The sequence below is a fragment of the Bufo bufo genome, chromosome 1, assembly GCF_905171765.1.
Source record: "Bufo bufo chromosome 1, aBufBuf1.1, whole genome shotgun sequence".
Classification (NCBI taxonomy): Eukaryota; Metazoa; Chordata; class Amphibia; order Anura; family Bufonidae; genus Bufo; species Bufo bufo.
In genome coordinates, this window is record NC_053389.1 from 110,414,683 (window position 1) to 110,485,078 (window position 70,396).

At 46.2% G+C, this 70,396-nt stretch overlaps 1 protein-coding gene across 1 annotated transcript; it reads left to right on the plus strand.

The window, feature by feature from the left end:
• The first annotated feature begins 46,521 nt into the window (after positions 1-46,521).
• LOC120992150 (protein kinase C delta type-like) lies at positions 46,522-59,874 on the plus strand. Its single transcript, XM_040420967.1, has 7 exons — positions 46,522-46,927; positions 50,663-50,946; positions 54,917-55,008; positions 55,541-55,742; positions 56,247-56,390; positions 57,054-57,179; positions 59,746-59,874. Exons 1-7 carry the CDS (start codon positions 46,522-46,524, stop codon positions 59,872-59,874), a joined length of 1,383 nt encoding a protein of 460 aa, XP_040276901.1.
• Positions 59,875-70,396: the final 10,522 nt, after the last annotated feature.

Genomic DNA, 70,396 nt, shown 5'->3' on the forward strand with positions numbered 1-70,396 from the left:
AAAGACGGTGGTATAATGGCAGTATCCAATGGCAAATAGTAAAATAAGATCATCGCTGAAAACTGCTATATAAAGATATATTTTGAATGTGCTTTTTTCCTTCATATGAGTTGTTATCTCGATTACTCCATATCTGAATTTATATTCGACCAGATCCATTCCACACTTTCGTTTCATTGGATTTTAAAGGATGCTGGGTATAAAAAGGGGCAGATTTCCTTTGCGGGCCACCACTGAGGAAGGGGCTAGGAAAAGACCCCGAAACGCGTCTTGTTACTCCAAAGACCCGCACATCAGCTGATGAATATACCTTGACCCCCACATCCTGGAATTGGATCTTTACCTTGTTGAACTTTCGACTCTCTGGCATACAGCGAATACTTTGACCTAAAACCTACTGGGTCCTGCTAAATGCGAAACTTTTATCTACACATTCGCTATATCTGAATAAGTTGGGAAGACCACTGGAGAACATCTCTATCGGGGACTGCAAATCTGCTTGAACCGCTCCAGCTGACCCACCGTAACCAGGTACCGCCGGATCTGACACTGTTAGCCACGTGGGACGCCACTGTGTGCTCTAGTCAGACGGCAATCGAAAGCTATTGAGAAGTGCAATTACTGCATCCTATTCATGTGAATATTTGTCGAATATATTTAAATAATCAAATAGATTTTATTGGCGAATATCCATCGAACCTTCAGAATATCGAATTTTAATCGATTTTATCCATTTTAAAGGTTGCATATGCCATTCGAATCTGTTACAGCACCTTCATTCATTCATTTTTTTATTCTTTACATTACCTTATGTAATTTTATTGCATGTTTATACACTTAGTATGCTGTTCTTATTCCAAATTGTTCCCAATTAGAGTGCTATTTATTGTTCTATTATCTGTTAGTCGTCATTGTTTTAGTATTTTATATTTTATTGTTGAATCTGCATTTGGTGTAATAAATATTGTCACCACTATCCATTGTGTCTGTATCTCTGTCTGGTCCAGGTGGAGAGTGCTCAGCCTTTCCATTTCCTACACTTTCTTTAATTGACCCAGTCAATCTGCCAACATCTTGTATTGAAAAGCTCTAGCTGATAATGATGAGTCCTGAATATTCATGAGCTCCTGACTCTCCCTGCCTACCTGCTGCTGATTGACAGTTTTTTTCCATATGAATCAGCAGCAGGTAAGCAGGGGAGTGGCTATAGCTCTGAATTTGGCTACTTTCACACTTGCGTTCGGGGTTCCGCTTGTGAGTTCCGTTTGAAGGCTCTCACAAGTGGCCCCGAACGGATCCGTACAGACCCAATGCATTCTGAGTGGATAAGGATCCGCTCAGAATGCATCAGTATGGCTCAGTTTCGCCTCCGTTCTGCTCAGCAGGCGGACACCCGAACGCAGCTTGCAGCGTTCGGGTGTCCGCCTGGCCGTGCGGAACCAAACGGATCCGTCCAGACTTACAATGTAAGTCAATAGGGACGGATCCGTTTGAAGTTGACACAATATGGTGCAATTTCAAACGGATCCGTCCCCCATTGACTTTCAATGCAAAGTCAGGACGGATCCGTCTGACTAACTTTTAGACTTAGATTTTTTTCTGAAATATAATGCAGACGGATCAGTTCTGAATGGATACCATCGTTTGCATTATAGGAGCGGATCCGTCTGTGCAGACACCAGACGGATCCGCTCCGAACGCAAGTGTGAAAGTAGCCTTAAATATACGCTGGACTCAATGACATCACGCTGGACTCAAATCAGCTCATTAACATGCGGCATCTTTGTGTGTATATTATGAGTTAACCATCTGTCACACCAGTAAGTGAATACATCTAAGGTACTTTTTAGTAGTTATAATGATTGTATATAATTAGTTAGATTATAATCAAATATCCACATGACAGGTTCCCTTTAAGGACGGTACGTTGTCCTTGTAACAGGGATCCAGCAGCGTGGCCACCCAGTAATCAGCACAAGTTAGAATGTGGGCAACTCGGCGGTGATTGCGGAGACACTGCAGCATGTAATCGCTCATATGTGCCAGGCTGCCCAGAGGCAACGAAAAGCTGTCCTCTGTGGGAGGTGTATCGTCTGTGTCCTCTGTATCCCCCCCAGCCACGCACCAGTGATGGCCATGAGCTGGTTTGGGTGCCACCCTGCTGTGAACACGGTTCCTCCTCCTCCATCTTCTCATCCTCCACCTTGTCATCCTCCAGAACTGTGCCCTGGCTGGACAATTGTGTACCTGGCGTTTGTGGGTGCAGGAACCCACCCTTGGAGCCACTTGTGAATGACTGTCCGGAAACGGGAAACCCTATGAATTGATCCCTCTTCCTCCTCCTCCTCCTGTGCCACATCCTCTTCCATCATCGCCAGAAGCGTTTTTTCAAGTAGGCATAGAAGTGGGATAGTAACGCTGAGAACGGCATTATCGGCACTGGTCATGTTGGTGGAGTACTCAAAACGCGCTGGAGGCCCAGTCATTGGTGGTGAAGTGGTGCTGTTCCGCAGAGCGACTCACCCGTGCGTGCTGCAGCTGAAACTCCACTATCGCCTGCTGCTGCTTGCACAGTCTGGTCAGCATGTGCAAGGTGGAGTTCCACCTTGTGGGCACGTCGCATATGAGGCGGTGAGCGGGAAGGCCGAAGTTACGCTGCAGCGCTGACAGGCGAGCAGCAGCAGGGTGAGAACGCCGAAAGCGCGCACAGACGGCCCGCACTTTCTGCAGCTGCTCTGACATATCGGGGTAATTTTTAAGGAACCTCTGCACCACCAAATTCAGCACATGCGCCAGGCAAGGGATGTGCGTCAAACCGGCTAGTCCCAGAGCTGCTACGAGATTTCGCCCATTATCGCACACCACCAGGCTGGGCTTGAGGCTCACTGGCACCAACCACTCATCGGTCTGTTGTTCAAGGCCAGTCCACAGCTCCTGCGCGGTGTGAGGTTTGTCCCCCAAACAGATGTTTTAAAACTGCCTGCTGTTTACCCCTGGCTGTGCTGAAGTTGGTGGTGAAGGTGCTGACCGGATGAGGAGCTGGTAGAGGATGAGGAAGCGGAGTAAGAGGAGGAAGCAACAGGAGGCAAATAGAAGCGCCCTGTAATCCTCGGTGGTGAAAGGACATGCGCCAAACTGCTATCCGCCTCAGGCCCAGTCGCCACTCCATTTACCCAGTGAGCTGTTATTGAGATATAACGTCCCTGACCGTGCTTACTGGTCCACGTATCCGTAATGAGGTGCACCTTGCCACAGATGGCGTTGCGCAGTGCACACCTGATTTTGTCCCCCACTTGGTTGTGCAGGGAAGGGATGGCTCGCCTGGAAAAGTAGTGTCGGCTGGGTACGACGTACTGTGGGACAGCCACCGCCATAAGGCTTTTAAAACTCTTCGTCTCCACCAGACGGAATGACAGCATTTCAAAGGACAGTAATTTTTAAATGCTGGCATTCAGGGCCAGGGATCGCGGGTGGGTAGTGGGGTACTTCCACTTCCGCTCCAGTGTTTGGGAGATGGAGAGCTGAACGCTTCTGTGGGACATTGTGGAGATGCTTGGTGACCCAGGTGGTGGTGTTGCTGGCAGATCCTCTGTTTGCGGGGTGGCAGGTGGCACTGTCACCCCAGAGGTAGATGAAGGGGCCGAGACTGCAGCAGAAGAGGAAGCAGGAGGAGCCAGAGACCTTTCTTGGTTTTTGAGGTGTCTACTCCACTGCAGCTCGTGCTTTGCACTTAGATGCCTGGTCATGCAGGTTGTGCTCAGGTTGATAACGTTTATGCCTCACTTCAGGCTCTGATTGCACAGCGTGCAAACTACTCGTGTCTTGTCGTCAGCACATTGTTTGAAGAGCTGCCACGCCAGGGAACTCCTTCGAGCTGGCTTTGGTGTGCTCGGTCCCTTGTTGTGGTGGGCAGTAGCAGGCGTACTGTCTAGGGGACGGCCGCTCCGCTTTTGCACCCTGCTCCCTCTTCTGCTGTGCTGGTGGCTCTGTGCGACCACCGCCTTTTCCTCCGAACTACACAGGTCACTCGCATGACCTTGATTCCATGTGGGGATGAGGACCTCATCGTCCTCCACATCATCTTCCACCCTGTCTTCACCCCTGCCCTCCTTGTCGGTCTGCACACTGCAGAAAGCCACAGCAGTTGGCACCTGTGTTTCGTCATCATCCGAGACGTGCTGCGGTGGTCCTCCCATGTACTCATCTTGAAACATAAGTGGTTGGGCATCGGTGCACTCAATCTCTTCCACTTCTGGAGCAGGGATATCTGGATGGCCCTGGCAAACTCTGCTAGCAGAGTCATCAAAAAGCAGAAGAGACTGCTGCATGACTTGGGGCTCAGACTGCTTGGCTGATTTGCAAGGGGGTGAGGTGAAAGACTGATGGACATCGGCTGCAGGAGACTAGGTGGGAGACAATGTGAAGGAACTGAAGGCACTGTCAGCAACCCAATCTACTATCGCCTGTACTTGTTCTGGCCTCACCATTCGTAGAGCCGCATTAGGCCCGACCAAATAACGCTGAAGGTTCTGTGGCCTACACGCACCTGGGGAATGTGTTTCACTTGTGCGTGTAGCTGGCACAGATCGACCACATCCTCTCCCTGCAACAGGAGCTCCACCAGCAGCACCACGACCGGGACAACGTCCCTTATTCAACGCTCTCCTCATTCTCCGCTAATTTTGGATCTTGCCCAAAATGGGTGTTTTTTTAATAACAGAATAGAACACCGGTATCTAAAGCGTGTATTTCACACTGACAGATGCAGCCAAGGCCGCAAATTTAGTATTTGGCCCAAAATGGGTGTTTTTTTTATAACAGAATATAACAGCAGTACCTAACGCGTGTATTTCACACTGACAGATGCAGCAAAGGCCGCAAATTTAGTATTTTGCTCAAAATGGGTGTTTTTTTAAACCCAGAATATCATTGCAGTATTTCTAGCTTGTATGTCACACTAACAAATGCAGCATAGGCCCCAGAAGTAGGGTATTGCCCAAAATGGGTGGTTTTTTTTACTAACAGAATATGACAGTAGTATCTAACGCTTGTATTTCCCACTTTATCAGTGATACAGTCCTAACCTCGGTATCTGAGGAAAGGGATTTAGGGTCATTATTTCAGAAGACTTAAAGGTAGGCAGACAATTTCATAGAGCAGCAGGAAATGCTAGCAGAATGCTTGGGTGTATAGGGAGAGGCATTACCAGTAGAAAGAGGGAGGTGCTCATACCGCTCTACAGAGCACTAGTGAGACCTCATTTGGAGTATTGTGCGCAGTACTGGAGACCATATCTCCAGAAGGATATTGATACTTTGGAGAGAGTTCAGAGAAGAGCTACTAAACTAGTACATGGATTGCAGGATAAAACTTACCAGGAAAGATTAAAGGACCTTAACATGTATAGCTTGGAAGAAAGACGAGACAGAGGGGATAGAAAGGGAATCAACAAGGTAAAAGAGGAGAGAATATTTAAAAGAAGAAAAACTGCTACAAGAGTTTTAAATTAGAGGGGCAAAGGTTGAAAAGTAATATCAGGAAGTATTACTTTACTGAGAGAGTAGTGGATGCATGGAATAGCCTTCCTGCAGAAGTGGTAACTGCAAATACTGTGAAGGAGTTTAAGCATGCATGGGATAGGCATAAGGCCATCCTTCATATAAGATAGGGACAGGGGCTATTCATAGTATTCAGTATATTGGGCAGACAAGATGGGCCAAATGGTTCTTATCTGCCAACACATTATATGTTTCTATGTTTCTGATGCAGCAAGGGCTGTAAAATTTAGTATTTTGCCCAAAAAGGGTGTTTTTTAAAACCAAGAAAATTATTGCAGTATTTCAAGCTTTCACACTGACTAATGCTGCATAGGCCCCAGATGGAGGGTATTGCCAAAAAGGGGTGCTTTTTTAACTTGCATAAAATGGCCGCCGCCGCCCACCTAACTAACAGACGGATAAAAGTAATTTTTCTGGGTCACTGGGCTCAGGGCAAGATTGTGCACTGCACCCACAAAACAAAATCTAGGTAGATCGCTGAGTTAACAAGCACTTCAGATTAAAGATTCTGTCCTATTCTCTCCCTCACAGCAGCAGCATCCTCTCCCTACACTAATCAGAGCAAAGTGATGTGCAGCGCTACGTGACTCCAGCTTATATAGAGGCTGGGTCACATGCTGCACTGGCCAATCACAGCCATGCCATTAGTAGGCATGGCTGTGATAGCTTCTAAGGGCACAAGAGTAAAACGCTTGTTGATTGACTGCTCTGCAGCCTTTCAAAAAGCGCCATTAACTTGCCGAACACCGAACCCGAACCTAAAGTTTTACTGAAAAGTTCGGGTTCGGGTCCGGGGTCCAAAAATCCTAAAGTTCGGGTTCGCTCAACTCTACTTATGACCTTATCAGCACAAGTTCCGGAGAGCAACTTTCTAAGTGCCGGGACACGAATGGATAATTAGTGCGCAGAATTATCCTTATTCACTAGAAGCCTTCCAGGATATAGTGGAAACCTAAAACCCTGATTACTTCAGGAGAGCATCCTGCAAATAATGACGCAGAAGACTGATGCCTGCCGTGAGGGGAATGCCCTTATTGGATAGCTCAAGATAAGTATAAAACAGCGTATTTAGTACCAGTGTGATATAGTTTGGACTTAATAATTACAGAAGTCTTTCCTGTAAAGTGTCAACCCAAAAGAAAACTCCTTAACTGACAATTGCCTAAACCTGATATAAGGATTACCATTACCTTAATATCTGAATCATTACTGGTCTTATATGAATGCACTTTATTGATGGACTGTTCTGCCTTGAGACAATAGACTTAGTAAATGTTCAACTGTTTGATAACAACTGACTCCTCATCATTTCAACTACTACACTCAACATTTGCACCTAGTGGTGCTGTCGTCACGAACCAGGGGCCCAGCCACCAAAGCACCTTAAACACCAATTACCATCAAGGGCACCTCAACCAACTTCTGGCTGGTGTTCCCTGCAACAGAGAGTGCCCCGGAGGATTTCGTGCTGTCTTCCCATCCACTGTACGCCAGATCAGGGAGGCATCTGCTAACCGTGTGTACATTAACTATTGCACTCATCGGTCCGCCGTAGCCTCACGTGTTTCCCCTGTGGTTTGGTAGTGTTACAACTGATTATGATGACAAGGACACCCTACTGTTTGGGGAGAAGACCGGAAGAAGGAGGACAGACTTGTGCTGATTCAGAAGACTGACCAGTTCTATTCTCCCACAAGATCTAGTGATGCTGCATCATGTGTTGCAATAAAGCCCTGGTACTTATATATGTGTGTTTTTTGTATATACAGTGTGGATGAGAATTCAGAATTTGTCATCCACATTGCTGGTGCTGTACAAATCTGTATATTTACCACAAGAAAATTAGTCAAGTGTGACCCCGACCTAAATGTCCCATGTAAATACACCCTTTGGCTGTAGCTCAGAAAAATGTACCAAAACCATTTGTCACGGCGGGGAGTCGGGGAAACCCCCCACCGTGTGGTGTCAAAGGGTAAAAGAGGATCAGCCTGGCCAAAAGGAGCAATAAGGGAGCAGGTCACCTCCTACCGCGTCCCTAATCCTCTCCCTGACTCCTCACCGTATGAGCGGACCCCGATGGTAGGACGACTCATACACAGGATTCCTAGAGACCCTAAGTCGCACTGGTAATCCCTCACCAAGGAGCAGGGAAGAGACGACCTGTTCATCCCAGTCATGGAGGAACAGGAGACTCTATCTGAGGCCAGGCTGCAAGGAGAGGGGAACACATACAGCTATTGAGATGGCAGGTAAGCGAAACCCATAACACACTTACCTGCCACAGACACACTGACTGGAACCTGTGCACAAGTGCTGGTGTCCACACCAATATTAGAGGACACAGCACACACCACAAACCACACAGGGACCGAGGACATCCATAGGTGCAATAAACATAAGACAGGGGAATGTCTAGCAAACATGACACCAAACATGTAACACCAAACTGGACATACAAACACCCTGAACTTAACCCACTCCATACAAATAGGGACAGGAAGGGAAGGAGACACTGGGATAACATTGATGACCACAAGGGTGGCCCTCACTGGACAGATTGAAAAAGCCAGGAACAGAGAACCACCAGCATACACCAAGGCTGGAGGAACCCCCAGCTTCAGGCATCCAGCAGAGGCTAAATAGCCCAAGCAGCCACACCCACACCCACATAAACCCAGTGTTCACAAAATACTAGGAAGGGAGTTAACCCTACCAACACCAGACAGAGGAAGGAAGCCACTTAAAGGGGAAGTGCACACACAAGCATACCAAACCACGTAACCACCGGCAACAGCATGCGTGGCAACCATGTCATGGCAATCACCCAGAAGGCCAAGACACTGCCACCGCATGCTCTCACAGCAACACGTTGCCGCAGGCAACCGCAAGTGTGGCAACAGTGTCACAGCGTACACCATAGGCCATGACACCATTCCTCCCAACCGTCCTATATTTGGTGGGACAGTTCCAGATGTCAATGGCTGTCCCTCGATCCCAGGAGGGCTGGGAGGTATAATCTAAGAACTAAGGGGGTCATTTATTAACCAGAAATACGCCTATATTAGGTGTTTTTCTGGCACAAATTGCTGTGCAAAGGTCCTTTGTGCCACAATCTGACTTTTCCTCGCTCAAGCCAGGTCTAAAAAAAAGCGGGCAGGGAAGGGCTGGCAGGACCGTTTCATTCATCATTTTCTACGCCTGTTTTAGGTGTAGAAAATGGTCTAAATGTAAAACAGCTAGGAAGCTGTCTTACATTAAGAAGCGGCAGTGGATCCGCCAAAGTTATGTAGAGGCCTGCGTCTCTTTAGGGCAGTTTCTAGGGAAATTTACCAACAGGGCGAACATCAAAAATGCGCCCCCCCCCCCCCGATTGTGGGTGGATCTCTGCCGTACCCCATTGTAGTTGATGGGGGCGGCGGGCATTCAGTCTGCAGTGCCGGCTCCAGTGAATTCCGGCAGGCTGTTCTCAGCTGGAACAGCCTGCCAGAATCACTAACGCAGTTGTGAAAGTAGCCCAATACAGCCCCACATACCTCTTACATCCAGTGATGTCTCCTTTGATGTAGATGTTCTCTTTCTTTATCTTCTCCATACAGACCAGACCGCCATGATGATTTCTTTCAGCCATCTCTTCTCTCTGCAGAATTTGACATCTTAGTTTTCTACTTTTCCATCATCCCCCCACCTTCTCAACATCCCATCATGCACCCCCAAAACTATACTGCATAAACTGATAAACCCGCTGAAATGACTAGTTACACACAGATAGCGCCCCCTTCAATAATTATTGGAACACAATGCTCTAAAAAATGACTGCACCCAGCAAATAGTGTCCCTGACACTAATAGTGTAACCATAATGTCCCCCAAAAATAACTGTGCTAAGCTGATACTGTGCCAGGGTGCCCCTACAGTAATAGTGCTCCCAAAAATCCCAACAATAGTGATAATTCTGTGCCAGAGTGCACTTAGTAGTAATAGTGCTCCTACAGTGCCCCCAACAGTAATTGTGTCCCAGAAGTACGGTAATAATGCTCCCATAGTCCCCAGCTGTAATAAAGCCCACCATAATGCCCCTGGTAGTAATAATTCTATTTATAGTGTGCGCCAGTGCAAAAAATGTCCCGTTGTGTGTCAGTAAAAAAAGACAAAAACAAACAAACATCTTAGTGCCCCCAGTGGAGCCAATGTCCCCCTCATGTGTTCCAATAACCCGTAATGTGTGCCACTAGAAAAAATACTTAGTGCCCCCAGTTGAGTTTAGGAGCCCATAGTGCCCCTATAATTTGTGACAGTATAAAATACTCCTATATAGTGCCCCCAGAAGATGCCCCATAGTGCTCCTCCCCTGTCCCCATAGTGTCCTCCATAATGTGCCAGTATAAAATGCCCCTATAGACTGCCCCACATAGATGCCCCCATAATGCTCCTCTCCCCATAGTGGCACCAAAATGGTTGCCAGTATTAAATGCCCCTATATAATGCCCCCATAGTACTCTTCCCCCCCACTTCTCCATAGAGCCCCACATAATGAGTGCCAGTATATAAGGCCCCCAGTAGATGCGTCCCCTCTTCTCCATAGTGCCCCCCTTATTGTGCCAGTATATAGGGACCCCATAGTGCTTCCCCTCTTCTCCATAGTGGCCCCCCATATTGTGCCAATATATAGGGCCCGCATAGTGCTTCCCTTCTTCTCCATAGTGCCCCCCCATATTGTGCCAGTATATAGGGTCCCCATAGTGCTTCCCCTCTTCTCCATAGTGCCCCCTCCATATTGTGCCAGTATATAGAGCAAACATAGTGCTTCCCCTCTTCTCCATAGTGCCCGTCCATATTGTGCCAGTATATAGGGCCCCCATAGTGCTTCCCCTCTTATCGATAGTGCCCCCCATATCGTGCCAGTAAATAGGGCCCCTGATGGGAAATATGTGACTCCATTTTGTCTCATTTAGCCACGTGTATTACATTTGGTTAGTGCACTACAAAACCTCCCTTCCCCCTATGGAATGTGAGACACTTCCTTAAACTGTTTCAAGGAAGTCATACATTCCTTAGTTTGAAAGTATGAACAGTCCAAGCCATATAAGGTCATCTGGCTCAAGTTTCTGCTAGCTCATGTGTATATACCTGATTGGTCAAATGCTGTTACTATGAGTCAGCTATTACGTTAATGCAGAGCTTATGTGTGACCATACTATTGGTCAAATACTAATGCTAACATATGATTGGATGTAAAGAAAGCTCAACCCCCTCTATTAAAACTGTTTGCCAGCTGTGAATAAACCAGAATGGATTGGAAATAGACATGTGTTCATCTGGTCAATCTAGTTCATTCTCCCGGTACCGGTTAGACTTAATTCAAGCTGATCGCCGAAATCTGAAGACAGGGACAAGTTAGGTAAAAGAGAGTAAATTTTCCTAACAGTTCTGGGGGCTCGGTTTCCGGGATTGGGAGGGTCCTCTTCAGGTCTACAGTGAAGGACATCAATTTTTGTCCTCTTGGACCTGGAGCAATGACCAAAAATCCCATTCAAGTAAGTCGAACCATCTATTTATGAATTCAGTGAATTCAGATGTCTGGGACACGCAAATGTTGATTTTAAGCGGCTCATATCATAGCGTCCATATCGTTAGGTAAAAATGTTGATTATAAGAGGCTTAGTAAGTCCATATCGTTAAGAGATAGTGCACTATATAAGGATATCTGTTCCGGGAACAGAAGGATACAAGCTTGAATTAACTCTTATGTATATATAGTATAAGTATTTTAGAAGTATTAAGATTATCTGTCTGTGTGAGATGTTGGCCGGGTGGTAAGTTTACGGTCGCATCCCGCTTTGAAATCATTCTGTTTCTATCACTGCCAACATGTAAACTTTGTTGCACGGTCTAGTCCCACAAATTATTTCCTAGTTAACACATGAGTAGACAATTGGGCAAGATGTGAGAATTGACAGTTAAAATGTGAAACAGAATGTTATGCCCGGCTGGCAACAAGCATGAAAAGCTGCAAAAAGCTGTTAGAAGCTTACAGACTGGTTACATCAGAGCTCCTGTGATTGTGAAGGGGGGCTATAGTGAGTGACAAAACACAGCAGAGTCAGGAAGTTAATTCATGGCAAGGGAAAAAGTGTCTCAGTGTTTGCAATTAGAAAGGGCTTGTGTTAAACTTTCAGAAATGAACTGGTTAAGTTTTGTTGCCCTAATGATCTGTGTGTGTTTAAATAGTGACGATTTATAGTCCTAGAATTAGAGATTACAGCACTAAAAGATGGATAGTTAATGCATAAGTGTATTGATAATTGAAGTTAGAGAAATGAAATGAGCAGCATTTCTTATTTCAAGATGGAGGATTTTGAATCCTATAGAGAACAAAGAAGTTGCCATGAGGCATCCCCCCCCCACCACATCTGCAGTAAACTCCAAAATGTCACCTGTAGTCCCACAAAAAAAAAAAATAATAACTTCTTCCTGTTCTGTCTGAGATGTGTTTTCAGAGAGAGCCCCCTTCCATCTCACCCCCCTCCTCTGCTCAGGAATTTCATATGGGGGTTGAGGGGGGAGGGGGGCTGCTAATTGGTAATGCATAAGCAGAATGTGAAGATACTAACCTGTGTTATCTATAAGATATTCCAGACAGGGCTCCAGTATTGGATTAGATCTTTCCCAATTGTATGTTCCGATGGTTTAAAATGTGCCTGCAGTGATGATGCTAATTGGAAGTGTCCACTCGTATCAATCTAAGGTTGCACCCAATAAGTCCTTATTCAGATATGAGTAAAAGTTTGAGGAACATGTGGTACAGCTGAACGTCTTGATGTATTGCTTTACTTCCCCTGTTTGAACACTCCTGAAATAAGAGACGCAAGACAAGAGGAAGTAGAAGGCATAGTTATATAGAATAAGGGGCGATGTGTATAACACTAAACAAAAAAACTACATGGCATATAAGATGATTTGTTAATTTTAACAAAATGACTGTATGATTAGCATGTATATTGTTTTACAGTGACAGACCATCAGCAATTCTGGGTGTGGTATGAATATCTGCTTCCCGGAAAGCTGTGTTTGTCTGTGCTGCAAATTTTAGAATGTAACAAAGAGATTGTGTGATTGGGTGAAAGATACATGATTCAGTGGAATGTGAATGGGTGTGGCTCTGAGTTGTATGTACGTAGCAGAGCTGTGTGTGCAATTCATATTTTATGTGTAAGGGCGTGGTTATGAGCTGGTTTGTGAAGATGAGTACATGAAAATGTATATGAATGCGTATGGAGTATGGTATTTGTTTTCATATAATATGCGCATTGAGAATTTTATTTTATTTTCTTGGAAGTTTTTGGGTTTTTATTGGTACCAACAGTATTGATCAAGCAGTACATTTTTATTTCAATGAAAAGTTTTTATGGGCCCTTTGTGTGTTCATGTCTGTATTGTCAGATCTGTTTGTTTCAATGTTTGCAGTTACATGTTACATGTTAAGTGTTGTGCTTAACATCAGAGCTCTGCTCGTATGGACAGCTAAGATACTAATGGCAGAACAGAAGACAGACCAAAGCGTCCACCAAAAGGGGTGGATTAGGTGACTCAGAATGAGAGGAAGGAAATGTGAGCCCTCTATGGGAATAAATGGGGTACTGACAAGGACATACAGAACAGATTACTTACCAGTAGAAACCATGGACAGGGAATACATCATGTCATGTATTTAGCATTATACTAGATTGCCCAGTCAGCCTATTAGGGAGAGATTTGTTCATTAAGCTTGACTTGCAGGTATCAGCAAAGAATCAGGACATAAGAGTACACTCAGGTCTCATTCCAGTCTCTACACCAGTGCCACTGATTCTTGCAAACATACAGGACCACCCAGAATAACATTAACCCTGCATTATGGTCCTCAAATTAATATGACACAGGATTCATAGATTGCACACATTACACAGCTACTGTGAAACCAGGTGTCATCTCAGTGTTCCAGAAACAATACCTGCTGTAAAAAGAGAAACTTGATGGACTTAGGCCAATGATAAAGGAATTCCTACAAAAGGTAATCCTGGAAGAGGTGATTTCACCCTACAGCACGCCCGTGAATCTAGTGACAAAGGCAGATGGTACTACCCGCTTTGTACAGGATTTAAGGGCCATCAACAACATCATTGTGCCTATAGCCCCTGTTGTACCTGATGTCACTTAATCATTATCTGCCATTCCAGCAGACGCTGTTTGGTTCAGTGTGATAGATCTGAAAAATGCTTTCTTTTCTATCCCAGTTGATAAGATAACCAGACTACTTTTTGCTTTTTCCTTTGACAGACGCCAACTGACCTGGTGCAGACCCCAGGGATATGCTGATTCACCTGTAGTGTACAGCATAGTCCTCCAAGCGATGTTAAAGCCATGGTACATCCCCCCAAGGTTCTGTGCTGCTGCAATATGTCGATGATTTGTTACTGTGTAGCATGTCAGCGGAGGCCAGCATTCAGGATGGTTTATCACTGTTATAATGATTGTCAGGATATGGTCACTAAGTGACACTTAAGAAAATGCAATGGTGTAAAATGCAGGTTGAATACTTGGGCTTTGTCCTCACAAAAGGTGAACGGAGAATCAGCGCAGAAAGAGTCCAGTCTATTGCGGGTTTTGTCGCCCCGCACACCAAGAAGGAAATGTTATCTTTCATTGGTATGATAAACGGTAGACAATGGATTACTGATTGCTCCCACTATTGACAATGTTTTGAGGCAAGCCACTCTGGATGGAAATCCAGATTTGATTAAATGGTCTTCTGAAATGTACAATGCATTTGATTATGTGAAATGTTCGCTCATGTCGAGTCCAGGGCTGGGCCTCCCTGACTATAATATGCCCTTCCACATGTTTGCACGCCAAAATTGTAAAACCATGGCGGGTGTACTGACACAAGAAAACGGAGGCAAGTTGCGTCCTTGTGTGTTTTTCTCAAAGGTAATGCCCACCTCTGTCCAGGGGATGCCGGCATGTCTGTGTTCTCTTGCAGCCTGTGCTATGATGGTAGAGTTGGCAACTCCTTTCACAATGTGACGTTACACCATTTTGCACACCACTCATGATGTTGTAGGCCTACTCAAGGACATCCGCACTCAACACAGCAGGCAGCTGAGCTTATTGCACTCACTAGGACATGTATTCTACATGCTGATAGACCTGTCACCATTTATACTGAGAGTAGGTACACACATGGGGTAGTGTGGGACCATGGTATGATCTGGCAGAGGAGAGGATTTACGGCAGCAGATGGTAAGGATCATGTCTCACAGGGCAATGCGCTGGCAGTTAAGGTGGCCAAATGCAACCTCACAGGTTTGTATAACCATTGGGAGATGCCATGTTTGGCACCTCCAACCCCTGAGATGTTGCAAATGCTTACTGATCTTCAGTGGTATGCCACTGAACAGGAACAGCAAGACTGGTGTTATCCAGTATTGCAGAAAAATCCTGAGATAGGATTAGTCTGCGAAGAGGGGAAGTTATGCATTCCCCCAATACAGTGCTTCCATCTTAAGTAGCACATTTCCACAGAGTAGGACATAAACAGCATTGAGATACTCATGGGTAGGCCTTTCCCCACACCATGGGCAAGACGCCCCCTGGTAGTACAGGAAGGGGACTTGGACCTGATCAGGGAGGAGTATGTTACTAATCTGATCAAAGTCCTCAGTAAAACTGAAGAATAAGTGGCTTGTAAGTCTCCTTCTCTTTCACAGGAATCAACCCGTCCATTCCGGATAGGCGACCAGGTGATGATCAAGATCTTAAAGAAGGGAAAGGAACCAGGAAGTTTCACCTACGGACAACCCACCGAGGTAGTCGTGATCACCAGAACAGCAGTCCTCACTGAACAATCGCCCACGTGGATCCACGCCACAAGGATTAAGTTGGTGAAGAAAAGAGAGGTACTAACGGAGGCAGACAGCCTTGACCTCGAAGAAGATACAGAAGGGGTACTAACGGAGGCAGACAGCCTTGACCCCCAACAAGATGACGCAGTCGGGAAATTCCTCGAGATGGCTGAGATGTAGTGCCTTAATAATTGTAATTTTGTGTCTCCTACTTACTGTCCCATGGCTGTGGAACAGACAGATATACCTGGAAACAGAATGCAGAGGGGAAGACAGTCTATGCAAGACAAAGGAGAACTTATGGCTGTACCTGGCCAAAACTCTGAACTTAACTGACTTTTGTCTCCGAACCACTTTATCGGCATCTAACATTTTGGAGACATGTCTGGTAGCGGTCCCCACCCCACTAGATGTATTGACGGAGCTCCTACGTTCCCAATGGAATGACGCAGATATGGAGGATCATGATGTTAAATATGGATATGTAAATCCTTATCATGCTTGTTATGACTGTCCTACATATGAGACTCTGCAGAGTAATATGATAGAAATAATTACAGGTCTTGTCACAGCAGCAGAAATATGTTATAATTTCACCTGTGATGAGACACTATTGCCTCCCTGCATACAAGCAAAAATGCAGAATAAGACTAAGCCAAATATTTGTGATAAGAGATTTAGGTAGTTGTAAAAAGATAGTATCAGAAAAAAATATGCAATGTAATATTACAAAAACAGTACCATCCCTAGACAAACATGTACCTCTACCAGCAGGATGGGTATTGGCCTGTGGGAATACTAGTTACACGTACATACCGGCCAATATTACAGAGGGACCCTGTACAATAGCCAGGCTGACATTAGCAATGATACCACTATTCCCAGCAATGCAGATACGACACACGAGAGACACTTCCCTACAGTTACCAGAAAATTGTGATTATAATGTGAATCTCCTCTCTAGATCAGAATATATGAGTTTAGGGGTATCTTTGATAGAAGTACCAGGGTTGGCCATATATAACCACAGGACAATATCAAAACTTGCCTGTTTTATGGTAAAACAGATAAATATCACTAGTGCAGTTCTGCAAGATATGCTGCTGGATATACAATCGTATGGAAAGGCTATCCTGCAGAATAGGGCAACTATTGACTATTTATTGCTCCAACATGGTGTAGGATGCTCTCTCAGCGTTCGCAGGGATGTGTTGTTTCAATTTATTAGATCACTCCCGTGGAATAAAAGATAAAATAGGCCAATTAGAGGAGATGAGAAAACATATAAAACAGGATGTTGACCAAGGTTGGTGGGACTGGCTTTTTGGCTGAATACCTGACTTTGGTCAAATAAGGTATGTTTTAGGAGTGGCATTTGCCGTGGTCGCTGCAATAGTGGGTCTCTGCTGTTGTCTGCAGTGTGTGCCCTCCCTTCTAGCCATATGTCAAAAGGTGGCCGAAAGAGGGGTACACTCAACATCCCTCTATACTCCGGTAGAGGTAGAAGAGGTAAACCCAACCTCAACAAAGCCTGAGGATTATACTCCTGAAGGGTATATGGAATACCTAAAGGCTTATAAGAAAACCAAGGAAGAGCAGAGAAAGAACCATATAGTATATATATATATAAGGTTCTAAGAGGGGATTTGATGGGATATATGTGACTCCATTTTGTCTCATTTAGCCACGTGTATTACATTTGGTTAGTGCACTACAAAACCTCCCTTCCCCCTATGGAATGTGAGACACTTCCTTAAACTGTTTCAAGGAAGTCATACATTCCTTAGTTTGAAAGTATGAACAGTCCAAGCCATATAAGGTCATCTGGCTCAAGTGTCTGCTAGCTCATGTGTATATACCTGATTGGTCAAATGCTGTTACTATGAGTCAGCTATTATGTTAATGCAGAGCTTATGTGTGACCATACTATTGGTCAAATACTAATGCTAACATATGATTGGATGTAAAGGAAGCTCAACCCCCTCTATTAAAACTGTTTGCCAGCTGTGAATAAACCAGAATGGATTGGAAATAGACATGTGTTCATCTGGTCAATCTAGTTCATTCTCCCGGTACCGGTTAGACTTAATTCAAGCTGATCGCCGAAATCTGAAGACAGGGACAAGTTAGGTAAAAGAGAGTAAATTTTCCTAACAGCCCCCATAGTGCTTCCCCCTCGCCCGCCTCTAGAAACGGCCCTGCATCTCTTCATAACTTTGGCGGACCCACCGTCAGTTTTAGGGGTTTTTAAGACCGGCGTCTAAAATGTTGTTCTTAATAAATGACCCCCTAAATGCCCAGAGATCTGATCACCGCTGGTCCTTGCAGACTATGCAGTGCTGACTGGTTAATTCCCCATCTTTATGCATACCTCCCAACTTTGTAAACGAACAAAGAAATATACTAATTATTCCCCCTTCATGACACCGCACTGTATTTATGCTCACATTGTGTCTCCTTCACAGAATTATGACCAGCTGTGCCCCCAGTAAAATGCCCAGTTATGTGCCCCAGTAATATGCCCAGTTATGTGCCCCCAATAATATGCCCAGCTGTGCCCCCAATATGTCCAGCTGTGCCCCCAATAATATGCTCACATTGTGCCCACCAGTAATATGCCCACATTGTGCCCCCAGTTATATGCCCACATGGTGACCCACAGTAATATTCCCACATTGTGCCCCCCAGTAATATGCCCACATTGTGCTCCCCCAGTAATATGCCCACATTTTGCCTCACAGTATTATGCCCACATTGTGCCCCCCAATAATATGCTAACATTGTGCCCCCCCAGTAATATACCCACATTGTGCCCCTCACAGAAGATTAAAAAAAAAAAAAAATCACATACTTACCTTGTTCCTAGCAGCAGCAGGACATCGGCTGCTTTAGTCTGAAGGAAGCGGAGACGAGGCAGACTGCTGGCCAGCCACGCCCCCCGCACAGACCAGAGGTGTGGAGAGCCGGCAGCAATGATGAAGCAGGGAGCCGATGCCGGCGATGGCTCTCTGCTTCATTATGGCAACTGTCTCTGCTTCCTATGGACGCAGGGACAGCTGCCATAAAGCGGGACATAGTTCCCCCGTACCGGGACAGACATGCTGGGAGTTGTCGTTCTCTCCCCTTATACCTCATCCTTGTAATATCCTCTGATATCACACAATAACTGCCTGGAGATGCTGGGAGTTGTAGTTCTCTTCTCTAATACTATCTGAGATCACAAAATAACGCGCCCGCCCTCCACTAGCTCTGTGTGGGCCCTCTGCGACATTGCCGTGCGCAGGAAGGCGTGCTGACATCAGCACGTCAGACACTCTGCTGCGCTTCCAGCTCCTGTCCTTGCAGCCTCAGCGCGGTGGACTCCCTTAGGCCTCTTTCAGACGGGCGTTGCGAGAAAATGTGCGGGTGCGTTACGGGAACACCCGCGATTTTTCCGCGCAAGTGCAAAACATTGTAATGCGTTTTGCACTCGCGTGAGAAAAGTCACGCATGTTTGGTACCCAAACCCGAACCTCTTCACAGAAGTTCGGGTTTGGGATCGGGGTTGTGTAGATTGTATTATTTTCCCTTATAACATGGTTATAAGGGAAAATAATAGCATTCTGAATACAGAATGCATAGTAAAATAGAGCTGGAAGGGGTTAAAAAATTAATAAAAATAATTTAACTCACCTTAGTCCACTTGATAGCGCAGCCCGGCATCTCTTCTGTCTCCTTTCTTCAGGACCTGGGTAAAGGACCTGTGGTGACGTCACTCCGGTCGTCACATGGTCCATCACATGATTCATCACCATGGTAAAAGATCATGTGATGGATCATGTGATGACCGGAGTGACGTCACCACAGGTCCTTTACCCAGGTCCTGAAGAAAGGAGACAGAAGAAGATGCCGGGCAGCGTGAACAAGTGGACTAAGGTGAGTTAAATTTTTTTTTTTTAAAAAATTTAACCCCTCCAGCGCTGTTTTACTATGCATTCTGTATTCAGAATGCTATTAATTTCCCTTATAACCATGTTATAAGGGAAAATAATAATGATCGGGTCTCCATCCCGATCGTCTCCTAGCAACCGTGTGTGAAAATCGCACCGCATCCGCACTTGCTTGCGGATGCTTGCGATTTTCACGCAACCCCATTCACTTCTATGGGGCCTGCGTTGTGTGAAAAACGCAGAATATAGAGCATGCTGCGATTTTCACGCAACGCACAAGTGATGCGTGAAAATCACCGCTCATGTGAACAGCCCCATAGAAATGAATGGGTCGGTATTCAGTGCGGGTGCAATGTGTTCAAATCACGCAACGCATCCGCGCGAAATACTCGCCCCATGTGAAAGGGGCCTTACAGTGTGGGACCCCCAAGTCAATGTAGGAAGGCCTCAGGGCCGTATATGGACTTCATATTATGGAGGTCCTCCACTGGAGGATGTATGTAAGGAGACTATGACCTATGTATTATACTGCCCTGTATATGGAGGATGTGTGTAAGGAGACTATGACCTATGTATTATACTGCCCTGTATATGGAGGATGTGTGTAAGGAGACTATGACCTATGTATTATACTGCCCTGTATATAGAGGATGTATGTAAGGAGACCATGACCTATGTATTATACTGCCCTGTATATAGAGGATGTGTGTAAGGAGACCATGACCTATGTATTATACTGCCCTGTATATGGAGGGTGTGTGTAAGGAGACTATGACCTATGTATTATACTGCCCTGTATATGGAGGATGTATGTAAGGAGACTATGACCTATGTATTATACTGCCCTGTATATGGAGGATGTATGTAAGGAGACTATGACCTATGTATTATACTGCCCTGTATATGGAGGATGTATGTAAGGAGACTATGACCTATGTATTATACTGCCCTGTATATGGAGGGTGTATGTAAGGAGACTATGATCTATGTATTATACTGCCCTGTATATGGAGGATGTATGTAAGGAGACTATGACCTGTGTATTATACTGCCCTGTGTATAGAGGATGTGTGTAAGGAGACTATGACCTATGTATTATACTGCCCTGTATATGGAGGATGTGTGTAAGGAGACTATGACTTATGTATTATACTGCCCTGTATATAGAGGATGTATGTAAGGAGACTATGACCTATGTATTATACTGCCCTGTATATGGAGGATGTATGTAAGGAGACTATGACCTATGTATTATACTGCCCTGTATATGGAGGATGTATGTAAGGAGACTATGATCTATGTATTATACTGCCCTGTATATGGAGGGTGTATGTAAGGAGACCATGACCTATGTATTATACTGCCCTGTATATGGAGGATGTGTGTAAGGAGACTATGACCTATGTATTATACTGCCCTGTATATGGAGGGTGTATGTAAGGAGACTATGATCTATGTATTATACTGCCCTGTATATGGAGGATGTATGTAAGGAGACTATGATCTATGTATTATACTGCCCTGTATATGGAGGATGTATGTAAGGAGACTATGACCTATGTATTATACTGCCCTGTATATGGAGGATGTATGTAAGGAGACTATGACCTATATAACATACAGCCCAGTATATGGAATCCATACACAGGGCAGTATAATACATAGGTCATCGTTGTGTCCCAAATCCCTGTGTAGCCATTTTATGTTTGTGGGCTGGTGAGGTTTGTGTGCCAGGCCTGCTTTTAAGTCCCAGTCCGGCCCATGTTAATGGTTGAAAACCTCAGTATTCCGGTTAAATTGTCGTGTTGGCACTTTGCAATAAATAAGTGGGTTTTGGGTTTAAGTTTGGGCAATCGGTCTCTAAAAGGTTCATCATCACTGTGCTAGAGGAAAGAAGGTTTGTACACATACATAGAAGAGGATTCTTTACGGTAAGAGCAGTGAGACTATGGAACTCTCGGCCTGAGGAGGTGGTGATGGGGACTTCACTAAAAGAGTTCAAGAGGGGCCTGGATGTATTTCTGGAGTGTAATAATATTACAGGTTATAGTTACTAGAGAGGAGTCGTTGATCCAGGGAGTTATTCTGAATTCCCTGATTGGAGTCGGGAAGGATTTGTTTCCTATAAAATGAGGGAAAATTGGCTTCTATCTCATTATTTTTTTGGCCTTCCTATGGATCAACTTGCAGGATAACAGGCCGAACTGGATGGACAGATGTCTTTTTTCAGCCTCACACATTATGTGACTCTGTTATTATTATGTATGGGGGTAATACTGATCTCCTATAGTGGTTTGTTTAGTACCAGTACGGTGGTAATATTCAGTCACTATTTAGCTGTATTACTAGTAGGCATGGTGTGGCATTACATGGATTGGGGGCTACTCAGGTGACAGATGCTTAACCCCTAGCTATGCCCTTCAGTCAGGCCACTGATTATGACACACTCAGACTCTGTGGCCGATGACTTCACAAATAGTGTTTCTATGGAAACAAGAAGCGTTTTCGTGCCAGGATTCTAATGATGACATCACAAAAAGTGTGACCATGCCAGGATTCTAATAATGACATCACAAGCAGTGCCTCAGCATGACAGCGGCCATCTTGAATGTAATGGGATAACACTTTAGGAACATACTCTTAAGGGAAATATATTACTAGTGGATGAAGTATTAACTGAGGAGTATTTTTTGGTACACACAGATTTTATGCAAAAATGTGTGACTAAATAACATACTTTTGAAAATTGGTAACTCACCCCTTCAGGCTCCAGCTCTACCCATAGAAAATAAGGACTGATTTATAATTTGTGAAATTTGATAAGTAAGAGAATTAAAACACCATTTTTTTTTCTTTAAAAAACAACAACTGTTTATTATGAAACATTTTGGGTTTTCAGTGCATTTTTTGCGGCTCTGGCTCTTTAAGGAGGCGGTGGCTCCATCTTCAGGATTGGCTGGATTCAGGTCCGCTAACTTCTAAAGAGGAGGTCTGTGGTCGCACTTCTGGCAGAATTTCAGGGACGGTTCCTCATGTTGTTTTGTAGTCGGATCCTAGAAGAGCAAATATCCACATAAGAAAAACTGTTTACAAATACACAAGGAGAAGACGGAGGGAAGCGGCCAAACTTACCGGACCTGGTCGTGCACCGCTCATCTTCAAGGGAATTTCAGAGGGTTTGGATGGTAAAAACCATCTATAGATGGTAAATGGGCCCCAAGGGATAGATGGTAAATGGGCCCAAAGGGGTAGATGGTAAATGGCCCCAAGGGGTAGATGGTAAATGGCCCCAAGGGGTAGATGGTAAGTGGCCCCAAGGGGTAGATGGTAAGTGGCCCCAAGCCGCAGATGGTAAATGGCCCCAAGCCGCAGATGGTAAATGGCCCCAGGCGGCAGATGGTAGTGGGAACCAGGCAGCAGATGGTATTTGGCTGAGGGGCAGATGTTATTAAAGGGGCCGAGGGGCAGATGTTATTAAAGGGGCCTAGCGGCAGATCTTATAGCCGGCGGCAGATGATGCACGATGGCCGCTTTCTCTTCCGGGGGATTGAGGCCCTGATGGTGGTGGTGGCCCCCTGAAGGTCTTTCATAGCTATATCGTCAGGATATTGGCGAGGGCCAACATCCATCTTCTCATCCTCGTGGACAGACTTCATGTCTTCATCATCTGGATACTGCCGTGGGCCGATATCCATGCTCTCTACTGCATTCACCACAGGTACAGTCAACCTCCTCCTCTTCCTAGACTTCCCCATGGTGACAGCCAGCTAGAGAAACTGACACTGATGTGAGGGCGCGACCCTGATTTATGGGATTAGACCACACCCCCTGATTGTTATGTCATGATTCCCCTTTATGACATCACAAGTGAAAGGGTCACGGCATAGCAAGGGGGGCACAGGGGGGAAGGCAAGCATGACGGTGGCATTCTAATGATGACATCACAAGAAGTGCCTTAGCATGATAGCGGCCATTTTGAATGTAATGGGCTCACACGTGGCCCCCAGGAGTGTTCTAGGGACAATTTTTGTAATATCACAGCATCTACATACATGTTCTTGTATGTAATTTTCTTCATGTCTGTTCATTCTCTTCCTATATATTTTGGGGTGAGTGGTGGGATATTTGACCCCAGAGGTGGAATTATGGGGCAGATTTATGAAACCATCTAAAAGTAGAACTTTGGTTCCTGTAGCAGCCAATCACAGAGCAGCTTTCATTTTGCATTCTGCATTCTGCTCTGTGATTGGTCGCTATGGGCAACAAGGACAGATTTCCTTTTTGCCCATTTCACCACCTCTGCCCCATCGTCATCTACAGTCAGGTCCATAAATATTGGGACATGGACACAATTCTAACATTTTTGGCTTTTTACACCACCACAATGGATTTGAAATGAAACGAACAAGATGTGCTTTAACTGCAGACTGTCAGCTTTAATTTGAAGGTATGTACATCCAAATCGGTGAACGGTGTAGGAATTACAACAGTTTGCATATGTGCCTCCCACTTATTAAGGAACCAAAAGTAATGGGACAATTGGCTTCTCAGCTGTTCCATGGCCAGGTGTGTGTTATTCCCTCATTATCCCAATTACAATGAGCAGATAAAAGTTTCAGAGTTAATTTCAAGTGTGCTATTTGCATTTGGAATCTGTTGCTGTCAACTCTCAAGATGATATCCAAAGAGCTGTCACTATCAGTGAAGCAAGCCATCATTAGGCGGAAAAACAAAACAAACCCTTTAGAGAGATAGCAAAAACATTAGGCGTGGCCAAAACAACTGTTTGGAACATTCTTAAAAAGAAGGAACGCACCGGTGAGCTCAGCAACACCAAAAGACCCGGAAGACCGTGGAAAACAACTGTGGTGGATGACCGAAGAATTCTTTCCCTGGTGAAAAAAACACCCTTCACAACAGTTGGCCAGATCAAGAACACTCTCCAGGAGGTAGGTGTATGTGTGTCAAAGTCAACAATCAAGAGAAGACTTCACCAGAGTGAATACAGAGGGTTCACCACAAGATGTAAACCATTGGTGAGCCTCAAAAACAGGAAGGCCGGATTAGAGTTTGCCAAACAACATCTAAAAAAGCCTTCACAGTTCTGGAACAACATCCTATGGACAGATGAGACCAAGATCAACTTGTACCAGAGTGATGGGAAGAGAAGAGTATGGAGAAGGAAAGGAACTGCTCATGATCCTAAGCATACCACCTAATCAGTGAAGCATGGTGGTGATATTGTGATGGTGTAGGCATGTATGGCTGCCAATGGAACTGGTTCTCTTGTATTTATTGATGATGTGACTGCTTACAAAAGCAGCAGGATGAATTCTGAAGTGTTTCGGGCAATATTATCTGCTCATATTCAGCCAAATGCTTCAGAACTCATTGGACGGCGCTTCACAGTGCAGATGGACAATGACCCAAAGTATACTGCAAAAGCAGCCAAAGAGTTTTTTAAGGGAAAGTAGTGGAATGTTATGCAATGGCCAAGTCAATCACCTGACCTGAATCCGATTGAGCATGCATTTCACTTGCTGAAGACAAAACTGAAGGGAAAATGCCCCAAGAACAAGCAGGAACTGAAGACAGTTGCAGTAGAGGCCTGGCAGAGCATCACCAGGGATGAAACCCAGCGTCTGGTGATGTCTATGCGTTCCAGACTTCAGACTGTAATTGACTGCAAAGGATTTGCAAACCAAGTATTAAAAAGTGAAAGTTTGATTTATGATTATTATTATGTCCCATTACTTTTGGTTCCTTAACAAGTGGGAGGCACATATGCAAACTGTTGTAATTCCTACATCGTTCACCTGATTTGGATGTAAATACCCTCAAATTAAAGCTGACAGACTGCAGTTAACCACTTGCCGTCACGGTAACGCCGATAGGCGTTCGGACGGCAGCGCTCTCAGGTCTCAGTGACGCCTATTGGCGTCATCTCGTGAGACCTGAGATTTCCTGTGAACGTGCGCTCACAGGATTGCGCAGTATTCAAGTTTAACTACAGCCTGCCAGCGCTGATCATTGGCTGGCAGGCTGTAGATTTTTAAAAGAACCAATCAAATAGGTATATAAGACGCTATTTTGTAAATAGCGTCTGATACACCTGCTCCTCTGGTGGTCCCTTTTGCTTGGATCGACCACCAGAGGACACAGGCAGCTCTGTAAGTGGCACCAAGCACCACACACACATTACACCTCCCCCTGTCACTTATTAACCCTTGATCACCCCATATAGACTCCCTGGTCCCCCCCCTGTAAGGGTCCCTTATCACCGCCAGTTAGTTAGCTACTTGTTAGGTAGTTAGCGCCCAGCCCACCGAACCGCAGTCACTGATTAGTCGCTGATTAGCGTCATCGCTGTCGCTAATCAGCACTAGTACTATATAGTATCTGTAAGTGATCAAGGCCTGATCTTGTGCCCACACTTGTGTTCAGTCCGCCCCACCGCAGTGACAGAAATTATTTTTTTCTGATCACTGCAAAAACACCGTAAAATCGCTGCGGCACTATAAAGATCACTTTTGAGCTTTTTGGATCTTTATTAGCGATCGCAGCTTTACTTCGCAAGCACTCCTTTTTACTAGGCAGGTGTGCTCTTTTTCCTGGGTAGTCTCAGAGGAATACCCCCTAAATTTAGTTAGCCCAAAATGTCAAAAAAGGGGTATTCCGCTGAAGAGGCCTACAGGATTCTGGCCCTGATGGATGAAAGCGATGGGGACGCCTCACCCGCTGAATCCAGTGGTTCAGAATATGAACCTGTAGACAGCAGTGGCACTCTAACCGCTAGTGAAGATGACGAGGTTAAAGGGAGTCTTTCACCTAATCTGAGCGTTTTAGACCGCTCAGATCAGGTTATAGACTCTTTGACCCTCATTACAATCGTACCTTTCTCTTCCAGATCATGAAAATAACACTTTTTAAACTTATGCAAATGATCTTCTGAAGGTGCCTAGGGGCGGTGTTACTGGGCGATGTGCCCAGAAAAACACACCTCCAGCCGGCGGACGTCACAAGCGGCACCAGAGGACGGCGGGCTGGGAACTGGCCCGCACCTGCGCAGTGCTCTGCCCATTATGGGCAGAGGAACAGCTTTTCATATTGCGCATGCGCCGGCCAACTAAAGACATTTATGAATGAAGCAGGCATCGGGCCCCGCTGCCATTACAGAAACAGATGCCGGCCCCCATTCACTACACAGGGACACTGTTATGGGGGGGATCTGTGGATGACACATAAGATAAGATGCTATATATGTGTTATCCACAGATGCCCCCATAACAGTGCAATCCATAGATGCCCCCACAATGATCCCCATAACAGTGCCATCCACAGATGCCCCCATAACAGTGCTATCCACAGATGCCCCCATAATAGTGTCATCCACAGACCACCATTAGTTCAAAACCCACCAAAAGCACACCTTTTGGTTAAAATTTTTTTTTCTTATTTTCCTCCTCAAAAAGTCGGTTCATTTTTTGCAGACTCCGACTCCAGGTACCCAAAATTGCCTCAAACTCAGACTCCACAGCCCTGCGCAAAACACACAACAGTCGTGTGCATGTAGTCTTATACAGCTAAAATGCAGAAAAACCTAAAACGTTATGGCCTCTTTCACATGAGCGAGTTTTCCGCGCGGGTCCAATGCGTGAGGTGAACGCATTGCACCCGCACTGAATCCGGACCCATTAATTTCTATGGGGCTGTTCACATGAGCAGTGATTTTCATGCATCACTTGTGCGTTGCGTGAAAATCGCAGCATGCTCTATATTGTGCTTTTTTCACGCAACGCAGGCCCCATAGAAGTGAATGGGGCTGCATGAAAATCGCAAGCATCCGCAAGCAAGTGCGGATGCGGTGCGATTTTCACGCATGGTTGCTAGGTGATGATCGGGATGGGGACTCGATCATTATTATTTTCCCTTATAACATGGTTATAAGGGAAAATAATAGCATTCTTAATACAGAATACCTAGTAAAATAGGCATGGAGGGGTTAAAAAAAAAAAAAGTAACTCACTTCATCCACTTGTTCGTGCAGCCCGGCTTCTCTTCTGTCTTCTTCTTTGATGACTAGGAGGAAAAGGACCTGTGGTGACGTCACTGCGCTCATCACATGGTCCATCACATGATCCATCACCATGGTTGGCAACAAAAAGCGTTTACCATGTTATAAGGGAAAATAATACAATCTACCCAGCACCTAACCCAAACCTGAACTTCTGTGAAGAAGTTCGGGTCTGGGTACCAAACATGCCGATTTTTCTCACGCGAGTGCAAAACGCATTACAATGTTCTGCACTCGCGCGGAAAAATCACGCATGTTCCCGCAACGCACCTGCACCTTTCCCCGCAAAGCCCGTGTGAAAGAGGCCTAAGGGATTAAAAATGCACTTGTGTCCCCTGAGTTGTGTACCAACTGTATTTACTTCAGACAAATGTAATCTACATTTAAGTCACATTTTCTGGAGGGTTTTTCCAATTTTAATGTGTTAGGCTCCATTCAGATGTCCGTAAACACGGACAGTGGCAATGCGCGTTCCGCATTTTGCGGACCGCACATTGCCGGTACTAATAGAATATGCCTATTCTTCTCCGCAATTGCTTGTTCTATTTTTTTCGGGAACGGAATTGCGGACCCGTGCTGCCTCATAGAAATGAATGGGTCCGCAATTCCGTTCCGCAAAATGCGGAACAAAATTGTGGACGTGTGAATGGGGCCTTAATCAGAGATTCAGCAAAGACACAAAGAAGAAAGGTACGACCACACGGTGCGGTCGTGTCACGGTTGGGATGCAGCCATGCTGTTTTTGAGTACTGTGACACAACCATGCCGTGTGGTAGTACCCTTAACCTGTTACGGACACAGGGCGTACAGGTAAGCCCTAATGTCCTGGTACTTAAGGACACAGTACCTGTACGCCCTGTGTGTTTCCGATCACCGGCGGGCGGTGATCGGAAGAAGGTGCCTTCTCAAATCATTGAGCAGGCACCTTGGGTCAATGCCGAGGGGGGTCCTGTGACCCCCCCCGTATCGGCGATCGTGGCGGATTAACCCCTTCTATGCCGCTACCGCGTCATAGAAGGGGTTTGTGTTTGAGGGAGCCCATCGAGTCCCCACGCTGCTGTGGCGGGGACTCGATGTCTCAGAAGGCAGCCCGATGCCGTGCAGAGGCTGCCCAATGCCTTGCACGGCATCGGGGCCTGCCTTCTACGGGAGCCGAGGAGATCCAGCCTCAGGCAACCTGTTCGTGTACTACAGACCCCCAAAAGTGACCATCAGAAATAAAGTAAAGAAAAAAAAAGTTTAAAAAAAATGTTTTTAATTTTTTTTATAAAGTAATAAAATTAATAATGTAAAAAAAATGAAAAAAAAACACCCCTTTCCCCTTATTTTATAATAAAAAAACGAAAAAAGAAAAAAAAAATCATATTAGGTATCGCCGCATCCGAAATTACCGGCTCTTTATATATTTTACATGATCTACCCTCTCCGATAAATACCATTAAAAAAATTAAATAAAAACAGTGTAAAAAAAAAAAAAAGCCATTTTTGTCACCTTACATCACAAAAAGTGCAACACCAAGTGATCAAAAAGGCGTATGCCCCCCAAAAAAGTACCAATCTAAACGTCACCTCATCCAGCACAGCAAAAAATGAGCCCCTACCCAAGATAATCGCCCCAAAAACTGAAAAAACTATGTCTCTCAGACTATGGAGACACTAAAACATGATTTTTTTTGTTTCAAAAATGAAATTATTGTCTAAAACTTACATAAATATAAAAAAAGAAGAAATATTAGGTATCGCCGGGTCTGTAAGAACCTGCCCTATAAAAATATCACATGACCTAACCCCTCAGGTGAATACCATAAAAAAAATGAAAAAACTGTGGCTTTCAGAATGTGGAGACACTAAAGAATCTTTTTTTTTTTAAATGCTTTGTTATGTAAAACTGAAACAAATAACCAAAAAAAGTAGTCATATTTGGTATTGTCGCGTCCATGACAACCTGCTCTATAAAAATACCACATGATCTAACCTGTCAGATGAATGTTGTAAATAACAAAAAACGTTGCCAAAACAGCTATTTCTTGTTACCTTGCCTCACAAAAAGTGTAATATAGAGCAACCAAAAATCATATGTACCCTAAAATAGTACAAACAAAACTGCCACCCTATAGCCTCTTTAAGAGATTCGAGACTGGAGCAGCGGCATGCACGGTACAGGCAGGCACGTCTAGCGTCTGGCTGACGTACGTTGCCACAGGCTCCGCCCCCCCCCCGCCCTGGATTGAACTTAAGGAGGCAAGGAGCAAGTAGCAATTAAGCAACAAGCAAGCAAGCGCCATTGGCATTTGGCAGCCAGCCAGCCACAGCCCAGAGCCCAGTTTGACTCTGCCAGCAGCGCCAGGGAAGGCCCGCCGCCCACAGACAGAAGGCAGCCAGCCCACAGCCAAGTTCCAAACTTCCACTGAATGTCTGGTAGGGTCGTAATTCATTGGTTATATTGATTTGTTGTTAATTAAACTGGATCGGATCCATGATCCATCCATCCATACCATTCCCAGTGTTTCCCACTCAATGACTTACTTAGTCCGGCACCATCTCACCCGTACGGGCCCTCCCAGGCTGCGGGCTGCGGCCCTGGTTCTGTTTGGAGTCAGTTGGACTGGAGAAATGTGCATTGGGGGGGGGAGGGGCAGTTACTGGTACTACCAGTAACTGCCCCCCCTTCCCAAATGCACATTTCTCCAGTCCAACTGTCCAAACAGAACCAGGGCGGGCTAGTACACTGGCATGGGTGAGATGGTGCCTGGGATGGATCCGATCCAGTTTAATCAACCAACCTACCAGTAACTGGCCCCCTCACACCCCCCAAATGTACATTTCTCCAGTCCAACTGTCCAAACAGAACCAGGACGGGCTAGTACACTGGCATGGGTGAGATGGTGCCTGGGATGGATCCGATCCAGTTTAATCAACCAACCTACCAGTAACTGGTTGGTTGATTAAACTGGATCGGGATCCATCCCAGGCACCATCTCACCCGTGCCAGTGTACTAGCCCACTCTGGTTCTGTTTGACCAGTTGGACTGGAGAAATGTGCATTTGGGGGGGGGCAGTTACTGGTAGGTTGGTTGATTAAACTGGATCAGATCCATCCAAGGCACCATCTCACCCATACCAGTGTACTAGCCCACTTTTGTTTACAATACTACAATACGGGACGTTAAAGTCAGCAAGTGTCATGGGGGGGGGGGGTCCTTATTGTTTTCCGCCCCAGGGCCCCATTTCACCTAGAACCGGCCCTGTGCCCAATATCCTAGTATTGGCACAGAGTAGTGCCAATATCCTTACTGGGGCACAAAAGGGGTTAATTAATGTATTATTTTACAGTTATAGGTGGCACAAAACTACATGGGGCATAAGAGACTTATATTTTACAGGATGGTGCCACTCAAGCACAGGGCACGAGTATGTACACACAGGAGGATGGTACACTTAGTGACAGGGTTATTTTTTTTTATTTTGTATGTAACCTGGGAGTGTGACGGGTGTCTTGACGGACGGACAGGCTGGTGTGACAGGTGTCTTGATGGACGGACAGAATGGAGTGACAAGTGTCTTGATGTACGGACAGGTGTCTTGATAGACGGACAGGCTGGAGTGACAGGTGTCTTGACGGACGGACAAGCTGGAGCTACAGGTGTCTTGACAGATGGACAGGTGTCTTGACGGACGCACAGGCTGGAGTGACAGGTGTCTTGACGGACAGACAGGCTGGAATGACAGATGTCTTGATGGACGGACAGGCTGGAGTGACAGGTGTCTTGATGGATGGACAGACTGGAGTGACAAGTGTCTTGACGGACTGACAGGTGTCTTGACGGACGGACAGGCTGGACTGACAGGTGTCTTGACGGACGGACAAACTGGAGTCACAGGTGTCTTGATAGATGGACAGATTGGACTGACAGGTGTCTTGATGGACGGACAGACTGGAATGAAAGGTGTCTTGATGGATGGACAGGCTGGAGTGACAGGTGTCTTGACGGACAGACAGGTTGGAGTGACAAGTGTCTTGACGGACGGACAGGCAGGAGTGACAGGTGTCTTGAAGGACAGGTGTCTTGATGAGGTGATGATGACAGGACTGGACAGGACTGATCTGTCACTGACTGTGGCAAATCAGGTACAGAAGATTGTGATAGCATTGAAAGTAAAATGTCTGAGCCTAGTATTACCATCAGGGCCGCTGATAGGCCAGTACAGCTGGCCCAGTTGTACCGGGCCCGGCTGGCAGGGGGGCCCGGGCTGCCGACTCCCGAGCCATTTTAATTTTTTTGCTGTCAGTGGGCTGGCTCCAGTAACAGCAGGCAGTGTGGGGGCGGCGCTCACTCACTGACGTCACACGCCTGCTCCTCCCACTAGGCGGCGCAGGCGCGTGACGTCAGTGAGTGAGCGCTGCCGCCCGCACTTGTTACTGGAGGCTGGAGGGTGGAGGGAGGAGGCAGGAGCTGAATGTAAGGTAGTATTTTAGTAAAGAGATGAGCGCTGTGCCTGTGCTAAAATTAAAGTTACTGTCTGCAGCCTGCACGGCTGCACCGATTTATTAATGTATACTACTGTGAGTGGCGGGGGGGGATCTATATGGATGACGTCATGACGGCACTGTTATAGGGAGGGCGGGGGATCCGTGGATGGCACTGTTATGGGGGGGGGGGGGTCTGTCATGTGGATGACACTTATGGGGGGGGCAGGGGGGTCTGTGGATGACACTTATGGGGGGGATCTGTGGATGGCACCATTATGGAGGGGGATCTGTGGATGACACTGTTATGGGGGGGATCTGTGGATGACACTGTTATGGGGGGATCTGTGGATGACTGTTATGGGGGGGATCTGTGGATGGCACTGTTATGGAGGGTATCTGTGAATGGCACTGTTATGGAGGGGTATCTGTGGATGACACATAGCATAAGATGCTATATACGGTATGTGTCATCCACAGATCCCCCTCTATAACAGTGCCATCCACAGATCCCTCCATAACAGTGCCATCCACAGATCCCCCCATAACAGTGCCATCCACAGATCCCCTCCATAACAGTGCCATCCACAGATCCTCTCCATAACAGTGCCATCCACAGATCCCCTCCATAACAGTGCCATCCACAGATCCCCTCCATAACAGTGCCATCCACAGATCCCCTCCATAACAGTGCCATCCACAGATCCCCTCCATAACAGTGCCATCCACAGATCCCCTCCATAACAGTGCCATTCACAGATCCCCTCCATAAAAGTGCCATTCACAGATCCCCTCCATAACAGTGCCATTCACAGATCCCCTCCATAACAGCGCAATTCACAGACGACCCCCCAGCGCCATAAATATCACTTGTAGACAAATCTGCATGTTGTTTCAAGGCGGCGTCTGGGGAGGGGCCAAGGGCGGGGCCATGGGTGTGGCTGAAGGAGGGATCAGGGGGTGGAGCTGAAGGGGGCCCCGTCATGTATGCTGTACGGGGCCCCATGATTTCTATCAGCGGCCCTGATTACCATACCACTGTTAGGGGATACAAAGATAGATAGATAGAGTAGAAGTTGAAGAGCAAGGGAACCTGTCTGAGGTAGAAGAGTCTGATGCAGCATTAGTCTTGCCTCAAACAAATATAGCCCAAACAGATGAACTTAGGGCTCTTTCACACTTGCGTTCTTTTCTTCCGGCATAGAGTTCCGTCGTCGGGGCTCTATGCTGGAAGAATCCTGATCAGTTTTATCCTAATGCATTCTGAATGGAGAGAAATCCGTTCAGGATGCATCAGGATGTCTTCAGTTCCGGACCGGAACGTTTTTTGGCCGGAGAAAATACCGCAGCATGCTGCGCTTTTTGCTCCGGCCAAAAATCCTGAACACTTGCCGCAAGGCCGGATCCGGAATTAATGCCCATTGAAAGGCATTAATCCGGATCCGGCCTTAAGCTAAACGTCGTTTCGGCACATTGCTGGATCCAACGTTTAGCTTTTTCTGAATGGTTACCATGGCTCCCAGGACGCTAAAGTCCTGGCAGCCATGGTAAAGTGTAGTGGGGAGCGGGGGGAGCAGTATACTTACCGTCCGTGCGGCTCCCCGGGCGCTCCAGAGTGACGTCAGGGCGCCCCACGCGCATGGATGACGTGATCACATGGACCACGTCATCCATGCGCATGGGGCGCTCTGACGTCACTCTGGAGTGCCCGGGGAGCCGCACGGACTGTAAGTATACTGCTTCCCCTCTCCCCACTACTACTATGGCAGCCAGGACTTTAATAGCGTCCTGGGTGCCATAGTAACACTGAACGCATTTTGAAGACGGATCCGTCTTCAAATGCTTTCAGTTCACTTGCGTTTTTCCGGATCCGGCGGGCACCTCCGGCAAATGGAGTACACGCTGGATCCGGACAACGCAAGTGTGAAAGAGCCCTAAGACGTTCATCACATGCCAGAAAACCGACCTCAAAGATGCTGGAAAATTTAGAGCAAGAAGCAGCATTAAAAGAGAAAAAGTTCGCCCGGATGTATGATAGGTGGAAATCATACATTAAATGGGTTCTACAGTTTGTTTTAACTGATGATCTATCCTCTGGATAGATCATCAGCATCTGACCGGCAGGGTTCCGACACCCGGGACCCCTGCCGATCAGCTGTTTGAGAAGGCAGCGGCACTCCAGCAGCGCCAAATTTGTTAAGAAACCGGCCGTACGCCATTCCCCCGGCCAAGGACCCGCACTCCACTGCCCTTGGCAAAAGGGCCCGTAACCGAACGCTCCGGACGCATCAGTATACATTTCCAAATCAAAACTTGACACCGGCTCCTCCATCCAAATTGAACGCCCATTAAACTCGCCCAAAAAACGATCCCACATCTCCAAGTCATCCTGTACTTCCGCTGACAATCTCACATAATGTCGCCAAAGCTAGAAGTCTACAAAAAACCCGACCCATCAGCAAGATTCGGCAAGCAAAATTTAACTTCCCCAAAACTGACTGAACCCTTCTAATCTGGACCTTCTTAGCCCGTTGCAACGAAGCCACCCCCGCCTGCAAATCTGATACCTTGTCCTCTGGTAACCTACATTCCATCTCAACAGTGTAAATAACTATACCTAGAAACTTGACCGACGTGGATGGTCCCTCCGTTTTTCCCTGGTCAAGCGGAATTCCGAATGATGCGGCCATCCGCTCCATTGTATGCAGCAAAGTGGAACATGCCGGGCCTAAGAACAGGAAATCATCCAGATAATGCAATGCGGAATTCCATCCTGACTCCTGTTTTACTACCCACTCCAAAAACAAGCTGAATGTCTCAAACAATGAACAAGAGATTGCACATCCCACAGGCAAACAACAGTCAACATAAAATTGACCCTCCCAATGAAAACCCAACACATGAAAACTACTCGGATGAATCGGCAGCAAACGGAACGCCGCTTCTATATCCATTTTTGCTAAAAGAGCTCCCACAACCAAAACGCCGAACCCAACTCACCGCCGCGTCAAAAAACGTATACGAAACTGAACATAACTCTCGCTCAATCCCATCATTGGCCGAACTCCCAGCTGGGTAAGAGAGGTGGTGAATGAGCCAGAATTTGTTTGGCTCCTGTAACGGGGTTCCGAAGGTGCACTCGGTCCCCCATTAGCCGCAGACCTGCTGCTTAGCTTCGGTGGCTCCCTGCTCCTAAGTCTGCCTTGAGTGCCTAGCTGATCACTCGGTGCTCGACTGGTTGGTCTGTCGGTCATGTGACGCTGGCCACGTCACATGACCCTCACTCCCCACTATAAATACAGGCAGCCTGCTGGCCACAGGTTGCCACAGGTTGCCTGTTAATTTAGGTACCACCTGTGATTTGGTCTTTCCTGGCGTACTTACCTCCTGCTGAATTCCTGACGATCCTCTGCCTGCTCCTTGTGTACTTTGCTGCTCTCCTGGTATTCTGACCCTGGCCTCCTCCTGACGATCCTCTGCTGACTCCTTTGGTACTTCACGTCTCTCCTGGTATTTATGACCCCGGCTTCTCCTGACAATTCTCTGCTTGCTCCATTTGTACTTTGTAGCTTTCCTGGTATTGACTCGGTCCGTTCACGTCCTGTTGTTTGTCTGTCATCCCTGCACTTATTCCAAGTTAGGGATTGCCGTCCAGTTGTCCCCTGTCATTAGGACTCGCGAGGCAAGTAGGCAGGGTCAGGGGTAAGGGTGGAGCTTCCCTTCCCCCTGTGTGTGTGTGTACGCGACTGTTACAGATCCTTTTTAAGAAACAAACCAAGGGGAGACACTCTAAACCCTGGCAAAGGAGGCACAGAAAAAGGCCCCGCTATGCGACCCGCTTTCAATTCTTTCTCTATCTTTTGCTTCACCACCTCTGGCCTGGTCAATGCTGAAATCAAGTTCCTAACAACTGCCTTAGATCCAACCAACTTGCATGGAATCCGAAACCCCTCTGTAAAATCCGAACGCAACAATTCAGCCGTTTCCCTATTTGGGTAACTCTTTAAGAATGGCAACATCGTGTCCACTTTCACCGATGTCATTCCTCTTCTGCAAAGCTTTAAATCCCCTACCCTACCTGGCTTGAAACAATGTGACAAACTATGCGCCCCCCCACATCCAGAGCATTCGTGTTTAAATCAGCAATCAGAAAGGAACTTGCAGAACCCTTCATTCCATAGCAAACAACATCCTTTCCTACCCCCCACTGACGAGTCCGAGTCTCTTCCGCCCCCCATCACATAGGCAAACAACAGTCAACACACACTGTATATATATCTATATACTCACACACAGTGCTTTAAGTGGGCCAAAAGAGGTGCCGGTACTCTATTAGGCGCCGGTGCTCCCCCCCCCTGCACATCAGACCCCCCCATCACACACATATATATTAGTTCCTCTATGTACCAGTACAGTACCCCCCCCCACCACCGCACATTCGTTCCTCTCTGTACCAGTACCCCCCCTGCACATCAGACCCCCCCCCCCCACTCATCACACACACACACATTAATTCCTCTCTGTACCAGTACCCCCCTGCCAGGGGGGTACTGGTACAGAGAGGAATTAATGTGTGTGTGTGATGAGGGGGGGGTCTGATGTGCAGGGGGGTACTGGTTCAGAGAGGAACGAATGTGCGGTGGTGGGGGGGGGGTACTGGTACATAGAGGAACTAATATATATGTGTGTGATGGGGGGTCTGATGTGCAGAGGGGTACTGGTACAGAGAGGCACTAATGTGTGGTGGTGGTGGGGGGGGGGGGGGTACTGGTAAAGAGAGGAACTAATGTGTGTGATGAGGGGGGGGGGGGTCTGATGTGCAGGGGGGTACTGGTACAGAGAGGAACGAATGTGCGGTGGTGGGGGGGGGGGGTCCTGGTACATAGAGGAACTAATATATATGTGTGTGATGGGGGGGTCTGATGTGCAGGGGCCCCCTACACATCAGACCCACCCATCAGACACATATATATTAGTTCCTCTATGTACCAGTACCCCCCCCCCCCCCCCCCCCACCGCACATTCGTTCCTCTCTGTACCAGTACCCCCCTGCACATCAGACCCCCCCCCCCCCCTCATCACACACATTAATTCCTCTCTGTACCAGTACCCCCCTGCCAGGGGGGGGGGGGGGGGTACTGGTACAGAGAGGAACTAATGTGTGTGGGGGGAGGGGGGGTGCCTGTCACTCACCAGTACTCTTCAGAAGTTGGATTCCAAAGCAAAGTCGATGTTCTTTGCTGCACCGTCCGACTCCTGACTCCAAGGAGGACCAGTCACTGGTCGCCGCACTGATCGCTCCTCAGTCACAGGCGCGCGGGAAGGAGTTGACGTCACCTAACGTGAGGTCAACTCCCTGCCTGCGCCAGCCTGAGCCGTACTCTGCAACGACCCGCCCCCCTCCACTAGCTGCCCAGCCAACGACATTAGGGAGGAGATACTGCCAGCTCTCCGCTGCGCTCCGGTACCGGAAACCCACGTACTGGGCGCACGGAGAGGTGCTGGTACTCTCCAGGGCAATTTTTGGAAGTGGCGGTACTGAGTACCGCCGCGTTCCGGCCCACTTCAAGCACTGCTCACACATACACTGTATATATATCTATATACTCACACATACACTGTATATATATCTATATACTCACACGTACACTGTACATATATCTATATACTCATATGTCCACTTTACATATATCTACATACTCACATGTACACTGAACATATATCTATATACTCACACACTTTACATATATCTATGTACTCACACGTACACTGTACATATATCTATATACTCAATTGTACATATATCTATATACTTACACGTCCAGTGTACATAAATCTATATACTCACAGATACGCTGTTCATATATCTATATACTCACACACTGTGCATATATCTATATATTCACAAACACTGTACATATATCTATATACCCACACACACTGTCTGCTAGCCTGTCTACCAGAGCAAATCCCCACAACTTACACATACATTGTATATATAGATCTATATACGTACACTGTACAAATATCTATATACACACTGTATATATATCTATATACTTACACATACACTGTATATATATCTATATACTCGCATGACGGAGGTATTGGTTACCTTCCGCTCGACCCCTCTAATAGTTACCTGATTTTATTAGATGCCGTTCCTCATAAAAACCATCAAACCAAAACCCTCCAATAATTAATTAAGACCCCCCAGTCAAACACTGACAAAAAGGTTGGATTTTATCGGCCACAGCAGCCGTTTTATTACCATGAAATTTAACCTTTATTTAATTATCATAACATAACCAAAAACCCATAAGCAACAGCATATACATAATACCAAATTTTCCATATGTATAACATATCATTGATTACGGGGAGGTCCTTGCAGCCCCAAATAAAGAGTTACCCCGTTCGGGGTGAGCCATCTTGCCTCCAGCCGATGAGCGCCAGCCCGGAGGCACCACTGATGGCCCCCACACTCTGCCACAACCAACCGCCAACCATGGGAGTCCAGCCCCAACAGTGGAGCCCTCCCATCATCCCCACTTGAGAATTTTCCAACTTCAAGGACCTCCCACCGCCACAGCCGCCGTGACATATTGCCGCTACCACCATCTCTGTGCCTGATTTAAAAAAAACAACCCTTACCACTTAAAACCCCCATTTTCATACTGCTAAAGATCGACTTCTATAAACATGGTGGGTGGGTGGGAGCTGGTTTAACTAGAAAATGGCCTCCTCTTCTCCCTTCACTGCCTGTATCAACCAATCCCCCCACCCCCCGGGGTCTCCCTGAACCAACCCCCCGTCATGCTGGCCTCCCCTAAATGCTCCGCTCCCCAGTCCGGCCTGTACTCATACACTGTACATATATCGTATCTCTGTAGTGAGCATGGTTCTGTTACCATGTCTATATGTTAAACAGGTGGAGTCCACATTTTTCGCACAGCCCAGGGCCCATAGTAGCCTTAAAGCCGCGTTCACATCTGCGTTTTGAACTGTGGCAATCTGTCCAGCAGAGGAAGAGACTGCCGGAGTTCACTGTATCCGTCCCGTTTCAGTTATGCATTCCGTCATGGAATTGCGTTATGGTCCGTGGTAATGGAATCCATAACGCAATTCTGCTTTTACCATTAAACGAATCGCAAACTAATTTCATAAGCGGAAATTCGCTCATCTCTAGATCTTACACATATTATTCTTCCAAGTAATCAACTAAATGAAATGACTACAATGACAAGATACTGCTTGCTAGTATTATGTATACAATAAACTTAGAATGCAAAATTGAATGTTGTAGTTATGTATTTCAATTCGATTTGGCGCATTCAATATAGTTAAATAAACACATGTTCACATATTTGTTTTCATTTACGGAATCGACGGAATGTGACTGTGTTGTTACCACATTATTACAAGATTTGGGGCCCCACTTTTGATTTTGTCCAGGGCCACGATTTGTCTAAAACGGTGAGGTGCCCTAGGAGTGAGGTATAGCGGAACTATGCTGGTTGTGCTGGCAGTGGAGGTGTGAGGATCAGCAGAGCCGGGTAGGAGGGGGTGTTGTGAAGGGTTGGGCAGACTTCTATGTGGCACTCACTTACTGCTCCTCCATCCCAATCAGCGACCACTCGGCCTCATCCTCTTGCTGCTGCTGTGGTAATCCCCAGGTAATCCTCTACACACTGCTTCTCCTCATAGGTCACTTAATTCTGCAGATGATGTCAAACAACTAGTACTGGCCAGGACATGCTGAGAGTGATTATCCAAAACATCTGTGGGGACATAGCACTTCTGATGTGCAGGTCAAACGAGTTTTACTGCTGGTCAGGAATGACACAAAATAGAGTCATAGGAATAGATGCTGCAGAATTGTTATTACATGGAGCATGATATGTTACGAGAGGTTAGAGGTCCACTTTAAAGGGGTTATCCAAACCTGAAAATCCCACCCACAATGCCCGTGCTCCTCCTACAGAGAATACTTACCTGGTCCCCGATGCGGATGTCCTCCTGGATCACTCCATGGCTGTCGATGCATCTCCCGGCGCGCAGATCATAACGATGTCGTGGAGGAGGATTGCAGTCAGTAGCAGGCCACGACCCTGAGTCATGTGTCGGATCACGCTAAATACTCTCTGTATGAGGGACCCAAGCATTGTGGGTGATTTTTCCAGGTCTGAATAACCCCTTTAATCATGTGGACTGCAGCTGTCAATTGGTAATTTAACCACCTCCGGACCGCCTAACGCAGATTCGCGTTCCAGGGGGTGGAAGCGCTGCGCAGAGTCACGCATATAAGCGTCATCTCGCGAGACGCGAGATTTCCTGTGAACGCGCGCACACAGGCGCGCGCGTTCACAGGATCGGAAGGTAAGCGAGTGGATCTCCAGCCTGCCAGCTGCGATCGTTCGCTGGCAGGCTGGAGATGTGATTTTTTTAACCCCTAACAGGTATATTAGACGCTGTTTTGATAACAGCGTCTAATATACCTGCTACCTGGTCCTCTGGTGGTCCCTTTTGTTTGGATCGACCACCAGAGGACATAGGTAGCTCAGTAAAGTAGCACCAAACACCACTACACTACACTACACTACACCCCCCCCCTGTCACTTATTAACCCCTTATGAACCCCTGATCACCCCATATAGACTCCCTGATCACCCCCCTGTCATTGATCACCCCCCTGTCATTGATCACCCCCCTGTAAGGCTCCATTCAGATGTCCGTATGATTTTTACGGATCCACTGATACATGGATCGGATCCGCAAAACGCATACGGACGTCTGAATGGAGCCTTACAGGGGGGTGATCAATGACGGGGGTGATCACCCCATATAGACTCCCTGATCACCCCCCTGTCATTGATCACCCCCCTGTCATTGATCACCCCCCTGTAAGGCTGCATTCAGATGTCCGTATGTTTTTTACAGATCCACGGATACATGGATCGGATCCGCAAAACACATACAGGCGTCTGAATGGAGCCTTACAGGGGGGTGATCACCCCATATAGACTCCCTGATCACCCCCCTGTCATTGATCACCCCCTTGTAAGGCTCCATTCAGATGTCCGTATGATTTTTACGGATCCACTGATACATGGATCGGATCCGCAAAACACATACGGACATCTGAATGGAGCCTTATAGGGGGGTGATCAATGACAGGGGGGTGATCACCCCATATTAGACTCCCTGATCACCCCCCTGTCATTGATCACCCCCCTGTCATTGATCACCCCCCTGTAAGGCTGCATTCAGATGTCCGTATGATTTTTACGGATCCACTGATACATGGATCGGATCCGCAAAACACATACGGACATCTGAATGGAGCCTTACAGGGGGGTGATCACCCCATATAGACTCCCTGATCACCCCCCTGTCATTGATCACCCCCCTGTTATTGATCACCTCCCTGTAAGGCTGCATTCAGATGTCCGTATGATTTTTACGGATCCACTGATACATGGATCGGATCCGCAAAACACATACGGACATCTGAATGGAGCCTTACAGGGGGGTGATCACCCCATATAGACTCCCTGATCACCCCCCTGTCATTGATCACCCCCCTGTCATTGATCACCCCCCTGTAAGGCTGCATTCAGATGTCCGTATGATTTTTACGGATCCACTGATACATGGATCGGATCCGCAAAACACATACGGACATCTGAATGGAGCCTTATAGGGGGGTGATCAATGACAGGGGGGTGATCACCCCATATAGACTCCCTGATCACCCCCCTGTCATTGATCACCCCCCTGTAAGGCTCCATTCAGATGTCCGTATGATTTTTACGGATCCACTGATACATGGATCGGATCCGCAAAACGCATACGGACGTCTGAATGGAGCCTTACAGGGGGGTGATCAATGACGGGGGTGATCACCCCATATAGACTCCCTGATCACCCCCCTGTCATTGATCACCCCCCTGTCATTGATCACCCCCCTGTAAGGCTGCATTCAGATGTCCGTATGTTTTTTACAGATCCACGGATACATGGATCGGATCCGCAAAACACATACAGGCGTCTGAATGGAGCCTTACAGGGGGGTGATCACCCCATATAGACTCCCTGATCACCCCCCTGTCATTGATCACCCCCTTGTAAGGCTCCATTCAGATGTCCGTATGATTTTTACGGATCCACTGATACATGGATCGGATCCGCAAAACACATACGGACATCTGAATGGAGCCTTACAGGGGGATGATCACCCCATATAGACTCCCTGATCACCCCCCTGTCATTGATCATCCCCCTGTAAGGCTGCATTCAGATGTCCGTATGATTTTTACGGATCCACTGATACATGGATCGGATCCGCAAAACACATACGGACATCTGAATGGAGCCTTATAGGGGGGTGATCAATGACAGGGGGGTGATCACCCCATATAGACTCACTGATCACCCCCCTGTCATTGATCACCCCCCTGTCATTGATCACCCCCCTGTAAGGCTGCATTCAGATGTCCGTATGATTTTTACGGATCCACTGATACATGGATCGGATCCGCAAAACACATACGGACGTCTGAATGGAGCCTTACAGGGGGGTGATCAATGACAGGGGAGTGATCACCCCATATAGACTCCCTGATCACCCCCCTGTCATTGATCACCCCCCTGTAAGGCTCCATTCAGACATTTTTTTGGCCCAAGTTAGCGGAAATTATTATTTTTTTCTTAAAAAGTCTCATATTCCACTAACTTGTGTCAAAAAATAAAATCTCACATGAACTCACCATACCCCTCACGGAATCCAAATGCGTAAAATTTTTTAGACATTTATATTCCAGACTTCTTCTCACGCTTTAGGGCCCCTAGAATGCCAGGGCAGTATAAATACCCCACATGTGACCCCATTTTGGAAAGAAGACACCCCAAGGTATTCCGTGAGGGGCATATTGAGTCCATGAAAGATTTAAATTTTTGTCCCAAGTTAGCGGAAAGGGAGACTTTGTGAGAAAAAAAATAAATGAAAATTTCCGCTAACTTGTGCCAAAAAAAAAATTATTTCTACGAACTCGCGATGCCCCTCATTGAATACCTTAGGGTGTCTTCTTTCCAAAATGGGGTCACATGTGGGGTATTTATACTGCCCTGGCATTCTAGGGGCCCTAAAGCGTGAGAAGAAGTCTGGGATCCAATTGTCTAAAAATGCCCTCATAAAAGGAATGTGGGCCCCTTTGCGCATCTAGGCTGCAAAAAAGTGTCACACATCTGGTATCGCCGTACTCAGGAGAAGTTGGGCAATGTGTTTTGGTGTGTCATTTTACATATACCCATGCTGGGTGAGATAAATATCTTGGTCAAATGCCAACTTTGTATAAAAAATGGGAAAAGTTGTCTTTTGCCGAGATATTTCTCTCACCCAGCATGAGTATATGTAAAAAGACACCCCAAAACACATTGCCCAACTTCTCCTGAATACAGTGATACCACATGTGTGACACTTTTTTGCAGCCTAGGTGAGCTAAGGGGCCCACATTCCAAAGAACACCTTTCGGATTTCACAGGTCATTTACCTACTTACCACACATTAGGGCCCCTAGAATGCCAGGGCAGTATAACTACCCCACAAGTGACCCCATTTTGGAAAGAAGACACCCCAAGGTATTCCGTGAGGGGCATGGCGAGTTCCTAGAATGTTATATTTTTTGTCACAAGTTAGCGGAATATGATGATTATTTTTTTTTTTTTTCCTTACAAAGTCTCATATTCCACTAACTTGTGACAAAAAATAAAAACTTCCATGAACTCACTATGCCCATCACGAAATACCTTGGGGTGTCTTCTTTCCAAAATGGGGTCACTTGTGGGGTAGTTATACTGCCCTGGCATGCTAGGGGCCCAAATGTGTGGTAAGTAGTTTGAAATCAAAATCTGTAAAAAATGGCCTGTGAAATCCGAAAGGTGCTCTTTGGAATGTGGGCCCCTTTGCCCACCTAGGCTGCAAAAAAGTGTCACACATCTGGTATCTCCGTACTCAGGAGAAGTTGGGCAATGTGTTTTGGGGTGTCATTTTACATATACCCATGCTGGGTGAGAGAAATATCTTGGCAAAAGACAACTTTTCCCATTTTTTTATACAAAGTTGGCATTTGACCAAGATATTTATCTCACCCAGCATGGGTATATGTAAAATGACACCCCAAAACACATTGCCCAACTTCTCTTGAGTACGGAGATACCACATGTGTGACACTTTTTTGCAGCCTAGGTGGGCAAAGGGGCCCACATTCCAAAGAGCACCTTTCGGATTTCACCTCCATTTTTTACACATTTTGATTTCAAACTACTTACCACACATTTGGGCCCCTAGAATGCCAGGGCAGTATAACTACCCCACAAGTGACCCCATTTTGGAAAGAAGACACCCCAAGGTATTCGCTGATGGGCATAGTGAGTTCATGGAAGTTTTTCTTTTTTGTCACAAGTTAGTGGAATATGAGACTTTGTAAGAAAAAAAAAAATATATAAAAAATCATCATTTTCCACTAACATGTGACAAAAAATAAAAAGTTCTATGAACTCACTATGCCCATCTGCGAATACCTTAGGGTGTCTACTTTCCGAAATGGGGTCATTTGTGGGGTGTTTGTACTGTCTGGGCATTGTAGAACCTCAGGAAACATGACAGGTGCTCAGAAAGTCAGAGCTGCTTCAAAAAGCGGAAATTCACATTTTTGTACCATAGTTTGTAAACGCTATAACTTTTACCCAAACCATTTTTTTTTACCCAAACATTTTTTTTATCAAAGACATGTAGAACAATAAATTTAGAGAAAAATTTATATATGGATGTCGTTTTTTTTGCAAAATTTTACACCTGAAAGTGAAAAATGTCATTTTTTTGCAAAAAAATCGTTAAATTTCGATTGATGACAAAAAAAGTAAAAATGTCAGCAGCAATGAAATACCACCAAATGAAAGCTCTATTAGTGAGAAGAAAAGGAGGTAAAATTCATTTGGGTGGTAAGTTGCATGACTGAGCAATAAACGGTGAAAGTAGTGTAGGTCAGAAGTGTAAAAAGTGGCCTGGTCATTAAGGGTGTTTAAGCTAGGGGGGCTGAAGTGGTTAAAGTAAAGGGGTTGTCCCATCTGGGACACTGATGGTATATGGCTAGGATGTGCCACCAATGTCTGATTGATGTGGGTCCCACCTCTGACAACCGCTCCTATCTAGAGATCCAAAAAAGAAGCAGAGCCTGACACATATGTGCTCTCCATTCATCACTATGGGAGCTCCACAAACAGTCAAGTGCCCTCATCTATATGGCAGTGGCAGAAGTAGCTGCGTCAGTGCTTGGCTATTTACAGAACTCCCATAGTGGTGAATGGAGGGTGGCTTTGCATGTGGGGCTGCTTTCTGTTCACGAGGGATCCCATTTTGGAGAAAGGAGTGGGTCCTAGCGATATGCTATCAATGTGGCAGATGGAAATGTCCTTTTAAGTAAATAAGATTTAAAGGATTCACTAATAAAGTAAAACTATTCCCATGTAGAACATAACACCTCCTTCCCTGATGCACCTTCCATTCTGTGTTTTTTGTTTTCTATCTTGTGCAAATCATCTTTGTATGATATGCAAATTAGTCAGTAAGTTGCCCAGAGGGGCGTTATTTTCCAGTGCCCAGGCCCACCCTCCAGCAGAGCCCAAGCACGCCTCTCCTGGGCTGAGACTCCATGCCCCCATCAGCGCCGTTGCCTCCGCCCCACCCCCTACATCACTGATGCGAGGTAACGCCACCCACACTTGTCTTCAGCTTCGCTGAGAAATCTCGCCTAGGCTGATGCCCTCTGTGAAGCTGAAAGCAAGTGTGGGCGGCATTACCTTTTGTCAGTGATGTAGCGGGGGAGGGGGGCCAGCAACGGCGCTGATGGGGGTGTGGAGTCTCAGCCCAGGAGAGGCATGTTTGGGCTCTGCTGGAGGGCCTGGGCACTGGATGGGCGAGTTCCTGGGCACCGTTGAAAGAAAATGTGGGCACCTTACTGCCTAATTTGCATATAATACAAAGATGATTTTCGCAAGGTAGAATATGAGAAATGCTGAATGGAAGGTACATCAGGGAAGGAGGTGTTATGTTCTACATGGGAATAGTTTTACTTTATTAGTGATAATCCATGTGACAGAATAAAAAATCAATCAGTAGAGCTACAAAATGTTTCTGTGTAGCCCCAGCCTGACAACTGCTGGTACTATTCCTCTTGTCCCTACAATCAGACTATGTAGGAACTATATAGGTTGTCAATTTGTTCATAAATTTCCAGAGGAATGGCATAATACAGAGATTTATCATAAAGACATAATTTTTTCATCAATATGGCACATGTGTCTCCTGCCATTTTTATACAGCAAATTTCACATTTCATAAAAGTTTCCAATGTGTTCCTCAAAGCTCACAGTAAACTAAAAGCCTGGCACAAATGGCTGAACGCTATTGGCCAGTTACTGGGCACATCACAATCCATGTAGCCAAGGCAACCGTGGTGCCCGGGTCTGAATGGCAGGTGGCAGTTGGAAGTGGCAGTTGGAGTTGACTGGCGACGGTGGACATATCTGCTTACCTGATGGAAAGCGCTACGATGGATTCTGAGAAGATTGCTGCGAGGACGAGAGGAGCGAAGAAAAGGAGACACATTTCTGACTCATCGGCTGATGAGCAGAAGAAGATGGAGGAAGAAAAGAAGATTATCATCAGGAGGAAAGGAGGGAAGAAGCGTCGGACCATCCTGACCACACCTGATGAAGACACGGAGACACCCAAGAGGAGCAAGAAGAGGAAGAAGAGGATAACATCCAGCTCCTCTGAGAAGATGTCTCCTAATCAACCCATCAGTCCAGTGGAAGAAGAAGTGACTAAACAGCCAAAGTGCGGGAAGAAGAGAAAACTCATCCTCATCTCTTCAAAAGATGGAAAGAAGTCACGGATCAAGAGAGAAGATGACATCCTGAAGAAAGAAGACCAGCAGGAGGACCAGGGAGTCTCAGGTATATCCACACATACAGTAATACAGAAGCTATACATCCTGGACACATTGTTAAAACTTTACATTAATCTGTTCTGTAGAGCTGAGACCTGAGACAAGCAGAAGGAAGGGGAGTCCACATTTATAGCTGGGGTGTTACTAAGGGTGGGGGAGGGGTGCTAGCGGGCATATACCCTGGGTGCTCAGTTCCTTGGGGGCAGCAACAAGCCATTCTGTCTTTATAGATACTGGGCTAGGGCAGTGAAGTGTGAATTAGGCTGTACACAGTTCCATTTTAAGTATTTAGAGGGTCATTTATCAAACTGGTGTAAAGTAGAACTGGCTTAGTTGCCCATAGCAACCAATCAGATTCCTCCTTTCATTTTTCAAAGGAGCTGTGAGTAATGAAAGGTGGACTCTTATTGGTTGCTATGGGCAACTAAGGCAGTTCTGCTTTACACCAGTTTGATAAATGACCCCCTTAATGTTATTATATGAATTATTTCTAATCCCCCAATAGTGTCCTTATATGAGTTGTCAGCAGAGCCTGTGCATGGGGAGAATACAGGCTGTCATAAACAGCAGCCTATATTGTGTATAGTACAACATTGTAACAACCCTGCATGCATAGAAGTGATGCGACAATGTGCCCCTATTGTAAATGATTAGAAGTCATCAGGAGTTCCAGGTCCATATAAATGTAGAAGGTCACATGCCGGGCTCATGTCTACAGATCACTGACCTCCAAGGTGACTTCTAATATTCTTAATAATGTTACACCTTTCAGCTGCTGCAGAACCTCTTCCTCAATAGTTAGGCCACTGTCGCTGGGGTATTTTGGTTACTATTTGTATGTCAAACCCAGGAATACAGAACACATAAGAAATACAGAGGTTTCCATCGTCCTTTCTCTCGGTGTAGCTTCCTCTGGGTTTTGACTTACAAATACTGATCCCAAATATTGACCTGAATATATAAGTGGGAAAGTGCCCCCCAGTAATGAGCTGAAAGATGTTCTGCAGCGTCTGAGCTGTGTAATGCTGTTCTGCAGCAGCTTTGACACAATCTGTATTCATTTAGTTGATTTGGGGTCTGTATTTCTTATGGGGTGTATTTATTCCAGGGTTTGTATTCAGGGGTCTGCTCTGCAGGTTTGTAAGCTTTTTGTTTTCATGGCGTTCAGTGTGTAGTAACAATGACGTTATCTTTATCCCGCGGATCAGCACAGTCATGGCGGTAATAAATGTACATTGTTTTTCTTATGTTTTACTATATGTACAAAATAAAAAACTTCTCGCGTTGTGTGTGTGTTTTTTATAGCATTTATCACGTGGTATGTTTTATTAGGTTGGAAGTTTACAGACATGGTGACACCAATTATGGTTATTTTGTTATTGCTTTTATTTTTACTGTATTTGATAAAAAGGAAAGAGGCTTTTTTAGCTTCTTTATATTTTTTTTTTTTAGATGTTATTGATCTTTTTATTAAACATTTGGCACCCACTGTGGAGCTTGCTCCATACACTCTCCTGCAGCATTCGGCATAGTGTATAGGTATATGATATGTCAGGAAGGGGAAATGAGTTGGTTCACCATTATATGTCATATTCATTTATTGATTATAAAAATAGAGCACAATTGCCTTTCAGATTCTGTAAAAATAATCTAATGAAGAGCTATGACACTTACTTACATAGTATAGCGCCACCTGGTGTTCAAAGTGTGAAGCAATGTGCAGGTCCATCTACTGACCTCAGGGAACCGATCACACATGCTCATCCTCCAGAGCCAGGTCTCTGCATAGTGATCCTGTGTTCCCAGCAGAAGAGCCAATAGAAATATCTTTCTGCATGGAAGAAGCCTTTCTTTATTAGGTCCTCTGCAGAGAACACAGGGAAGAAAGCTATTTCTTCTAGCTGCTCTGCAGTGACCAGAGAGGAGCACTGTGAAGAGACCTGGCTATGAGGAGAGCGACTGACCTTTGACCAGCAGCACTCAGCTCAGTAGATGCACATTGTTATACGCTTTAAACACCAGGTGGCGCCATACTGTATAAGTAAATGTCATATCTCTCCATGGGAGTAATAGCAAGTAAATGGCGCATAGGCTGCAGTTTTTATCATCTCTCCCCTTAATGCATAATCACCTACATGTATGTCATATGTGTTAAAGGGTTATATGGATCAAGCTCACACGTTGAGGTCGCTCTCTATATATGGTGGTGGATGCCGGCTGTATAATACAGGAGACACCTGCCAGCAGTGACCGAGAACAGTGATAATACTGATACCTTGATTATGATGCGGATGTCTTTTAACCCCTCAGATGCCGCTGTCAATCGCGACTGCAGCATCTATGGAGTTGGACAGAGGGAAGGGGTTCCCTAAGTCTTCCGATCGGAGCCCCTGTGGAAAAATCGCAGGGCTCCTATTGACTGTCATGACAGCCTGTGTCCTTGTGAAAGGTCCCAGGCCTGTCATGGCTAGCTGCCCAAAAATACATTAAAATGGCCAAAAAGTTTGACATTATGGTACAAAAAAAAACTACACCCCGAAAATATGCCCTTACATGGCTTTGCAGAAGAAAAAAAAATGTGGGTGTCAGAAAAGGATGATACAAAGAATATTTGTAATTTTTTTTAATTATTATTATTATTTTTTTTACATATATATGGCTATGTGAAAGGAAATTTTAAAAAGTTAAGGCTCTTGCAATGTAGAATAAAAAAACAAACAAGAAACCCCAAAAGTAAAATAATTCCAGTCCTAAAGGGGTTAAGGCACTTGGTCTGGGGTCTGTATTTATTAATGGATCTGATTTCTGCATTTATTTTGGAGTCTGGTCTAAGTCTGTATTTATCTACAGTGCTGGATTCTGTTAAAGGGGTATTCCCACCTGAGACAATGGGGGCATATCACTGGGATATGCCCTTATTGTCTCATAGGTGAGAGACCCACCTCTGGGAAATGCACCTATCTCGTAAACGTAGCCGGCAAAGTCCAGGAGGGTGCACCACACATGCGCGGCTGCCTCCATTAATTTTTATGGGGCTGCTGCCAAAAATAGCCAAGCCCCATACAAATATCTCGGCCCCATCGAAAAGAATGGGACCATTGGCTGCGCAAGAGTGGTGAACTCCCATTCCCTTCTATGGGGAAAGCGCTTGGTGGTGGCCGAAAATGGGGAAACCTGGAGCCCTCCAGTCACCACTTTCCACACTCTCGATATAGTTGTAGGTCCCAGTGGTGGGTCCCGCACCTATCAGACAATGGGGATATATCCTAGCGATATGCGGCACTCAGAGCCCTCTCTGTGGGCACCTGCGCCCTGAAAAAAGTCTATGGTATACCAATATGCCTTAGACCTTTCCTGCCATTCATCAGCACAGGGCGCAATATGAATGGCTCAGCCAGTGCATTGAATGTAGGCAGGCTATTATAGCTAAATGATAAAGTACATGGAAGATATACTATATTGATATTCAGGTTAAATTGCCATGTTGGCACTTTGGGATAAATAAGTGGGTTTTGGGTTGCAGTTTGGCCCCTTGGTCTCTAAAAGGTTCACCATCGCTGGTATAGACCCTCATTGATCACCATTTAGAGTCTATGGGACTGCTGGAGATAGCCAAGTTCTATACTTGGCTATATAAATTCGGGAGAAACAGAAGGACAAATCAATATGACCAATCCATATGATAGAAATGCCTAAGATGGGAATATCCTTTCACTTGTTTTTCTATTACTTTCTCCCCTAGTCGAGGACAGCGGTGTTCGGCCAACCTGCTCTAGAAGCACAATAATCTCCGATAACATCAGGGAGAGATTAATATTCCATCATGTGCTCGGGAAGGGAAGTTATGGGAAGGTCGTCTTGGCTGAGGACACTTCTAACCATCAGAAGTATGCTGTTAAGATCATCAGCAAGAGAGCCATGCTTGCCGACTGTGATGAGGCGGATGTGTTGGTGGAGCACCGAGTCTTACAGCTGGCATCTGGGAGCCCCTTCCTCATCCACGCGGACTTTGCATTCCAGACCAAGGTACACTACTGACAACTTCACTTTTTTCAAATGTCTCCACTTGTAACCCAGTCCACCGAAAAAGGGGGCAGCAGCCGACAGAGCGACCATCCATGTGAGAGCAAATGGGTCTGGTAGGACTGCAGGGACCCCCAGTAATCAGAAGAATGGAGGTCCCCCTTCTTCCAGGCCCCATAGCAGTTGTGTGGTTTGCCTCCACAGTAGGTGCCCACTGCCTCTGTCCTCAGGATTGCTGGGGGTTTTAGCAGTTGGACCCAGTGATCAGACACTTATCACCTATCCTGTGGAAAAGGGAAAATTGTTCCTTGTGGGAGAAAATAAGCCTTCAGGGGCTATGGCACCCCAGCAAAATCCACTGCTCACCCTCAGACCTCCACTGATCACCCACCAGTGGCCCTAAAGAGAAAACTCTTTAAAGGAGCAAATAAAGGTTATTTATTCTATGATGACAAATTATATCATTTTCTAATTTTCTATATTTGTGGAATATAAGGCGCCCCCGGGTTTAGATTACAGAAAATTAGAAAACAAAATTTTGCACTTATCAAACCTTCCCTGGTTGAGGTGACTTATTTTGGGGTCTAGTGTAGATGGGGTTAATAGATTTGGTCAGTGTGTCATCTGCTGACCATAGTAACAAACAGCAATGGTGCATGTGATCACCTTATTAAATATACCTACCCAAGTGTCTCCTGTCATTGCTCTGCAGTGTCCTGCCATGCTTCTTCTGCTGTATTATTTCATTTATTTATTTTTTGTTACCCTCTGTGATCTTCACATTGTAGAAATACAGTACACATGCCCAACTCTTCAAGGTGCATATTACACACACACACAGCTCTGCAGTACATACATTATACATACATACACATTATATATATATATATATACACACACAGAATTGTTACATACACAGTAGACACATATACACAGCTCTTCTACATACACAGTATATACACAATGAACTATGCACAGGGCCGGCGCCACCTGTAAGGCGACCTAGGCAGCCGCCTAGGGCACAGTTTAGCAGGGGCCGCCGGAACCGTGCGGTTTAAAAAAAAAAAGCGTTGGTTAAGTGGCGGCCGGGCCGGTCCTGCCGCAGGTTTTTTTCAAAAGTACGGCGGCGGGCCCTCCCCCGCACCGGGCGGCTGACGCACTGCCCGGGCTGGCGCGTCTATGATTGTGCACCGCCCGGGCACAGCCTGAAGAGAAGTACTGACGGGAGGGTAAGGGCTCTTTCACACTTGCGTTCTTTTCTTCCGGCATAGAGTTCCGTCGTCGGGGCTCTATGCCGGAAGAATCCTGATCAGTTTTATCCTAATGCATTCTGAATGGAGAGAAATCCGTTCAGGATGCATCAGGATGTCTTCAGTTCCGGAACGGAACGTTTTTTGGCTGGAGAAAATACCGCAGCATGCTGCGCTTTTTGCTCCGGCCAAAAATCCTGAAGACTTGCCGCAAGGCCGGATCCGGGATTAATGCCCATTGAAAGGCATTGATCCGGATCCGGCCTTAAGCTAAACGTCGTTTCGGCGCATTGCCGGACCCGACATTTAGCTTTTTCAGAGTGGTTACCATGGCTGCCAGGACGCTAAAGTCCTGGCAGCCATGGTAAAGTGTAGCGGGGAGCGGGGGAGCGGTATACTTACCGTCCGTGCGGCTCCCCGGGCGCTCCAGAGTGACGTCAGGGCGCCCCAAGCGCATGGATCACGTGATCACATGGATCACGTCATCCATGCGCATGGGGCGCTCTGACGTCATTCTGGAGCGCCCGGGGAGCCGCATGGACTGTAAGTATACCGCTCCCCCGCTCCCCGCTCCTACTATGGCAACCAGGACTTTAATAGCGTCCTGGCTGCCATAGTAACACTGAAAGCATTTTGAAGACGGCTCCGTCTTCAAATGCTTTCAGTACACTTGCGTTTTTCCGGATCCGGCGGGCACCTCCGGCAACGGAAGTGCATGCCGGATCCCAACAACGCAAGCGTGAAAGAGGCCTAACGCCTCTAATGTAGCGTGGCCGAGCTCTGTTCGGTCCGCGGTACAGGAGCTTTTGTTTCCTGTACCCGGCCAGACTGACAGGAAGTGCTCACTTAGTGTGCACTTCCTGTCAGTCTGGCCGGGTACAGGAAACAAAAGCTCCTGTACCGCGGACCGAACAGAGCTCGGCCACGCTACACTAGAGGTGGGGGGGAAATGAGAGTGATAAGGGAGGGGGGGGAATGAGAGTGACAAGGGAGGGGGGGGAATGAGAGTGACAAGGGAGGGGGGAATGAGAGTGACAAGGGAGGGGGGAATGAGAGTGACAAGGGAGGGGGGAATGAGAGTGACAAGGGAGGGGGGGAATGAGAGTGACAAGGGAGGGGGGAATGAGAGTGACGAGGGGGGGGAATGAGAGTGACAAGGGAGGGGGGAATGAGAGTGACAAGGGAGGGGGGGAATGAGAGTGACAAGGGAGGGGGGAAATGAGAGTGACAAGGGAGGGGGGAAATGAGAGTGACAAGGGAGGGGGGGAATGAGAGTGACAAGGGAGGGGGGGAATGAGAGTGACAAGAAGGAGGAGAGCGTGACAAGGGGCGGGGGGGTGAGAAAGAGAGTGACAAGGGGTGGGGGTGTGAGAAAGAGAGTGACAAGGGAGGGGGGATAAGAGTGACAAGGGAGGGGGGATAAGAGTGACAAGGGAGGGGGGATAAGAGTGACAAGGGAGGGAGGGGGGGAGAAGAGAGTGACAAGGGAGGGAGGGGGAGAGTGACAAGGGAGGGGGAAATGAGAGTGACAAGGGAGGGGGAAAATGAGAGTGACAAGAGAGGGGGGATGAGAGTGACAAGAAGGAGGAGAGCGTGACAAGGGGCGGGGGGGGGGGGGGGGAAAGAGAGTGACAAGGGAGGGGGGATAAGAGTGACAAGGGAGGGGGGATAAGAGTGACAAGGGAGGGAGGGGGGGGAGAAGAGAGTGACAAGGGAGGGAGGGGGAGAGTGACAAGGGAGGGAGGGAGGGAGGGGGAAATGAGAGTGACAAGGGAGGGAGGGGGAGAGTGACAAGGGAGGGAGGGAGGGAGGGAGAGAGTGACAAGGGGAGGGAGGGGGAAATGAGAGTGACAAGGGAGGGGGGCAGGGGAAATGAGAGTGACAAGAGAGGGGGGGAATGAGAGTGACAAGGGAGGGGGGGGGGGAGAATGAGAGTGACAAGGGAGGGGGGGAATGAGAGTGACACTTACCTTTCTCCAGCTCCGGCACTGGGAACTCTTCTCCCCGATCCTCCTCTCAGCTGCGAATGCGCATGTGCACACATTCAAAACTATGTTCCGCGTCTTCCCACTGTAGATTTCACAGTGAGAATCGCGGAAGCACCTCTAGCGGCTGTCAGGGAGACAGCTACAAGAAGCTTGATTAACCCTAAGGGAAACATAGCAGTTCTTTTAATTTAAATGCTGAGAAAGGGGTGGAACATATGTGATGTCATGATATTGGGCAGATCATCTGATAAGGGGGAAGACGGCAATTTTTATCTTGGCTAAGGGGGTAAAAATCCTTGCACCGGCCCTGACTATGCAGCAAACCAATTATACATACACAGCACTGCTGCATGCACAGCTGATACACACTCAGTTCTGCTACACACACAGCTCATCCACACACCTCTGCTGGTTGCACCGCTTATCCATAAACACTGTATTGAAGTTATGTAACAAGATCCTTCATTGTTTATTGTGTCTAGGGCAGATTTATAGCAGCTGCAGGAAAGCAATGAAGGTTCCTATTCAATAACTGCAAGCAGAGATCCTAATAACTGAGATCTTGATATAGCAAGATTGTAAAATTATAGACTCTTTCACTATATATAAAGAATAACCTTTTCATGCTGAAAGCGGAATATCCCTTGAAGGATTACAGAAGCCACGGCTATATTCTGTCCAGTAAATGTGTAAATGTGATCTGATGGTTCAGTAATGGCGTCTTCTATGTCACAGATGCTTGTTCTACTTGGGCTGGAATACATGAGCTGCGGGGACTTTGATCAGTTCCTACGGATGAAGGGGCGGCTTGACATCCCCAGTGCAAGGTAAGGCTGAATAAAAACCTCAGCTAAACGGTTAGAAAATGACATAAAATATTAGATCCAGTGTCCGGCCTCATGCACATCACGCTGATGAGATCTGCTCCCCTGTTTGTCTGCTCTCTTCAAAAGAAGAATGGAAGACTGAGAGGGGAAACGTTCCTCCAGAAATGTCAGGGAATGTTTCTCCTCTTCCTTGTGCTGTGATCCTTCTTCTGATAGTAAAAGACAAAGAAGAGAACAGATCTCCCCAGTCTGATGTGAAGGAGCCTTAATCACATTCCCAGGTATTAAAGGAGTTCTCCGGGAATGGTTATTAATGACCATCAGCAACCCATTCTAGAACATGACTAGGACTGGTTGCTCTTTAAAACCCTGGAATAGAAGTTCATGTGATTTTAAGCCACCCTGTAGCCCTGGCCATAAGACACATTTGACAGTGATAAGAAACATTTTGTGTCTCTTATTCTAGTGACTGTTAGGAAAGAGTCTTATGTGTTATCCTCGCAATATATTCATTTATTTACTTTTCTGACAGATTCTATGCCGCTGAGCTTGTGTGTGCCATCCAATATCTCCATTCTAAGGGCATCGTCCACAGAGACCTCAAGCCTGAGAACATCCTGGTGGCTGAGACGGGACATATTAAGGTCACGGATTTCGGTCTCGCACTTGAGAACATGCTTGGAGACCGCACAGCCACCGAATATGCTGGGACAGAAGGCTATGTGGCTCCTGAGGTGAGGAAAAGGGAGTTTTCATCATTTTCACTGATATATTTGTATTGAAGGGGTTCAGAATACTGATCGCACATCCTTAGGATAGGTCTTCAACATCAGATCGGTGGAAGTCTGATTTTTGGCACCCCTGCACTTTACCTGTTTGATGGGGCCACATTGATTGTGTGAGGGCTTTATTACCTTCACACCATCTACTGATCTCAGGGATCAGCTGTTATTGCCAGGGGAAGCTCAGGGTGGCCATTCATTTCCACTGCAGTGGATTCTGGTGGAGAAACCTAATATTGCAATAGGCCCATTCGAATGAATGAGTGAGGTTCCTTCAGATGACTTTGTGGTTGCAGTTTATCTGCTGCTGGATGGAGGCAGAATATCTTGGCCTCATCCAGTTAAACACATTGTGTGACTCCATTCTACACTATGCTGGCAATCGCCGAAGCCTGAGCCCCTACAATAGTAGTCTAAGTATAATCTGTGTAGTCACTCTTCTCTCCTTCCTGGCAGATGCTGGCTGAGGAGGAGTATGGTGTCGGAGTGGACTGGTATTCATTTGGGGTCATCTTAAATGAAATGATTACCAGTCAGTGTACTTACGATCCTACACTATTTGACACAACACGCTCCGGCGCTAAAGTCATCATTAAAAAGGTCAGTATGTTACTGCATAATACTACTGTATTTTATACAATGTTACATGACAACCTGTGATAGAAGACATCTCCACCTATAATACTCCATAGTGCACCATGATCTCCTTCACTAATACTCACTACTGTAGTGTTTAGGAGGGGGTCGCCCCTCAGAGGTGCTGCTAGAAGGATAACAATACAACAACCATCATTTCTGTAGTATACATGGTGAAAATACTGGTCTCCACAAGAGGGGATGCCGAGTAGTCACCCCTGGACCCACAACCTGACCGGAGCCAACACAGACTCGGCATCGGCAATAGCACAATGTCTGACAAGAGTTAGCATTGAGGCAGACATTATAGTCTGTCTCCCATGATAACATTTTTTAGAATAACTTAGTCCACCCCTCAGAGCTTATGTAACAAGCAGCCACAGATTTCTAAAATCTCCCATTGCGGACACTACAGCCTGAGACCAGCATTTAGACAGAATAAACACTGGGGCAGATTTATCTAAACTAGCCCAAGAGAAAAGTGGAGAAGTTGCCCATAGAAATCAATCAGATTGCAGATTTTATTTCCCAGCTATTCCCTAAAAATGCAAGATCTGGAATGTGATTGGTCATTGTGCTCAAAGATCGTTAGAGTCACTAAGTTATAATTACCTTTCTCATTTTCAGCTCCTCCAGAGAGATCCTGCCAAGCGCTTAGGAGTCCACGGTAACATCAGAGGCCATCATTTCTTCCAGCATATTGACTGGGTCTCTGTGGAAGCCCTTCGGACGGCCCCACCACACATCCCTGTAGTAAGTACATGAACAGAATGTCTACACACTTCATACACTGTATATGATTCTCAATGTCAGGGGCTTGATAGGGGGACATGTTGGCAGGTGATAAGAAGGGGGGCAGAGCCACCAAGCAGTAGCAATTGTCACAGAACATGGAGGCTTAGGGATTGGGCTACTGAACTCCAGATCCAGGAATCCATGTCAGCATACAGATCTTTTATGTGCTTTCACTAGTTCACACCTTGAATGTATTTTTGTAGGTAAAGTAATAATTATTGAAAATAAATAGATATATTGGACTGGCTCTCTGTATGTGTGGTATAATATGGATAAAATGAATAAAATATAATGTAAAGTGATCACACAATTTAATTCACAAAACTCAAATTACAATAAAATCACCAAAATACATGATTAAAAACGTGAATGTAGTTTAAAACACACTGGAAAACTGCAACAACAATGTTATACAATATTTCATGGGGATAGTACAATAGTGATATTCAGTTCTTTGTATCAAATGAATCCAATAGAAGTTCCTTTATGTAGGGTTTCTCTTATATGAAAGGAAAAAAACAGTTTGAATATCGTTCATCTCAAGAAGTATACATGTGAGATTGCCGCTTGTATGTGCGGTTGTCAGTGATATCCGCAATTTGAAGAGGGCTTTATAGGAAAACGGGTTCCCAAGATAGCTATTTGCAGTCTGTCGAAGCCCGATAAAGTTGGTAAATAAATTTTTTGTAAAATAGCGACTAAAAATAGTGCATTAGATGTATGCAATAAAATTTATAAATAACAATAAAAAGATATAGATGATTGAAACATATTGATTAGTATATCTAGAGAATGTGATTTTTACAAAATACATAGAATAAATTATAACATTCTTCTGCTATGGAGAATGTTGCAGAAGAATGTTATAATTTATTCTATGTATTTTGTAAAAATCACATTCTCTAGATATACTAATCAATATGTTTCAATCATCTATATCTTTTTATTGTTATTTATAAATTTTATTGCATACATCTAATGCACTATTTTTAGTCGCTATTTTACAAAAGAAATTTATCAAAGCAAATAGCTGCAGCATTTATTCTTCATTGAGTAGATAGTACTAAATATCGGATATCCTATACCCAAAAAACACAGAAGTACACGAAATAACGCAATGAAACCGCATGTGAAACCGCATATGGAAAATAGAGCGAAATCCTAGAACATTGAATCCAGACCACTTTTTGGAGTTTTCTGGGCGACCTATATAAAGCCAGCCCAGAATTGGGAGATCAGCTGCCACTGAGGAAGGGGTAAGAGGTCCCCGAAACGCGTCTGGCGTAACCAGCTGATAGCTCCCACTTTGATCGAGGCCTCTTCACAGATGACATAAAGTCTGTGAACACTTTTGGGAAAAATTGGAGCGCTCCAGCGAAAAGAATTCTCTTATACAGAAACTTCTGACCACAGTTCCCGCGATACCTCGCTACAATCACGAGCTAGAGGTACGTCATAGATCACGTGACGTGTCGGCGTTCTGAGATACGAATAGTCCGGACACTAGCTCTCACGATACCTCGCTACAAACCAAGTTAGAGGCGCGCCATAGACCACGTGATCCATTGGCGTCGCCTTGAATAACGCGGGACTACGCATTCAACAGCGGAACGAAAGTCAGGTATGCTGTACCAGCCCATACTTTGAACTGCCATTTGGGTTAAGGTAAGGTCCAGCTTTTCTACCTTAGTACACACAGCACTTTATTTACCAACTTTATCGGGCTTGGACAGACTGCAAATAGCTATCTTGGGAACCCGTTTTCCTATAAAGCCCTCTTCAAATTGCGGATATCACTGACAACCGCACATACAAGCGGCAATCTCACATGTATACTTCTTGAGATGAACGATATTCAAACTGGTTTTTTCCTTTCATATAAGAGAAACCCTACATAAAGGAACTTCTATTGGATTCATTTGATACAAAGAACTGAATATCACTATTGTACTATCCCCATGAAATATTGTATAACATTGTTGTTGCAGTTTTCCAGTGTGTTTTAAACTACATTCAAGTTTTTAATCATGTATTTTGGTGATTTTATTGTAATTTGAGTTTTGTGAATTAAATTGTGTGATCACTTTACATTATATTTTATTCATTTTATCCATATTATACCACACATACAGAGTGCCAGTCCAATATATCTATTTATTTTCAATACTTTTCTCTGTACGGGTGATACAGCCATCTGGCCTAGAGCACCTGGTCCCTGTCGCATAGGAGTGAGCTATTCCTGTTATTTCTCTTTCCAAAGTAATAATTATATTTGTAACAAATAATTCTTGAATGAAGCTGGTTGGAGGCAGACTCCTGTAATGAGTGTAGACGACTACCCTAATTTGGCATTTAATATGCTTTATACTTCTCTAGAAAAGGTATATCTTATTACGGTGGAGGATGAGTACATAAGGTGATCATATTACATGTTGAAAATACAACCAGCATAAGCTTCATATCAGGTCAATGACCAATTGTGATGATCGTATCCTCATTTTTTATCTATTTCTTTTTCTTGTAGCCATCTATACCTCAACGCCGTTCCACACCATTCAACCTGGACGGAATAGAGGCAGCAGCGGCCAAGAAGGGACCTTTACCATTAAAACATCAGGCCATTTTCAGAGGGTTTTCATTTGTCACCCGGTAAACCCTCCACCAGCTCTAATGTCACCAGAGCAAAATGTCCTCCTGAGCTCCTGGAGAAGATCTGGACCCTGGAAATCCCCTGCAATTGGACTAAAGGAAAACATCTTGAAGACGGACACTGATCCTGAAGCTATTCCCACTGGACGATGTGAGTATATGTACGGGCATTTGATCCAGGGACTATTTTCCCACTGCCTGATTTGCAGTCAGGAAGGAGTGTTTTTCCCCTTAGATTAGGACAAATTGGCAGATGTCATAAAGGGGTTTTTTCTCTCCTTCCTCTGGATCAACTCAGTTGCCCTCCCCTCAGTTCAGCCATTCACCTAATTCAAAGTACAATTTGGCCAACCCTTTGCGGACATATTATTTAGTAATTGATTCAGGGACTTATCTGACTGCCATGCGTGGAGTCGGGAAGGAATTTTTCCTCATTAGAAGCTGATGGCTGAGGCTCAATGAGGTTTTTTCGCCTTCCTCTGGATTAATAATATCTGATCCAGGGAAATAGTCTGACTGCCCTAAGCGGAGTCGGGAAGGAGTTTTTCCCCCTACAGGGGGTTTTTTCGCCTTCCCCTGAATCAATAAAAGTCAACAGATTTAACATATCCTTGACTTTAATTTAGAATTTACACCAAAACATCTGTCCCATTATTAATAAAATTATAAATGAAATAAAATTCTCTATTCCCCCCTATATCGTTGTGTGCCTGGTTTTATTTCCACTGACTACCACGTGCTCAGGGCTGGATATGGCTGGTCTTATCATATGATCCCATTTTAAGCTTCTGCTCTTTACTTTCTGTAAGTTAATTCATAGTAAAGACAATTAATATCCAATATTCATCTGTTTTCACATTTATACAAAAACATCCTCATAATTGAGATAGGGACACAGAGAGCAGAAAAATAAACCTGGTTGTGAACTGTCTGTAAATGTACTGACAATTTACAACCATGCTGAGCAGTGTCCAAATATACAATAAGAGCAAATACTGAGGATTACACACAGTATAAGAACAATGGAAGTGGTACTGTGCAGTGTCCATATATACAGGATAAGAGCAGATACTGAGGATTACATCCAGTATACAGGACAAGAGAAGTAGTACTGTGCAGTGTCCATATATACAGGATAAGAGCAGATACTGAGGAACTCTTTTTTAATTTTATACAAAAATACAAAAACGTTGCCATAAAATATTACAAACAAGGTATAAAGTATATACACTTACCCTACTGGCCCAACTACATGCATACTATCTCATTCATACCTACTAAAAAAAATGGAGAAAATGAAACCTAGCCTAACGTAAACATCCGATCCGGCTGAGCCCCGAATATATACAAATTTATACAAATTGCTCAGAACAGAAAATAAATTACAACTTCTTACAAAAAAAAATAATAAAACATAAAATAATCATAATAGAAATATCAAATAACTATAATAATTTTTTTTTTTTTATATATATATATATATTTTTTTTTTTTTATACATTATTTTTAATTTTTTTTAATTTTTTTATATTACACACATATATGAGAAAACACAAACCTATACTAACCCTACCAATCTATCTATCCCATCACCTTCACCCAGGGCCAACCTCCGCCTCTTGTCCCTCCATGAGGCCAGCCCTTCCTCCACCACCCACACCCAGCCCCTCGCCTCATGTCCTCTTATGTCCGCATAGTCCAGGGCTGGATGCAGGCCTCCCCACACAAAAATATGAACCCCCCCACCCCATCCCACCCAACCTAACTACACCCCACTTACCCTATCATACAATATATACATCTTATAACAACCATATCAATCTATACAAACCAATTTTATTAAAATCCACCCGAAGGCCCAAGTTCAGTCATTTGCAAACCTTTCTTCAAAAACTCATCTTAAATACAAAACAAAAACCTAATGTGAAAGCCTCAGCCCAACACCAGGAAAAGTGCTACTGAGGCTAAGGCACATCAAAGGTGAAGCCTCTCCAGAGGTAAGAGACCCCCATCCGTACCCACCTTCTCGCACTCAAGAGAGCGAACCTTCGCCAGGTCACCTAGAATGTTCCTACACACCTCTTCCACAGGGAGGACTTTCTGCTGGGTTGAAATTAAACACTGTGCGTTCCATGTGAAGTACCTGATCACTATGCTAACTATAAAAGCTGTGCATGGGTCCCTTCTTCCCAAACTTTTGAATGCTCCATAAGCCCATTCCGCATAGGAGAGGTTGGCTAGCCTAGGCCAGCCAATGGATGCACCCACCCGTTTGTATACCTCTGTATTAAAGGGACAATGAAGTAGGAAGTGCTCCATACTTTCCAGTATGTCGCCACACTCCTCCCGGGGACAACCCCTTTCATCAGAGTTCCTGTACTTCAAGTTGTCCCTTACATACAGCTTCCCGTGAAAGCAGCGCCAAGCCAAGTCCCAAAACTTCAAGGGGATCCTTGCCGAATTTAACAACTGTAACCCCTTGTCTAGATCCCGGCTTGGGCAATCCTTAAGGGCCAGGAGCTTCTGGAAGTGGGTCAACAAGACCCTCTCGTCAAGGGATCTCCTTGACTGAGTCTTGATTTCCCTCACTCCCAAACCCCACTGGCGGATCACCTTCAGAATCGGGGTGACATAAGCCGGAACATATCCGTGAGGTGTACGCAAATCCTTCACTTGCCCTCCTGTCTCCCACTCCTGGAAGAAAGGCCGAAACCAACCCCTGCAAGAGACTACCCACGGAGGAGCCCTCTCTTTCCAGAGGTTTGCCAGGTTGATCTTAACAAAGGTGTTCACAAGGAACACCACGGGGTTGACCATACCCAACCCCCCTAATCTCCTCGTACGGTATGTCACCTCTCTCTTGACTAGGTTCAGCCTATTCCCCCATAACAGTTGGAAGAACAGACTGTAAACCCGAGTCCAGAGAGGTTCTGGCAAGACACATACACTGGCCAAATAGATAAGCAAAGGGAGAAGGTAAGTCTTGATCAGGTTCACCCTTTCCCTGAGGGTCAAAGACCAACCCTTCCACTGGTCAACCTTCTGAGCGGCGATCGTGAGCCTGCTGTCCCAATTTTGGGTGGGATAATCCCCATGGCCGAATTAAACGCCTAGGACTTTGGCTGACGACTGGGGCTCTGGGAGGGTGTCCGGGAGACCGAAAGATGGATCACCCCCTCCCAGCCAGAGACTCTCACACTTATCCCGGTTAATCACGGACCCGGAGACTTCCGAGTAGCGTTCTACCTCCGACATCACGTATTCCGCCTCCCCTCCCGAGGACACGAAAACAGTGACGTCATCGGCATACACCACCACCCTCAGAGTGGCTTCTGGCTCCTCCAGACTCATCCTGACTCCCGCTAACGGTCCTCGATCAATCCTCCTAATAAAAGGATCAATCGCAAACACGTACAAAAGCGGGCTCAATGGACAACCCTGGCGGACTCCAGACCCAACCTCAAAAGGGCTGCCAGACCAACCGTTCACCAGCGGGAAACTCTCTGCCCCCGCATACAAGATCTTTAACCAATCGACAAACCCTCCCGGCAGGCCATATTTCAGAAGGACTGCCCAGAGGTACTCGTGGTTAACCCGATCAAAAGCCTTTACCTGATCTAAGGCCAGCATGTACCCCTTCCAGTTACCCGCCCTACTCTGCTCCACTGCCTCTCGGACACCGAGCACAGCACTAAACGTGCTTCGGCCTGGGTCTCCGAAAGGAGCCGGGGCGCAAACTGCACCAACCGATTAAACAGTATCTTGGCCAGGATCTTTCTGTCCGTACTGAGAAGCGCTATGGGACGCCAATTCTCAATATGGCTCGGATCTTTACCCTTTGATATAAGGATCAGAGCTGACCTCCTCATTGGCAGAGCACCCGAGGAAAGGCACTCATTGACTACCTTAGTCAAGAGGGGAACCAAAGAGTCCTTAAAGGTCTTATAAAACTCGGATGTTAAGCCATCCGGGCCTGGCGACTTCTTTAGGGCAAGCCCTTCGATCGCCAGGCTGACTTCCTCTTCTCTGATTTCTTCTATCAAAACGTCAAAAGAGCGGTCTACTCTTGACTCAGGGATGGTTTCAGCCAGGAAAGCCGAAATCCTGTCCCGATTCAGATCCTTCTTCCTCAAGAGGCACGAGTAGAAGGACTTGACGATTTCCAAGATCCCTGATCTGGACCTATCCAGAGATCCCGTACCATCGACTAGTCCCATCACCAACTTACTTTTCACTGACATCTTACAGTTTCTGTTAGGGGGGGGGCGAGCGGTACTTCCCGAAATCCCTCTCAAAAAACAAAGATGTGTGCCTATCGTACTGGCACCTCTTAAGCAAAGATTTCACCCTGGAGATATCCTCTCGGCTACCTCCAGTCGAGACCAGTTGTTCGAGTTTCCTCCTCAGACCCTGATACAAGCGGTACTTGTCCAGGGACCTCAGGCTCGAGAGCTGGCGGAAGAATTTTGCCACCCGATCTTTGAATATCTCCCACCACTCCGGCTTAGTGTCACAAAGATCCAGCAACTCTACCTGACTCTGAAGGAAGTTCTCAAAGGATTGTCTCACCTCTGCCTCCTCCAGGAGGGCCGAATTTAGCTTCCAATAGCCTCTTCCCATTTGGGGGGATTCTGCAACATTCAAAGAGAACATAATCATACAGTGATCAGAGAATTCCACCTCTACCACCTCTAAAGGTGAACAGGTAGTCTCCTCCTTTAAATAAAACCTGTCTATTCTAGACCTAATCTGACTACCTCTATAATAAGTGAAACCACCGTGGCCTGGGGTGTGCCTAATGTGGACATCCACCAGGCGAGCCTCGCTAGCTATGCTATTCAGGGATACACTATCATAAGCCAGCCGGTCTCTGGCGCCTCCCCGGTCTTGGGACCTTGTGACTGTATTAAAGTCCCCGCCAAAGACCACCTGCCGACTCGTAAAAAGGAAAGGTTTGATCCTCATAAAGAGACGCTTCCGATCCCACCTGGTTTGGGGACCATAGATGTTTATCAGGCGAAGCTCTTGACCCTTCATGAGGACATCTAAAATCAAATACCTCCCCATTTCTAACTCAATCACTCGTCGGCTTTCTACTGGTGCGGTAAAAAGAACCGCCACTCCGCTATACGGCTCAGCCGCAAGAGACCAATATGATGGACCGCACCTCCACTCCTTTTTTGCTTTATATACAGCCGCCAAATCTGGCAGCCTGGTCTCTTGCAAAAATAAAATGTCAGCTTCAACCTGGCTGAGAAAATCAAAGGCTGCAAACCTAGCCGCATCCGATTTAATACTGGCGACATTAATGGTCGCCAGCGTCAACGGAGTGAGTGCCGCCATACAGAGTGATTAAGTTAGACGGCCTTCTTCCTTCCCTTCCCCTTCTTCTTCTTCTTCTTACCCCTCTTGGGGCTTTCCCCTAAGGTGGCACGATTTCTTTTGAGAGAGACAGTGGTGTCCATCTCATTAGTCACCACCGCCTCCCCCTTCGCACCACCCTTGTCATTCCCATTCCCAGTGTCTGGACCCGCCCACTGACCGCCCCACCTCCCGAGGACCTTGCATCCTCACCGGAGGGAGGCGCGGGCCCTTCCAGAGGCTCCTTCTCTTGCCCCTCCGGCCCCCCACCTTCAACCTCCTCCCCGGAAGAAGAGGAGGCGGAGATCTCATCCAAGGTGAGGTACCGGTTGGAAAGATCCAGGGGAAGAGAGTCAGGATTAGAGAGGTCCAGGGGGGAGCTGGCTTTGCCTTCCACAGGCACTCTAGTCGGGCTAGATCTTTTTTTGGTCAGACGTTTCCTTCTTATTCTTTTAGACTCTGTCTCACTCCCCTCTGTTGCACTCTCGTAGCAAGAGGACAGAGTCACCTCGGAACGGTCTAGTCTCCTGAGTTCCTCATTCACCTCGATATCCCCCAGGGTCTCAGCTCTAGGAGAGGCATTCTCTTGGGAGGGCTCAGGCATCACCCCAGGACGGGGTTCCACCTGCCCCCTCTCCATTTGACGCCTCTCCCTCCGTCTCTGCTGGGACGGGCCGTCTTTTCTCTTCATCGACCCCACTGCCCTGTCGCCTTCGCCAGCACTCGCCTCGGCGGTGGGGGCCTCCCGGCTCGCCTCCGCGCGTGCACAGGTTGCATCTAATCTGCCCACAAGATGCAGCTAGATGGCCTTCACCCCCGCACAACGCGCACCTCTGCACTTGGCAGCTGGCGCTGAAGTGCGAAGGGCTGCCGCACTTGTAACACAGCTTAGGCTGCCCCCTGTAGAACACCATGATCCTATCCCGACCAAGGAAAGCAGATGATGGTATGTGGGAAACCGATCCCCCTGAATGTTTCAACTTAATCTGAAACGTCCAGGCACCCGACCAGATGCCAAACTCATCCAGGTTCTTGCTAGGAAGACCCTGGACGTCCCCGTACCTGCTCAGCCAGGTCAAGATGTCAACACAAGAAAGTGACTCGTTACAGGTGAGAACGGTCACCTTCTTGACCTCATTCTGGCGGGTTATCGCTTGCACAAAAAAACCCTGCCAGTCCGGCTGGTCTTTTGCCAGTTCATACCCAGACCAGAAAAGTTCAAGACCCTCTGGCCGGGCAAAACTGACATCAAACTCCCGGGTGCCATACGGATGTATCAGGGCAAAGATGTCACATGCCCTGATGCCCATCCGAAAGAGATGCTCTGCCACCCTCTTCCTGGTAGGGCACGCTTCATTGCCTCTCCATTTCAGACAGACAACATTCCGCCTGGTTGACCCGGGGCGGGTTGTGGGTGAGGACCAGGTGGTCTCACCCCCGCCTTGCTCTCAGAAGGCACGCAGCCCATGCCTGTATATCCAGAAGGGAACGGGCGGTCCAGTCCATAGCATCAATGCCTTCGTCTTGCAGGAACTGCTGACACACTCCAGCCACATGAGGTCTAGCATTGTCTTGCATTAGGAGGAACCCAGGGCCAACCGCACCAGCATATGGTCTCACAAGGGGTCTGAGGATCTCATCTCGGTACCTAATGGCAGTCAGGCTACCTCTGGCGAGCACATGGAGGGCTGTGCGGCCCTCCAAAGAAATGCCACCCCACACCATTACTGACCCAATGCCAAACCGGTCATGCTGGAGGATGTTGCAGGCAGCAGAACGTTCTCCACTGCGTCTCCAGACTCTGTCACGTCTGTCACATGTGCTCAGTGTGAACCTGCTTTCATCTGTGAAGAGCACAGGGCGCCAGTGGCGAATTTGCCAATCTTGGTGTTCTCTGGCAAATGCCAAACGTCCTGCACGGTGTTGGGCTGTAAGCACAACCCCCACCTGTGGACGTCGGGCCCTCATATCACCCTCATGGAGTGTGTTTCTGACCGTTTGAGCAGACACATGCACATTTGTGGCCTGCTGGAGGTCATTTTGCAGGGCTCTGGCAGTGCTCCTCCTGTTCCTTCTTGCACAAAGGCGGAGGTAGCGGTCCTGCTGCTGGGTTGTTGCCCTCCTACGGCCTCCTCCACGTCTCCTGATGTACTGGTCTGTCTCCTGGTAGCGCCTCCATGCTCTGGACACTACGCTGACAGACACAGCAAACCTTCTTGCCACAGCTCGCATTGATGTGCCATCCTGGAAAAGCTGCACTACCTGAGCCACTTATGTGGGTTGTAGACTCAGTCTCATGCTACCACTAGAGTGAAAGCACCGCCAGCATTCAAAAGTGACCAAAACATCAGTCAGGAAGCATAAAAACTGAGAAGTGGTCTGTGGTCACCACCTGCAGAACCACTCCTTTATTGGGGGTGTCTTGCTAATTGCCTATAATTTCCACCTGTTGTCTATCCCATTTGCACAACAGCATGTGAAATTGATTGTCACTCAGTGTTGCTTCCTAAGTGGACAGTTTGATTTCACAGAAGTGTGATTGACTTGGAGTTACATTGTGTTTAAGTGTTCCCTTTATTTTTTTGAGCAGTGTAGTTGGGCTCAGTCTGGTCTTTGTCCGGTCAGAGCTGTTAAAACTTGGCTGCACATTAGACCAGCAGTTCAAGGTTCCTTTTTGTTACACAAGGATCTGAGTCCTTTGACAAGGTTTCAGTTTAATGCATTGCTCAAGAGGAGTCTTGCTTTACTAGGATTAGGGCATTTGAAAATATCTGCTCACTCATTTCGTATTGGGGCTGCTACAGAGGCAGCTGGGTTGGGGTTAGAGGAGGCAGTTATAAAAAGATTAGGTCGCTGGAATTCTAATCGTTTTAAAGTTTACATAAGGCCGGACTTACTATAGATTACTTTTCCTTAATTTTTCAGAAGCCCAGTATGTAGTTTGGTGGTGGGGCATTCCTATGTGTATTGGGCCCAGAAGAGAGCCAGTAAGAGGGATTACACTGAAAACTTATCTTTTGATTCTAATCAGTTTAAGATATTTTGGTGGGGAAGCAGAGGTCTACATTGGAATGATTTATTGCTGTTACTTAACAAATTGTTGGTTAAATGGCTTCTGCCTCATTTAGTAATCATTCATTTAGGTGGTAACGATGTAGGCAAAATTAGAACATTGGAGTTGCTGTGGAGGATTAAACATGATCTAGCTTTTATAAAAAGCTTGCTACCAGATTCGGTGTTAATTTTCTCAGAAATTGTACAAAGATTTCTTTGGTCGTCTGTTGAGGGTTAAACTTTTGAAAAAATAAGAAAAAGAATAAATAGGGCAATGTTCAAATTTTTGCCTATCCTGGGAGAGCTAAGTTACAGGCACGCTGACCTTGATGGTTTTGTGCCTGGTTTGTATAGGTCTGATGATGTACATTTGTCTGATGTAGGCCTTGATATTTTTAATTTAGGTTTACATAATGCATTGGAGAAATGTCTGTGTTGCTTTTTTGGGGGGGGGGGGCCTCAGCCTTTTAAGCCTCGGCCTTGTGGGTAAAAGTCACCCAGCTAATACTGGGTGGACTTGGTGGTCATTGGTTTTATTGGTCTAGTACTTGATCTTGGTTCATGGTTTATTATTAGAGATTCACTGGTTCATAAAATTTCGGTAACCCCATAATTAAGCAACACGGCCTAATTTCTCCAATAAAGTGGTTGGTGTCTCATTTATTAGTTATATTTATGGTTGGGTTATTATGTGTCCTATGTCCTCCATGCAGGGGCCCCCCAGAGCGGATAGCTTGGGGGACACATGGGGACATGGGCACTTTTTTACTGTTAGGTGGTTTTAATATTCTGGCTGGTTCAGTGTTTCTGGGTAGTTGCTTTCTCTCCCCCCCCCCCCCCCCTCTTCTATTTTGACAGGTCTTACCTGGTTTTATCCGGGCCCAGCTGGTCCTGTCAGATGTTGGATGTTGACAGCTGTCAGGAAGATGATTGGCCAGATGTACAGCGGCGGGAAAATCCTCATCAGCTGATTGGAGAAGCAGTCCTGCGGCGGGAATCCCTGTGGAAATAAAAGATGGGACATCGCTGTCAGCTGCTGCAGTGTCAAGAAGATCCGGACCTGAGCCCCGCCCAACCCCCCTTTTTTCAGTCGTGTTGCTTATTAGGGGGTAAAAGTCACCCAGCTAATGCTAGGTGGATTTGGTGGTCATTGGTTTTATTGGTCTAGTACTTGATCTTGGTTCATGGTTTATTATTAGAGATTCACTGGTTCATTACATTTCGGTAACCCCATAATAAAGCAACACGGCCTAATTTCTCCAATAAAGTGGTTGGTGTCTCATTTATTAGTTATATTTATGGTTGGGTTATTATGTGTCCTATGTCCTCCATGACTACGTACAAACGCAATGGTCGGCAGGCTTAGGAGGTCTTCTGAAGGATAGACAGAAACACACAGTGCATCTCTTACACACACTCAATGCACCCCTTACAGACACACACACCATCCCTTACATACACAGAAACACGCCTTGCAGCCCTTACACATACAAACACAGGTTCACACAACACATTCTGTACACACATTCAGAAACACACAATACATACCTTATACACAAACACAAACTTCTTTCTATCCCTTACACGAAAACACACTGCAATCCACCACACACACACACACACTGCATCATCTACACAAACTGGTATCCCTATACACTACATTCCATAAGCACACACATTAGATTCTCTACAGCAACACATAACACATCCCCTACACACTTCACCCACTGTGAACAAACTCATGGGTGGAACATGTAGGTGGACTTATGGGTGGGCCTTATGGGCATACTCACCGTCAGGCCCTGGGGCCCAGACCTTGAGCTGTGTAAAGGGCCCCAAAAAATGGAGCTGCTTCCCGTTCTCCCAGAACATAGATTTTTGTGACCACAGTTACAAACAGCCTCCAGAGAGCCTGTTCTACACAAGACCAGTGGAGCCAGACTGCAGCTAGAGCCCATCATCATCCTCATCTGGTTGTAAGGAGGCAATCTAGTATATTATTCATGGCACTAATCTCTAATTTACCTCACATTAAAGGGAGTCTGTCACCAGATTGTGACCTTATAGACCGCTTACATAGCGCTCTAGCATAGCAGTCTATGATTCTAATG

Coding starts and splice junctions, on each gene's coding strand:
- LOC120992150 (XM_040420967.1), top strand. CDS start 46,522: ATGGATTCTGAGAAGATTGCTGCGAGGACGAGAGGAGCGAAGAAAAGG. Junction 50,947..54,916: donor ACTTTGCATTCCAGACCAAG/GTACACTACTGA, acceptor TCTATGTCACAG/ATGCTTGTTCTACTTGGGCT. Junction 56,391..57,053: donor CTAAAGTCATCATTAAAAAG/GTCAGTATGTTA, acceptor TCTCATTTTCAG/CTCCTCCAGAGAGATCCTGC.